Source organism: Heptranchias perlo, unplaced genomic scaffold (genome assembly GCF_035084215.1).
Source record: "Heptranchias perlo isolate sHepPer1 unplaced genomic scaffold, sHepPer1.hap1 HAP1_SCAFFOLD_55, whole genome shotgun sequence".
NCBI classification, from domain to species: domain Eukaryota; kingdom Metazoa; phylum Chordata; class Chondrichthyes; order Hexanchiformes; family Hexanchidae; genus Heptranchias; species Heptranchias perlo.
Window position 1 is genome coordinate 4,716,736 of NW_027139570.1, and position 72,089 is coordinate 4,788,824.

Sequence of the window (72,089 nt, forward strand, 5' to 3'; positions counted from 1 at the left end):
CTTATATTTATGACCTCTAATTTTGGACTCGCTCAAAAGTGGAAACATTTTCTCTCCATCGACCCTACCAAACTCGATCATTATCTTAAAGGCCTCTATCAGGTCACCCCTCAGCTTTCTCCTTTCTGCAGAGAAGAGATCCAGCCTGTTCAGCCTTTCCTGATAAGTATGTCTTCTCACTTCTAGTATCATCCTTGTGAATCTTTTTTGCCCTCTCTCCAATGCTTTAATATCTTTCTCTAATATGGAGACCAGAACTGTGCACAGTACTACAAGTGTGGCCTAAACTAGGCTTCACACAAGTTTAACATAACTGCTTTGCTTATCAATTCTACGCCTCCAGATTTGAACCCCAATGCTTGATTTGCCTTTTATAACTTGTGTCGCTACTTTTAGTGATTTGTGTATCTGTGCCCCAAAATTTTATTCTTCGAGCACTTTCTGTACAATACATGGTGAAATGGCCTGACACGGTGGTCTTTCCCCATAGTCCCTTTGCATAGGCTGCACCTCGCTTCATTACATCCCTCAGCACATACTCCTGGACCTTGCAGTATGTCAGTGGACAACATTCGGTCATGCACAGCTCCATCAGCTGGAAGACCAGCAGGTTTCAGGCGGACCAAGGGGCCTCCTTCACCGAGTTGATGGTCTTCCAGCAGGAGTTGATATCTGTCTTGGTGTGCGTCCCGGGGAACTGCCCGTAGAGCACAGCATCTTGTGTTACTGAGGTGTTGGGGATGAACCGTGACAGATACAAACGCATCTGTCTCCAGACCTTCTGCACCAAAGGGCATCCCACCAGGAGATGGACGACGACCTCCTCCCCGCCGCAGCCTCGAGGGAAGCTCACGGTGGTGCTGAGGACAGTGAACCTACTGCTGATCGGAGCAAAAGTCGGTGACGTCGTCCATGTATTGGGAGGCCTAAACCTGAGAGCATCCGCTGCCAAGGATAGTCACCCCCTGATATCTGCATCCTACCTGATGAACGCAGCAATCTGCTCGATGCAACATACGACCAAGGCCGCGGAGAGAGGACAGACCTGCCTGACTCCAGATCTGATCCGTGAGCTTTCCGACTCCTGCCCGTTGATTAGGACTGTGCTACAGATGTCTATGTAGAGCAGTAAGATCCAATCGCGGATTCCCTCCCCAAATCACATTTTGAAGAGCACGTCCATCATGAACGTGTGGGATATACTGTAAAAGGCCTCCTCCTGGTCCAGGCTGATGAGGCAAGTGTTCACCCCGCTGACCTGCACATAGGCGATCGTATCCCTGAGTGGCGCAAGTCTATTGGAGATCTTCCTGCCGGGTACAATACAGGCCTGATCCGGGTGGATCACTCGCTCCAGAGCACACTTGAGCCAATTGGCGATGACCTTAGACAGAATCTTGTTGTCAACACTTACATGGAAATGAGTGCCCAATTTCTGATTTCTTCCCTCTCCCCCTTCTCCTTGTAGATGAGGGTGATTATGCCTTTCCTCATGGACTCTGACATGCTGCCTGCCAGAAACAAACCTCCGTACACATCCAGTATGTCTGGGCCTATCCAGTCCCACAGAGCCAAGTACAACTCAACTGGTAAATCATCACTCCCCGGAGTTCTACTCTTCTCGAAGGACTGGACGGCCTTTGTCAGCTCGTCCAAGGTCAGTGGCCGATTCATGCTCCCCCGTTCGCTGTCCTCTAAGACCTCCATGATAGAGGACAGGAAGGACTGGGAGGCCGTGCTGTCTCTGGACTTCGTGTTGTACAGCCCGGCATAAAAGGATTTGCTGATCCTCAGTATGTCGGCCTGTGAAGACGTCACTGAGCCGTCTTCCTCCTTCAGGCTGCTGATCTCAGAGGTCTTTCTGTGCAGCTTCTGGAAGAAGTAGCCCGAGCATTTCTCACCCTGCTCCACGGAGCGGACTCTGGGCTGGAAGATTTCCTTGAGGCCTCGGAGAAGAAGAGCGAGGCTTACTGACCCTTCACTTCCTGGAGTTCCTCCCAGATATCGACCCCCATCGACTGCAGCTGCGGCATATCCTGAATGCTTTTCTGGAGCTGTGCCAATTCCCTCTGCCTCTCTCTCGTCTTCTGAACGCCTTTGAGGATGAAGAACCGCTTGATGTTGGACTTGATCGCTTCCCACCAGTGCACCGTGGAGGCGAAGGGGGGGTTGTACGGTCCTCCAACCTGTGTAATCCCTCTCTAGTTCCTTGATGTTCTCCGGGGTCAACAGTCCCACGTTCAGCTTCCAGATCCCGCTACCCGCCCTCTTGTCCTCCAGCGATTGACAGTCGGCCAGTAGGAGGCAGTGGTCAGGAAGAAACACTGGCTGGACGTGGGTGGATCTGATCTTGAGTGTTGGGGACACAAATAGGAAGTCTATCCTGGAACGGACAGTCCCGTCTGGCCTGGACCAGGTGTACCTCTGCGGCGCTCGGTCTGCCGAGTTGCTGAAGACGACATGAAGCTTTGCTTCTTTCACTGCTTCCATCAGGAGTTTGGAAGTGGTGTCCAGTATTCCGCCGCCCCCGCTGGATCGTCCAGCCGCATTGATGATGCAGTTGAAGCCTCCGGCGAGAACGATCGGCCTGGACGTCGCCAGCAGCATCGGGAGATGCTGGAAGACCTCCAGAATCTCGGTGCTGAGGATCGTACACATTAGAATCATAGAATCATAGAAAGTTTACAGCACGAAAGGCGGCCATTCAGCCCATCGAATCAGTGCCGCTCAATGCAACAGCAATCCACTAGTCCCAGTCCCCCGCCCTATCCCCGTAGCGCTGCTTTTTTTTACTTTCAAGTGCTGATCCAGTTCCCTTTTGAAGGCCATGATTGAATCTGCCTCCACCATTCCCTCGGGCAGTGCATTCCAGATCATAACCACTGGCGGTGTCGAAAAGTTTTTCCTTTTCTTTTGCCAGTCACCTTAAATCTACACCCTTTGGTTCTTGACCCTTCTGCCAAACGGAACAGTTTCTCGCTATCTACTCTGTCTGGACACTTCATTATTTTGAATACCTCCATCAAATCTCCTTGAAACCTGTCTGTTCCAAGGAGAAAAACACCAGCTTCTCCAGTCTATCGACGTAACTAAAGTCCGTCATCCCTGGAATCATTCCAGTAAATCTCTTCTGCACCCTCTCTAAGGCCTTCACATCTTTCCTGAAGTGCGGTGCTCAGAAATTGATACAATGCTCCAGTTGTGGCCGAACCAGTGTTTAATAAAGGTTCATCATGACTTCCTTACTTTTGTACTCTATGCCTCTATTGATAAAGCCCAGGATCCGGTATGCTTTTTAACCGCTTTCTCAAACTGTTCTGCCACCTTCAACGATGTATGTCCACATATCCCCAGATCTCTCTGTTCCTGTACGCCTTTTAGAATTGTGTCCTCTAGTTTATATTGCCTCTCCTCGTTTTTCCAACTGAAATGTACCACTTTGCAATTTTCTGCGTTAAATTTCATCTGCTACGTGTCCGCCCATTTCACCAGCCTGTTCATATCCTCTTGAAGTCTATCACAATCCTCCTCACTGTTCACTACCCTTCCAAGTTTCGTGCCATCTGCAAATTTTCAAATTATGCCCTGTACACCCAAGTCCAAGTCATTAATAACTATCAAGAAAAGCAGTGGTCCCAGCCCCAACCCCTGTGGAACACCACTGTACACCCCCTCCAGTCCGAAAAACAACCATTCACCACTACTTTCTGCTTCGTGTCCCTTAGCCAATTCTGTATCCATATCGCTACTGCCCTCTTTATTCCATGGGCTGCCATATTGATGACAAGCCTACCATGCGGTACTTTATCAAACGCCTTTTGAAAGTCCAGAGACACCACATCAGCTGTACTGTCCTCATGTACCCTCTCTGTGACCTCATCAAAAAACTCTATCAGGTTAGTTAAACACGATTTGCCTTTAACAAATCCGTGCTGACTTTCCCTAATCAATTCACCCTCGTCCAAGTGACTGTTAATTCTGTCCCGGATTATCGTTTCTTACTTCCCTCAGCAACCTGGGATGCATCCCATCTGGACCGGGTTACTTATCTACTTTAAGCACAGCTAGCCTTTCAATTACCTCTTCTTTACCAATTTTTAGCCCATCCAGTACCTCAACTATATCTTCCTATATTGAGATTCTGGCAGCATTTTCTTCCTTGGTAAAGACAGATGTAATGTATTCATTTAGTACCTCGGCCATCCCCTCTGCCTCCAAGAGTAGATCTCCTTTATGGTCCCTAATCAGGCCCACCCCTCCTCTTATTACACGTTTACTGCTTACATGCCTGTAGAAGACTTTGGGATTCCCTTTTATGTTGGCCACAGTCAGAGCGGGATGTTCTTCTACAGAATGTCTGCTATGCGCAGGCGGCCCTCCACCACCTCCTTAACCTCGGTGATGGTGAATTGAAGTCCTTGCAGCAGAATCCCCAGGCCCGAGGATTGACTATCGTTGATTCCCGACCAGTTCGACTGCCCGTGGGTCCAAATGCGTGACCACTGTCGGTAGTTGCTAAGGTGCGGGATCCCACACTCCTGCAAGAACAGCATGTCCTTCTTCACCCTCGACAGGTCGTTCAGAGTTTCAGCACACCGTGTAGTAGCTTTAATACTACACACGTTTAAGGATGCAATTTTGAAAGCCATTTTAAAAATACAAAGGACAACCATTCACGTCTTCCAATTGCATCAGCCCAGGTTCAACGTTACCGTCCATTTTCAACCCTCGGGCCAGATTTTGCATTGGTGTCATGTGCAGGAACTTCTGGACAGTCCTTGGGCTGACGACATAGGCCTGTCCTCCTTTGGGAGAGAGTCTGCGTTCGGCGGTCAACGGCGGGATTTCTTGTGGTGGTATGTCCGTCACTTCTGCGGCCAAGTCCAGCTCCTCGGCCTTTGCTGTTTGTGCGTTCTCCGTGACTGTCGTGCTGCTCCTAGTGTTCCGGATTTGGGGTGCGTTGGATGCGTCCCTGCTCCCGGTGTCCCAGAGCGGGGTGTTACTGCTCCCGAGTCCCGGGAGCTGGAGCGTGCTGTCTGTCTCACTTCTCCCGGTGGTCCAGAGCGGGATGCTCCTGCTCCCGAGTCCCTGGAGCTGGAGCGTGCTGTCTGTGTCACTTCTCCCGGTGCCCCACCGTGGGATGTTCCTGCTCCCAAGTCCCTGGAGTGGGAGCGTGCTGTCGGTGACACTTCTCCTGGTGCTCCAGAGCGGGATGTTACAGCTCCCGAATCCCTGGAGTGGGAGCGTGCTGTCTGTCTCACTTCTCCCGGTGCCCCAGAGCGGGATGTTCCTGCTCCCGAGCCCCTGGGGCTGGAGCGTGCTGTCTGTGACACTTCTCCCGGTGCCCCAGAACGGGATATACCTGCTCCCGAGTCCCTGGAGCTGGAGCGTGCTGTATGTGTCGCTTCTCCCGGTGCCCCAGAGCGGGATATACCTGCTCCCGAATCCCTGGAACCGGGAGCGTGCTGTCTGTGTCTCTTCTCACTGTTGCGTTTTGCCACTTCCTTTGATGAAGGCGGGGTCTTCCCCCTTTTTTCCTGTTCATCAGTCGAGGAGCAGCAGCTGTTGTCCATTGAGGGCTCGAAGCGCCTTTTGCTGCCGGTCCAACCTTTGATGTCAATTCCCCTGATCCGACAGGACTTCCTCTTTTTCTTTTTCTGTGTGGACCATCCTTCTTCCGCCCCTGGTTCACCTTCCGTCGGCTCAGGGAGAGTCTCGGGGTCGACTGTCGGGGCTTGGTTGGTTTTCTGGACGCTCCCTGCCTTTTCCTTTTCCTCCTCTTGGTCTTTGGCTTTTTCACAGGAGTCGCCGAAGTGGGGGAAGGGGTCTGACCTCCATTGGTGCAGCCACGACTGCGGCTTTCCTCACCTGCGTGGCCTGCCCTCCTGTCAGTCCAGTGCCTGTTGTCCATCTTGCTGCAGTTTCTACAGATCACCACCTTGCAGGAGGCCGCCTCGTGCCCGGGTTTGCCGCAGGAGCGACACACTCTGGGCTGCCCCTGGTACACCGCACACCCACGACTCGTCCCAATCACGAAGCTTGAGGGGAGGTGAGTGATGTTTCGCGGGCCATTCACACTCAGCGTCGCCGTGATGCTCCTCTCGTTCGTCCAGATCACGAACATTACCTCGATGTTGATGCTCCAGTCCGCGCCATCCACGTTTCTCCTGAGGAATGTCAGCACATCCATGACGGGCACATGTGTGTTGAACATGTGGACCGTCAGGGGCCCTTCCTTCCCCAGTGGGAGTGTGAAGAGCGGCTCCTCAGTGTGAAGTGACAGCGGCCCTTCCTTCCCCAGTGAGAGTGTGAAGAGCGGCTCCTCAGTGTGAAGTGACAGCGGCCCTTCCTTCCCCAGTGGGAGTGTGAAGAGCGGCTCCTCAGTGTGAAGTGACAGCGGCCCTTCCTTCCCCAGTGAGAGTGTGAAGAGCGGCTCCTCAGTGTGAAGTGACAGCGGCCCTTCCATCCCCAGTGGGAGTGTGAAGAGCGGTGTGTGTGATAGATGGATAGAGAGATAAATAGATAGAGAGACAGGTAGATAGAGAGTTAAATAGATGGATGGAGAGATAGATGGATAGAAAGATATATAGGTAGATAGATGGATAGAGAGAAATATGGATAGAGAGATAGATGGATAGATAGATGGCGAGATAGATAGATAGATAGATACATTTAAAGCAGTGGAGAGGCAACAATACATACAAATCAGTCGAAGTAGATTTATATTGATTTTTAATAAGGTGAAAATAACAATGGATATAGTGAAAGAGATAAAGAAATATAAAATTAGTAGAAAGAGAGCACGATAGACAGATTTATAATTAGAGACAGAGTGAGAGATTGGCAGAAGGAGCGATGGAGAAGTGGAGTAAGTTGGAACATTGGGGGCGGGGAGTGGGTGCAGGAATAGTCTGTCTTTTTGTGATAGTTTAATTGAAATGTATTGATTCAATTGAAGATCAATTAGCAATGGACAACTACAAATTGCCCGGTACAAACTCAAATATCCCTCGCCCCAATAAAGCTATGCTGGTAAAGAAACAACTCTATTGACACCCAAACTGAACGGCATCAAATCAGCAAAGGTTACTTGAAAGGCATCGAGTGATGAGCTTCAGACTAAATGGACTGGAGATGTTGTACTGAGTTAGGCCGACCATGGAAGGCCCTGCAGTGATACTACATATCACGTGTTTCTCTGTTCGAATGTTGAGAAAAGACTCGAAATTAATTGAATCCAACTGCAGTTCCTGAACGGGACTTTCTCTTTCACCTTAATATCCTCTAAACAGATCCGCCGCCTATCAAAGTCAACCTGCTTGACCTGTTCGGACTTTGACATTTGAGTTAATGATTAGTTTTGGGGTACATCGGAACATAGGAAGAGGAGTAGGCCAATCAACCCCTCGTGCCTGCTCCACCATTTGATAAGATCATGGCTGATCTGTGATCTAACTCCATATACCTGCCTTTAGCCCATATCCCTTCATACCTTTGGTGGCCAAAAAGCTATCTATCTCAGATTTAAATTTAGCAATTGAGCTAGTATCAATTTTCCGTTTGCAGAAGAGAGTTCCAAACTTCTACCACCCTTTGTGTGCAGTACTGTGTTAGTTTGAGGTGCTGGATTCTTTTGAGGAACACTCTTGGTTTGAGGTGCTGTAATTGTTTGAGGAACACTCTTGGTTTGAGGTGCTGTAATTGTTTGAGGAACACTATTCGTTTGAGGTGCTGTAATTGTTTAAGGAACACTATTACTTTGAGGTGCTGTATTTGTTTGAGGAACACTATTAGTTTGAGGTGCTGTATTTGTTTAGGTCCAGTATTAGTTTGACGTGCTGTATTTGTTTGAGGACCATTAATAGTTTGAAGTGCTGTATTTGTTTAGGTCCAGTATTAGTTTGGGGTACTGTATTAGTTTGAGGAACACTATTAGTTTGAGGTGCGGTATTTGTTTGAGGAACACTATTAGTTTGAAGTGCTGTATTGTTTGAGGAACACTATTAGTTTGACGTGCGGTATTTGTTTGAGTTCCTATATTAATTCGAAGTACAGTATTCGTTTAAGGTGCTGTATTAGTTTGAGGTGCTGTATTAATTCGAGATACGGTATCAGTTTGAGGTACTGTATTTGTTTGAAGTACTGTATTAATTCGAGGTACAGTATTAGTTTGAGGTGCTGCGTTAGTTTGAGGTGCTGTATTAGTTTGAGATGCTGTACTAATTTAAGGCAATATATTAGTTTGAGGTACTGTATTAGCCTGAGGTGCTGTATCAGTTTGAGGTGTTCTTTAGTTTGAGGTGTTGTATTGGCTTGAGGTGCTCTATTAGTATGAGGTGCATATTAGTTTGAGGTGCTGTATTAGTTTGAGGTGTTGTAGTAGTTTGTGGTTTTATATTAGTTTCAGAATCTGTATCAGTTTGAGGTGCTGTATTAGATTAAGGTGTTGTATTCGTTTGAGATGCTGTATTAGATTGAGATGCTGTATGAGTTTGAGGTATTATATTAGTTTCAGGTTCTGTATCGGTTTGAGGTACTGTATTAGTTTAAGGTGTTGTATTTGTTGGAGGTAGTGTATTAGTTTGAGGTACTTTATTAGTTTGAGACGATGTATTAGCTTGAGGTATTATATTAGTTTCAGATTCTCTATCCGTTTGAGGTACTGTATTAGTTTGAGGTACTGTTTAATTTGAGAAGCTCTATCAATTTGAGGTGTTATATTAGTTGGGGTATCTGTATTGTGAGGAAAGAGTTAGTCTTTATATTGAAGTAATATTAACCTTTTGCTTTTGACTCTTAAGTAAGGAAGTATAAATCTCTGTTGGGAGAATGAAACTACAATCATAAGACAGATTTGCTTCATTTGATATCCATGCATATGATTAATATAGAGACTAGTAGATTCTGAAGTCCAGAAATTCTTTGATTTTAGCTGATATCATTATACTCGTAAGTTTAATTATTCTTTCGATATAAACAATTCTCTGACCATTATAACAAGGCCTTTAAATCATTCAGAGCTGGTGTGTATGTGTGTCAGACAGCATTGTGTGCTATTCGTCTTACCAGCTTCACAGGGAAGCAGGAGAGGTGTGACATCTGTATGATTGCTACGTATCATTCCAAGCTGACGCAGCGGGAAAGGGCTGTACTGGTGAGAGATAAACACCATTCTGCTTTCTGGTCAATGGGCAAGGCCATATGTTTTAACTAACAAGTTCAAAAGTTCTAGTTATAATTAATGCCTAAAGCAGAACACCTGGCTGTGTGGAAGGAGCCTGTTTGCACCACAAGGCGACATCTAGTGGAGGAGTGTAGTTAGGTGATGAGGGAAGTGATACTCTGATAACATGGACAATGCTGGAAACCCTCAGCAGGTCAGGCAGCATCTGTGGGGAGAGAAACAGGGTTAATGTTTCAGGTCAATGACCTTTCATCAGAACCACGTTGGGCAGTTGTGTTAGGTAATAGTATGAAACATGGGAATTGTTTCACTCATGTGGGGTGATTTGGAGACTTTTCAGTCTTTGGAAGTTCAAGATCAAAAGTAAAATAAGGGCTCCTCCGGGATTTGAACCAGGACCTCTTATATATTTGGATTAATAACCACAAAGCGAGAATCAACCCCTGGATGAACCAGCCCACGGATACAAAACAATGCACTCAAGAGTCAGCTATCGTAAAACACTTTTTGGTGGCTATCCTTGATAAGCAATTATGAGTACAGGTTGCAAAGACTAGACTTGCATTCCCTTGAGTATAGAATATTAAGGGGTGATCTAATTGAGGTGTTTAAGATGATTAAAGGATTTGACAGGGCAGATAGAGACTATTTCCACTGGTGGGGAGACTCCAGAACAAGGGTGTGTAACGTTAAAATTAGAGCTTGGCCGTTCAGGGGTGATGTCAGGAAGCACTTCTTCACACAAAGGGGAGTGGAAATCTGGAACTCTCTCCCCTAAAAAGCTGTTGAGGCTGGGGGTCAATTGAAATTTCAAAACTGAGATTGATAGATTTTGGGGCTAATTCGGGAGTTTAATGACTTTGACATTTTTTTCCCTGTGACTTGTATATCGATCGATGAAATGTTCGTGAAAAGTGTCAGTGTAAAGAGAGTCAGCAGGTCATGTTTTCCATTGACACTTCCTTCAGACCTGAGACCGAAAAGTTTGTCGTTTTCATAGTGTAGCGGTTATCGTGTTCACCAGTTACATGCAGAAAGTGCCCGATTTGATCTCGGAGGGAAGCATTTTGTTGGGATTTGCTCCCCATAAACCTCCAGGGTCGAGTTTCTTCAAGTGTGAAAGGGGATACAAACCTTTTTAAATTTAACAGCGGCTGCACCGGATTCCTGGTATAATAAGCACGAAACATTTTTAAGCAGACTCCTAAAATACAGTATGTAAAATGGTAAGGGATAAAAGTTCATGAAATGCAAAGCGCAAAGATTTATTAACGTTTCAATTGTCAGTTCGCAAACAAGTTAGCATTTCCTTCAGTGTGTAACAGAACGTATGAATGGTGATTGAAAAGAACAATAAGTGTCTCACAGACTTGAATTATTTTTGTGCAATGAACTATTCCCAACCACAAGGGAACACTGCATCAATCATATATATTTAAGTAAGTAATAAGTATATTTACATATATAATCGATGCCATCAGTTAACCTCGTGGCGCAACGGTAGCGCATCTGACGCCAAATCAGAAAGCTGCGTGTCCAAATCACGACGAAGTTACTATTTATCTTACCATTCATAGGAGCCTGGATCATTTCGGAATTAATGCTTTTTAACAATAAACGGAACTTTGGTCACTAGTTCTGCGGTGCCAGGGAGGGAAGCTTCTTTTCAAAATAAACTGCTGGTAGCGGTGAGCAAGTTCAGGCACAGCAGGTGTTGGGACAAGTGAGTGAACCGTCTTAGTTCAGTTGGTTGTTGCTTAAACGCCCGGGTGCTTGATTCTGACACATTGATGGGCCCGACAGACAAGGAAGTAGCAGTGTCCTCAGGCTTGGCTAGCTCAGTCGGCAGAGGCATTCACCTCAGGATCGTGGGTGCTAGTTTCAACTTTTATGCTGCACTCATGAGCTGACCCCAGCGCTCCATTTTCACTGAAATGGAGAATTTCTCCGCCACCTTTTTCTTGATATCACAATTGCTGGCGTGGGAGTGAAAACGGCCCTCCGCTTCACTGTGAGTGCAAGAGACAAGTCTGTCGGTGCCGCGTGGCGTCCAATGAATGACAAAACTTTGAAAGAAGAGTTAGTGATTCAGGTGCACAAACCTTGGTGGTGGATAAGAGATTTTTTTGTCAGAGCTTCCAGCCTTGCCTTCATCTCTTGCCCTTTGCAAGGCACTTTTTCCGGTTTAAATGTACAAACAGGGTGAGTTGGTGATCGGGGGTACTGCAGGAGATTCAGCGGCCCCGGATGAGACACAGAAAAATCCGCCCAAGCCCTGTCCCAATGTACGTTTGTGGAAGTAAGCACGAGAGGGGACGGTGTAACGTTCCAGTCAAACCTTCTGTCCGGGAACGCCTCGATTTTAAAATTCTCATCCTTGCTTTCAAATCCCACCATGGCCCTCGCCCCACCCTACATCTGTAACCTACAACCCTCCCAGATCATGTGGCTACAAGGGCAGGTCAGAGGATCGGTATTCTGCGGCGAGTGACTCACCTCCTGACTCCCCAAAGCCTTTGCACCATTTACAAGGCACAAGTCAGGAGTGGATGATTGCAGCTCCAACAACACTCAAGAAGCTCGACACCATCCAAGACAAAGTAGCCCGCTTGATTGGCATCCCATCCACCACCCTAAACATTCATTCCCTTCACCACTGGCGCAATGTGGCTGCAGTGTGTACCATCCACAGGATGCACTGCAGCTGCAGCAACTCGCCAAGGCTTCTTCGACAGCACATCCCAAACCCGCGACCTCTACCACCTAGAAGGACAAGGGCAGCAGGCACATGGGAACAACACGACCTGCACGTTCCCCTCCAAGTCACACACCATCCTGACTTGGAAATATATCGGCCGTTCCTTCATCGTCGCTGGAACTCACGACATAACAGCACATGGACTGCATCGGTTCAAGAAGGCGGCTCAACACCACCTTCTCAAGGGCAATTAGGGATGGGCACTAAATGCCGGCCTCGCCAACGACGTCCACATCCCATGAACGAATAAAAACAATCTGTGCTCCTCCAATTCTGGCCTCTTGCGCATCCTCGATTTTAATCGCTCCACCATTGGCGGCCGTGCCTTCAGCTGCCGAGGCCCGAAGCTCTGGAATTCCCTCCCTAAACCTCTCCGCCTCTCTCTCCTTTAACACATACCTTAAAACCTAACTCTCCGACTCAGCTTTTGGTAACCTGTCCCAATATCTCCTTATGTGGCTTAGTGTCAAGTTTTATTTAATAACGCTCCTGTGAAGCACCTTGTGATGTTTTACTACGTTAAAGGCGCTATATAAATGCAGGTTGTGTCCTCTGGTTATCGACCCTCCTGCCAATGGAAACAACTACTCCCCATCCATTCTATCAAAATCCCCTCATAATTTGAACACCTCTATTAAATCTCCCCTTCACCTCTTTTTGCTCGAAGGAGAACAATCCCAGCTTGTCCAGTCTCTCCACATAACCCATCCCCGGACACGATGGAAGGCGGAGGGTTGCAACCAGGTTTGCAAATTATTGCCAGTCGGGAGCTGGACAAATCGAAAGGAACCGAAATGACAAACAGCTTTGTGAATCTGTCGATACGCTTTGGGAAACAGAATTGGAGACAAATAAAGAACTGACCAGACAGGCGGCCAAGACGCAGCTGAGTCGGCATGTCCCCCTGGAACAGTTACTCTGATGTTGTATTTGAAATTAAGAGGTCGGAGCCATTTAAAGCGCTCCCAGTTACTGCAGATCAGGGATCAAAACCTGACATCAGCGCAAGAACGCTCACAACACTTTTTCTTTATTTTTTCATGGGATGTGGGCGTCGCGTCGCTGGCGATGCCGACATTTATTGCCCATCCCCAATTGCCCTTGTGAAGGTGGTGGTGAGCCGCCTCCTTGAACCGCTGCAGTCAGTGTGGTGAAGGTTCTCCCACAGTCCAAAGAACTGACAGACAAAGCACCGGTGGGCGCGCCGGTTGCAGGAGAGCTGGTTGGCGGTGATATCGATGCTGTGAGTGAGACCAGACCGTTTCCATGTTTCCACAAACAATGTCCCATCCTTTATTTCTGGAAAACTAACACTGATAGTGGTCAATTGCATTTCTCTGGCTGCAACATGTAACTTTGGCTCGGTGACACGCTGCTTTAGTGCATCTTGCGGATTGTCTCTGTGACGTAATTAGTTAGCGCGTTCGGCTGTTGAGCGAAAGGTTGGTGGTTCGAGCCCACCCAGGGACGAAAATTGCACTTTTTTTCTTCCCACTTTCGGATTCATTGCCTCATTCTGATTGCACTGAAGCCGGTGCCAGGTTTTAATTCCTGATCTGCAGTAAATGGGAGCACTTTAAATGACTCCGATCTCTTAATCTCATTTCAAGTTTTCTAATGTGTGAATTGTCTGCAAGAAAACACTCTGTGAACAACGTCATCTGAGCATGCCTGATTCGCCATAATTTGCACTGCTGTCGGATATCAGGCACATGAAAAAAACCAGTGAAATGTTTGTGTGGGCGCGATGCTCTGGGATTCCCTGCCTGACCATCACCACCGATCCTTCTCTGCAGCCTTCCGAAATACAGCGCAGTAAATGTATCCCTGTGAAATGAGCTCCTGGACAATGATACGGAAATTAGTTTGGCTGAGGGTTTATGTCCCTAACACGGAGCTTGAGCCGTCAGGTTTCCGTAGTGTTGTGGTTATCACGTTCGCCTCACACGTAAAAGGTCCTTGGTTCAAAACCAGGCGGCAGCATTTTAAAACATTGTTCCCATTAAAAATGAGTGAATATTTAACGATTCACACTGCTGATTCAATGTGAACAAAGTCCATATCTCCCAGCCCTGTTATTGCAGTTCGCTGCAAGCAGGCAACGAAAGCCAGTGCATTTGGGGGTGAAGGCTGCTTCCAATCCTGTCTCACACCCCGTGGGACCTGGCGGAGATTTGATAAACCCGATCTGTTCAACCAAGGTGGGATAAATGAATCGGTGTTTGAGAAACATTCATATGTGTAATAAAAATCCAAGACTCCAGATCAAAAGGCTGCGTGTTCACATCACATCGGGGTCAGTGTTTCTTTCACCGCTCACATGACACTGGATAATCCCAGAATGAAGGTTTTAATTGCTTTTTCAACAAAAAGAAACAGAAGTTTGGTCAAAACCCTGACTCAGTGCCTACCCAGTGGCAGGGAGGGAAGCGACTAATACTCTCGTTTATTTCATGCAACAAACTGACACGAATACTGGTATTGATTCAAAATCGACCTGCAGATGGACACACAGAAAAAAGACAGCCACAGAAACAGACAGCAACTACTTGCATATATCCATAGCGCCTTTAGCGAGGTTAGACGATTTTAGCTCGGTAAACTTGCTTCAGCACTCTGAAATGTACTTGTCCATCCTTCAGAGGTGACGGGAAATATATTTTTTGCCTTTCGAAAAAAGACGCGAAAAGCAGAGACATGTTTTGTTTTCAACACGGCTGGTGAAATGGCCGGACTATCATTAATTAGGAGTCGCCTTTGAAACATTTAAAGGCGACGACCTAAAAATCACATGGTGCAAATTAAATATCACGGTTACTATTTATTTAGGTCTGAAAGAAATAACAACAAACATATCAGTCAGCGTCCGTAGTGAGACGGTGTCGAACTTGTTTGCTGCGAAATTCACTGCTGGGCTAAAGCTGACGCCGTTTAAGGGACGCGAACCCACTCAATGTCAAGGATGGGTTCATAACCATCAGGACCCGTCAATGTCAAACACCTCCTTTCTTGTTCAATAGAGGGAGCAGAGGCGTGTACATCATCAGACGCCAGCAACTTTAAGAAATGGAACAGATAAAGGCACAGATGCAAGTTCCAAATCTTTTCAATGCAAAGTTACTTCACTTTATTTAAAGTGCCGTGAGGCTGAAAACGGGTCCCAGGTGATTGGCGTTCACTCGTGACTTGTTTTTCAGTGTTTGTCCATCAGGTTTGCAATTCAATTTGTATTGGATATTGAAGATATTTCAGGATGATTGCACAACATACCATGTGTAAAGCAACCATCTTGATAACTTCAATCATCACACACTCTACATCGACTCTGCAGAGGCCCCAGCACCCCTTTCAATATTGTTTTTCTTAACTCACAGTTTTCAAAAGGGAATTGGATAAACGCTTGAATGGAAACTTTTTCAGGGCTATGGGGAAACAGCAGGCGAGTGGGACGACCTGGACAGCTCTTTCAGAGAGCTGGCACACGCACGATGGGCAGAGAGAAACTATTTCCGCTGGTCGAGGATTCTAGGACTTGGGGGCACAGTCTAAAAAATAGAGGCAGACCTTTCAGGAGTGAGATTAGAAAACACTTCTACATACAAAGGCTATGTTCCGATGCTCCTATGTTCCTATGATATTATTAATATAGAATTCCGACAGGCATTTGATAAGGTGCCACACAAGAGACTGTTGGCAAAAATGAAAGCGCATGGAACTTGAGGCAACGTATTGACATGGGTAGAGAATTGGTTAGGAGATAGGAGACAGAGAGTAGTGATAATGTGTACATACTCCAATTGGCAGGATGGGACTAGTGGTGTCCCCCAGGGATCTGTAACTGGGGTCTCAGCTTGTCACCATATTTATCAATGACTTTGATGAAGAAATAGAGAGTCGTATATCCAAGTTTGCTGATGACACTAAGTTAGGTGGGACAGTGAGTCGTGTGGATGCGATTGGAAAGTTGCAAAGGGACATTGATAGATTAAGTGAGTGGGCAAAACTATGGCAGATGGAGTTCAATGTGGGGTAATCCACTTTGGACCGATGTTCAGGGTATTTTCCAAATGGTAAGAAGCTCGGAACTGTGGAGAAGCAGAGAGAATTAACGGTTCTTTTGCATAAATCAGTAAAAGCTAACGGACGGGTCCAAAAATAATTTAAAAGGCGAACGGAATGTTAGCCTTTATCTCAGGGGGCTGGAATATGAAGAAGTGGAAGTTATGTTCCAGTTATATAAAGCTCTGGTTAGACTGCGTCTGGAGTAACTGCGTTCAGTTTTGGACACTGCACCTCAGGAAGGATAGATTGGCCTTGGAGCGGGTGCAGAGCAGATTCACCAGAATGTTACCGGGGCTAAAAAGGTTAATTTATGAGGACAGGCTGCATCGACCGGGCTCATATTCCCTCGAGTATAGAAGATTGAGGGGCGGTCTGAGCGAGGTGTTTAACATGTTTAAATGATTCGATAGAATTGAGATAGAGAATCAATTTCCTCTGGGGAATCAAGAACGAGGGGGACATAACCTTAAAATTAGAACCATGCCATTCAGGTTCGAAATCAGGAAGCACTTTTTTACACAAAGGGCAGTAGAAGTCTGGAACTCTGTCCTCCAAAAGACTGTGGATGCTGGGGGTCAATTGAAGCTTTCAAGACTGAGATCGATCGATTTTGTTGGGTAAGGGTATCGAGGGATAGGGAGCAAAGACGGGGAAATGAAGTTGAGGAACAGATCATCTATGATCTAATTGAAGGGCGGAACAGGTTCAAGGGGCTGAATGGCCTCCTCCTATTCCCAATGGAAATGTTGAGAATATGGTTTGTTGAGGCTGTGACGTCAGGGTCAACCCTGTCCAAACAAGGCAGGTCACATTTGGGAGTTTAATAACTTTGAAATGAACATAACTGGAACATAACTTCCACTTCTTTATATTCCCGCCCCCTGAGATAAAGCCGAACATTCCGTTAGCCTTTTAAATTATTCTTTTGTGACTTGTGCAACTTCGATCAATTGAATAGTTGTGAAAGAGAATCAATGCAGTCATTCGAACTTCTGGCTGATAACCAAAACCGAAGTTTCTGTAGTGTAGCGGTTGTCAGGTTCGCTTTACACGTGAAAAGTCCACGGTTCAATCTCGGACAGCCGCATTATGTTGGGGCAAATTTATTTTTTCTCTGTGAAATAGCCGGTCCTGTTAAATTTAACACAAATTCGTGGTCTCACGAGCACTGAACATTATAAACCGAGCCCTTAAAAATACAGTGTGTAAAATGAGAAGGGATAAAAAGTTCATCGCACAAAAGAAATTATTAAAGTTTTCCAACTTCCCTCAGTAGCCTTTCATTCTGGAAAATAACGTTATCGGTTAATTAATGGTGATGAAAACAATGGTTGTTTTTTTTCTTCCCACAGACTTTGAGTGAGTTCATGCGACAAGTGTTCAAAAGTTACTTCCCTGACCGGGAATCGAACCCGGGCCGCGGCGGTGAGAGCGCCGAATCCTAACCACTAGACCACCAGGGAGCTCTGTTAGTTGGTTTATCAGGTGTAATATGGATTTCGCTTTCTCTGTGATTCAGCTTTTAATTCTTTTTAGCTCCCGATTGCGGATATTCCCGTGATTAAAGAGGAATAAAGTACAATAGGCTCAGGAAAACCCGGGGAGGTGGCATCCCGCTCACCGAGCCTTTCCAGCAGCATTTATCTTACCAAGGACTGGAGTGAGTGAAACTTTCTCTGGGGGGTCTCAATGTGCAAAGGGTGGCGAGTGAAGAAATAATTTATCAGTCAGGATGGCAGAGCGGTCTAAGGCGCTGCGTTCAGGTCGCAGTCTCTTTCGGAGGCGTGGGTTCGAATCCCACTTCTCACATCAGTTATTTTGACTCCTATTTTATTTGTTGCTTGAGCTGCGGTTGATTTTTCGGCCCAGTTGATTTGCTTTTCCTGCAATAAGCAATCCGGTCTCGATCCACTGCAAGTTTTGACGCCAAGCGGCTCAACTCTAAACCGAGCTTTAAACGAAAATATGCTTTAAACACAAGGCAACAACTATAGAGAGAACTATAGAACAGCCCATGTCCCTTCATACCTTCGGTTGGCAAAAAGCTATCGATCTCAGATTTAAAATTAGAAATTAAGCAAATATCAATTGCAGTTCGGGGAAGAGAGTCCCAAACTTCTTCCATCCTTTGTGTGTACAAGTGTTTTCTAATCTCACTCCTGAAAGATCTGGCTCTAATTTTTGGACTGTGCCCCCTCGTCCAAGAATCCCCAAACAGCGGAAATAGTTTCTCTCTATCCACAAAATGTCAATGACACGGTCAATGAAAGGTACAGTTCACGAAGGTGGCTCACCAGCACCTTCTCAAGATCAATTAGGGATGTGCAATAAATGCTGACCTTGCCATTGACACCCACATCCCATGAATGAAGACAAAAGTCGCCTGCATGGCCGAGTAATTTCCTGCTGCTAAACGACGGGAAGAATGAAACCATCGGCTTCAGTCCTTTGAACGAACTGTATACACTTGCCGTCGAGTTCAATCCCCACTTGGTCCTCTGCCCCGAATATCCACGACATCAGAAAATCCTCCATAACATAGAATCACAGCATGGAAACATCACAGAAGGAGGCCATTCGGCACATCGTGCCTGTGCCAACTCTTTGAAAGAGCTATCCAATTAGACCCACTCCCCTTCCCTTTCTCCATAGCCCTGCAAAATTTTCCCCTTCAAGTATTTATCCTGTTCCCCTTTGAATATTATTATTGAATCTGTTTCCACCACCCTTTCAGGCAGTGCATTCCAGATCATGGCAACTCGCTGCGTTAAACAATTCTCCTCATCTCACCCCTGTTGCCAATTACCTTAAATCTGTGTCCTCTGGTCACCTCCTTTCTGGCACTGGAAATAGTTTCTCCTTTTTTATTCTTTCAAAACCTTTCATGATTTTGAACACCTCTGTTAAATCTCCCATTAGCCTTCTTTGCTCGAAGGAGAACAACCCCAGATTCTCCCGTCTCTCCACCTCACTGAATTCCCTCATCCCTGGCACCATTCCAGTAAATCACCTCTGCACCCTCTCCAAGGCCTTGACATCCTTCCTAAAGTGTGGTGGGCAGAATTGTGTGGTGGCCAGCTGGGCCTAACAAGTGATTTATAAAGGTTTAGCATAAGTTCCTTGCTTTTGTACTCTAGGCTTCCATGAATAAAGTCAACGATTCCGAATACTTTTTTTTTATAATCTATTCAAGTTGTCCTGCCACCTTCAAAGATTTATGTACGTATACCCCCAGGTCTCTCTATTCCTGCAGCCCCTTTAAAATTGCACCATTTAGTTCAAAGAACTGGCACAGGCACGATGGGCCGAATGGCCGCCTGTGTTTCTATGATTCTATGTTTTTGATTACCCCTCTATGAAGCTCTTTGTGATATCCCCCAGAAGTGGGAGTCAGCAGTTCACTTTCTCCCTTTACACTTCCATCTGACCTGGGCTAGACTAAATAAATTTTTCGTGGTGTAATGGCGTCACACACGAAAAACTCCCGGTTTAATCCCGGGTCAGAAACAATTTGCTGGAACTTGCTCCTCACAAACTTCCAGGCGCGAGCTTTCTCTCGTGTGAATTGGGCTGCAATCCTTTCACATTCAACAACGGCTGCACCAGATTCCTGGTCTCATCACCACTGAACACTTTTAAGCAAACTCCTAAAATAAAGTGCGTAAAATGAGAAGGGATGAAAGTCAGAAAAGTGAGCCTCGTTTCGACAGTCACTCGGCAAACTTGTTAGCATTTCGTTCAGTGCGAAACAGAAAGTTGTGGGTTTATTAATGGTAATTAAAAGAATCATCTCAGAGACTTGAAACAGTTTCTCCTTGTTTGCCCTCTCAAAACTTTTCATAATTTTGAATACCTCTATCAAATCTCCCCTTAACCATCTCTGCTCTAAGGGGATCATCCCAGCTTCTCCATTCTCGCCACATAACTGAAGTCCCTCATCCCTGTTGCCATTCTAGTAAATCTCCTCTGCACCCTCTCCAAGGCCTTGACATTTTTCCTAAAGTGCGGTGCCCAGAAGTGAACACAATACTCCAGCTGCAGCCCAACCAAAGTTTGATAAACGTTCAGCATAACTTTGTTTCTTTTGTATCCATGCCTCTATTAATAAAGTCCATTTCACCAGGCAGTCGATGTCCTCCTGAAATCTGATACTATCCACCACATTGTTTGCTACATTCCCGAGTTTCGTGTCATCTGCAAACTTTGAAATTATACCCTGTATATCCAAGTGCAGGATATTAATGTATGTATCAAAAATGAAAACTTTTTGCAGTGTGACTTGTGTGACGTTAAGCCGAGTTTATATAACATCTTCTCATAATTTAACTCCTTAACCCTGGTAACAATCTGGTGAATCTGTGCTGCACTCCTTCCAAGGACAATATATCCTTTCAGATTAAAAGGGTATAAACTTGAAATAAGCGTCACTGTGGATCAGTTTTCGCTCACTCAAAGTTATCTGTTGAGTGAAATAAAAGAAAGCGCTTTTAAAGAATAAAGAAGCAGCCACTATCGCCCCTTTTGACAAGCCTATTTTGTGGCACTTTATCAAACGCCTTTTGAATGGCCATATACACAACATCAACCACATTGCCCTCATCAGCCCTCTCTGTTAACTCATCACAAAACTAAATCATGATTTGCCTTTAACAAATCCACAGTGGCTTTCTATTATCAATCCACACTTGTCCAAATGACTATTAATTTTGTCCCAGATTATCATTTCTAAAAGCTTCCCACCAACGTGGTTAAACTGACTGGCCAGTAGTTGCTGCGTTTATCCTTACACTCTTTTTTGAACAAGGGTGGAACATCTGCAATTCTCCAGTTCTCTGGCACCAAAACTTGTGTCAAAGGAGGATTGAAAGATTATGGCCAGGACCTCTGCAATTTAAACCCTTACTTCCCTCAGCACCCGAGGATGCATCCCATTCGGACCAGGTGACTTTAAGTACAGCCAGCCTTTCTAGTATCTCCTCTTGATCAATTTTCACCCCATCCAGAATCCCAACTACCTCCCCTTTTACAGTGATTTAGGCAGCACTTTCTTCCTCGGTAAAGACAGGTGCAAAATACTCATTTAGTACCTCAGCCATGCCAGATGCCTTCACGCGAAGATCTCCCTTTTGGTCCCTCATCGGGCTTATCCCTCCGCTTACGACCCGTTTACTATTTATAAGCCTATGGAAGACTTTTAATGACTTGATGAAGGGATCGAGTGTGATATATCCAAGTTTGCTGATGATTCAAAGCTAGATGGGAAAGTAAGCTGTGAGGCGGACACAAAGAGTCTGCAAAGGGATATAGACAGGTTCAGTGTGTGGACAAGACGGTGGCAGATGTAGTATAATGTGGGGAAATGTGAGGTCATTCACTTTGGTAGGAAGAACAGAAAAAAAGAACATTTTTGAAATGGTGAGAAACTATTAAATGTTGATGTCCAGAGCAACTTGGGTGTCCTGGACACCTGAACTCCAGGTTGTGCTAACCTAGTATCAGCATCTAAAACCTGATGACAGAGAAAGGCTAAATAAACACTAAGACATGAAATAATCTTTGGTGGTTTCTGAGAGTCAGCAAAGTGGGATGGTTTACGACCATGAGTTAAGATCAGTGGTGCTTACGTACAGAACAATGCAGCCGAATCGTATAAAGATAGGGCATGCTCCCTTCTCAAATGTTAGAACTCTCAATAGGGGACAGTCAGAAGTCCATTGCCACAGGCTGTCCCCAAAGGTCAGGTCTGATATATCTGGATTCGCAGACAGGTCAGGTTGTGTTGATTGCTTGTCATTAATGTAATCTGTAGACAGTTGTATTACAATAATAATACTGTTGAATGTAATGTTGAAGACAGCTGTGGTGCAACTCTGTTGTAAGTCAATCTCTTAAACTTGCTATTTTGTAACCACTCGGGCTAGAATCAAGTGGAAGTTATTGTTGATGGATTAACAACCCATAGTTACCACAGTAACGGGACAAATCCGTGAACAAACATTCACTTTATATATAAACATCACACCCGTAGTTTATATTTTCACACGTTCTTTTTTGCAGTTCCAGCCAAAGTCCAAACATCGAAAGTCCACGTGTTTTTCAGACGTTTCCCGTCCTGTTATGTATTTTGAGCAGTTTCCTACATATATCAACATCACACCCACAGTTTATATTTTCACACGTTCTTTTTTGCAGTTCTAATCGAAGTCTAAACACCGAAAGTCTCAGTGTTTTTCAGAAGTTTTCCCTCCTGTTATGTATTTTGAGCAGTTTCCTACATATATCAACATCACACCCACAGTTTATATTTTCACACGTTCTTTTTTGCAGTTCTAATCGAAGTCTAAACACCGAAAGTCTAAGTGTTTTTCAGAAGTTTTCCCTCCTGTTATGTATCTTGAGCAGTTTCCCACATCTGTTTCCTGTGATGTGATAATTCTGGGTGCAGGATGAATGTAATTGGATTTGCTGCAGTCCGCTGACAGCAGGCGATGGAAGCGAGCGCCATGCTGCCGCTGACAGGTGAAGGACACTTCTGATGCTGCCTGACATCCGGTGGGAGTGAGCGGGCATTTGAAAGCTAACCCAATCTGTTAGCTATAAAGCGGTGCTTGACAAATGTTGATAGAAACAAACACCTATTGCAGCACTCAGGCCTCGTTGCGCAACGGTAGCCTGTCTGACTCCAGGTTAGAAGGTTGCGTGTTCAAATCACGGTGAGGTCACAGTTTTTTCCCTTGGAGCTGGTTTGTATAATTCTGCAATTCATATTTTCTTTGCGTCTTCACAATTCACAGAACCCTGCTCTGAAGTCTGCCTCTGGTTCCCCAGTGTCAGAGAGGGAAGCACCTGATGACCTCATTTATTTTATGCATCAAACGGAAGACAAACACACGTTTTAGTTCAAAAACCACCCTGCAGGTGGACACATAGTGAGATAAACACAGGAGAGAGATGCAGACAGTATCCGGAAACATCGGGAAACAGACAAGAGAAATAGATTGAGCGCTTTGTTATCAGAAAATTGTCTGAACCTCCACGGTCAATGAAAGGGCTTTTGTTGGTCGGTTTCCCGTTGCAACTTATAATTCAGGAGAACTTGGTTTGTGATTGATTCGGTTCCCTCGTCTCCCACCTGCGGAAAAAGTTGGTCGATCCCACCCAACGAACTCCTTTCAAAAGCCACTCTGTTCAAAGCCTTCCAGATTTGAAGGGAATAAAACTTGAAATGAGCGTCATTGAGAATCAGTTTTCTCTCACTCAAATTTATCTGTTTAATGAAGTGAAAAATGCAGCTTCGAAAGAAGAAGGGAGCGGCCATTGTCTCCCTTTTTGGCACGAGAAGAAATTCGATCTGGATGTTCATGGAGAACAATTTCCAAAATAATGCTTCCACCCGGGATCGAACCAGGGACTTTTTGCGTATAAAGCAAACGTGATAATCGCTCCACTACAGAAACTGATAGCAATTGGTTCAACACATTGTGCAACTGAATGGTGTCCTCTCTCTGCTCGTACTTGGAATGTGTTGTTTCAAGTGCAGCAAGAGATACAGACAGTGACTGTTCCCCCTTTTCTTTAAAAACTCTCAGGGTAGTGGGTTTGAGCACCACGTTGGGCGAGTGCCATTTTTAACTTTTATGCTGCTTTCACTGACCAACAGTGCAGAAATGATGCAGAATGAAAGATGCTGCCCGTCGTCAGGATGGCCGAGCGGTCGAAGGCGCTGCGTTCAGGTCGCAGTCTCTTCTAGAGGCGTGGGTTCGAATCCCACTTCTGACATTCCTTATTTTTACGAAAACGTGGAAGTATTTTCTTTGTGGATTGGGCTGCAGCTGATTTTTCTGCCCAGTTGATTTGCTCCTCCCACAAAAGCAACTGGCTTTGTCATGCATATGTGACTTGAGAAGCTTTGAATGGTGAAATGTTTGACATATGAATGACCTGGAGAAAGAAATAGAACAGCAGTGGGAAACATTTAAAACGGTGATCGATAGAGTCCAGGAGAAATATATCCCACGAAAAAGCAAGAAAAAACTGGCCAGAAATGACACACCAGGAATGAATAAATAAATAAGGGCAAAATTGAAACTAAAGAAAAAGGCACACACTGGACAATAAAGGAGAGAGGGGAATGTGAAAAGACTGGGAAAGAAGTCTAAAGAACTATAAGAAAGGCAACAAGGAATATCAAAAAGGCAACAAGGAATATCAAAAAAGCAAAGTATTCTCGACACATCAACAGCCAAAGCAAATTTAGGATAGGAATAGGGCCACTCAGGTCAGGTCTGATATATCTGGATTCGCAGACAGGTCAGGTTGTGTTGATTGCTTGTCATTAATGTAATCTGTAGACAGTTGTATTACAATAATAATACTGTTGAATGTAATGTTGAAGACAGCTGTGGTGCAACTCTGTTGTAAGTCAATCTCTTGAACTTGCTATTTTGTAACCACTCGGGCTAAAATCAAGTGGAAGTTATTGTTGATGGATTAACAACCCATAGTTACCACAGTAACGGGACAAATCCGTGAACAAACATTCACCTTATATATAAACATCACACCCGTAGTTTATATTTTCACACGTTCTTTTTTGCAGTTCCAGCCAAAGTCCAAACATCGAAAGTCCACGTGTTTTTCAGACGTTTCCCGTCCTGTTATGTATTTTGAGCAGTTTCCTACATATATAAACATCACACCCACAGTTTATATTTTCACACGTTCTTTTTTGCAGTTCGAATCGAAGTCTAAACACCGAAAGTCTCAGTGTTTTTCAGAAGTTTCCCCTCCTGTTATGTATCTTGAGCAGTTTCCCACATCTGTTTCCTGTGATGTGATAATTCTGGGTGCAGGATGAATGTAATTGGATTTGCTGCAGTCCGCTGACAGCAGGCGATGGAAGCGAGCGCCATGCTGCCGCTGACAGGTGAAGGAGACTTCTGATGCTGCCTGACATCCGGTGGGAGTGAGCGGGCATTTGAAAGCCAACCCAATCTGTTAGCTATAAAGCGGTGCTTGACAAATGTTGATAGAAACAAACACCTATTGCAGCACTCAGGCCTCGTTGACAACGGTAGCCTGTCTGACTCCAGGTTAGAAGGTTGCGTGTTTAAATCACGGTGAGGTCGCAGTTTTTTCCCTTGGAGCTGGTTTGTATAATTCTGCAATTCATATTTTCTTTGCGTCTTCACAATGAACAGAACCCTGCTCTGAAGTCTGCCTCTGGTTCCCCAGTGTCAGAGAGGGAAGCACCTGATGACCTCATTTATTTTATGCATCAAACGGAAGACAAACACACGTTTTAGTTCAAAAACCACCCTGCAGGTGGACACATAATGAGATAAATATAGGACAGAGATGCAGACAGTATCCGGAAACATAGGGAAACAGACAAGAGAAATAGATTGAGCGCTTTGTTATCAGAAAATTGTCTGAACCTCCACGGTCAATGAAAGGGCTTTTGTTGGTCGGTTTCTCGTTGCAACTTATAATTCAGGAGAACTTGGTTTGTGATTGATTCGGTTCCCTCGTCTCCCACCTGCGGAAAAAGTTGGTCGATCCCACCCAACGAACTCCTTTCAAAAGCCACTCTGTTCAAAGCCTTCCAGATTTGAAGGGAATAAAACTTGAAATGAGCGTCATTGAGAATCAGTTTTCTCTCACTCAAATTTATCTGTTTAATGAAGTGAAAAATGCAGCTTCGAAAGAAGAAGGGAGCGGCCATTGTCTCCCTTTTTGGCACGAGAAGAAATTCGATCTGGATGTTCATGGAGAACAATTTCCAAAATAATGCTTCCACCCGGGATCGAACCAGGGACTTTTTGCGTATAAAGCAAACGTGATAATCGCTCCACTACAGAAACTGATAGCAATTGGTTCAACACATTGTGCAACTGAATGGTGTCCTCTCTCTGCTCGTACTTGGAATGTGTTGTTTCAAGTGCAGCAAGAGATACAGACAGTGACTGTTCCCCCTTTTCTTTAAAAACTCTCAGGGTAGTGGGTTTGAGCACCACGTTGGGCGAGTGCCATTTTTAACTTTTATGCTGCTTTCACTGACCAACAGTGCAGAAATGATGCAGAATGAAAGATGCTGCCCGTCGTCAGGATGGCCGAGCGGTCGAAGGCGCTGCGTTCAGGTCGCAGTCTCTTCTAGAGGCGTGGGTTCGAATCCCACTTCTGACATTCCTTATTTTTACGAAAACGTGGAAGTATTTTCTTTGTGGATTGGGCTGCAGCTGATTTTTCTGCCCAGTTGATTTGCTCCTCCCACAAAAGCAACTGGCTTTGTCATGCATATGTGACTTGAGAAGCTTTGAATGGTGAAATGTTTGACATATGAATGACCTGGAGAAAGAAATAGAACAGCAGTGGGAAACATTTAAAACGGTGATCGATAGAGTCCAGGAGAAATATATCCCACGAAAAAGCAAGAAAAAACTGGCCAGAAATGACACACCAGGAATGAATAAATAAATAAGGGCAAAATTGAAACTAAAGAAAAAGGCACACACTGGACAATAAAGGAGAGAGGGGAATGTGAAAAGACTGGGAAAGAAGTCTAAAGAACTATAAGAAAGGCAACAAGGAATATCAAAAAGGCAACAAGGAATATCAAAAAAGCAAAGTATTCTCGACACATCAACAGCCAAAGCAAATTTAGGATAGGAATAGGGCCACTCAGGGATACAGAAATATTAAATAATCACTTTATTTCAGTATTTACCAGAGAGACGAGTATTGCGGGAATGACAATCGAAGAAGAGATCAAAAAGTATGTAAAGACATTGAAGATCGAAGGGGGGAGATAATTGATAAACTAATCAAACTTAGAGAGGAAATTTACTGTTAGTTGCCTGGCCAGAGTTTCAAACCGCTCAGCCACGCTAATTTCCGTATTGCTGTTCAGCAGCTCATTTCACAGGGACACGATTACTGTCCTCCATTCAGGGAGGCTCAGTGAAAGGCGGAAATTGATCTGTTAATAGAATCATAGAATTAGACAGCGCCATTCGGATACCATTCGGCCCATCGTGCCTGTGCCAGCTCTCTGAAAGAGCTGTCCAGTTAGTCCCACTCGCCTGCTGCTTCCCCACAGACCTGAAAATGTTTCCATCCAAGCGTTTATCCAATTCCCTTTTGAAAACTGTGAGTGAAGAAAAACAATATTGAAAGGGGTGCTGGGGCCTCTGCAGCGTCGATGTAGAGTGTGTGATGATTGAAGTTATCAAGATGGTTGCTTTACACATGGTATGTTGTGCAATCATCCTGAAATATCTTCAATATCCAATACAAATTGAATTGCAAACCTGACGGACAAAAACTGGAAAACAAGTCACGAGTGAACGCAAATCATCTGGGACCCGTTTTCAGCCTCACGGCACTTTAAGTAAAGTGAAATAACTTTGCATTGAAAAGATTTGGAACTTGTATCGGTACCTTTATCTGTTCCATTTCTTAAAGTTGCTGGTGTCTGATGATGAACACGCCTCTGCTCCCTCTATTGAACAAGAAAGGAGGTGTTTGACGTTGACGGACCTGTTGGTTATGAGCTCATCCTTTTCATTGAGTGGGTTCGCGTTTTTTAAACGGGGTCAACTTTCGCCCAGCGGTGAACTTCACAGCAAACAAGTTCGACACCGTCTCACCGCGGGCGCTGACTGACGTTTTTAATGTTATTTCTTTCAGAACTAAGTAAATAGTAACCGTGATTTTAAATTTGCACTCAGTGATTTTTAGATAGTCTCCTTTAAATGTTTCAAAGGCGACTCCGAATTTATGATAGTCCGGCCATTTCACCAGCCGTGTTGAAAACAAAACATGTCTCTGCTTTTCGCGTCTTTTTTCGAAAGACAAAAAATATATTTCCTGTGACGTCTGAAGGATGGACAAGTACATTTCAGAAAGCTGAAGCAAGTTCACCGAGCTGAAATTGTCTGACCACGTTAAAGGCGCTATATATTTATATATATATATATATATGCAAGTAGTTGCTGTCTGTTTCTGTGGTTGTCTTTTTACTGTGTGTGTCCATCTGCAGGTCGATTTTGAATCAATACCAGTGTTCGTGTCAGTTTGTTGCATGAAATAAATGAGGGTCTCAGGCGCTCCCCTCCCTGACACTGGGTCGGCACTGAATCAGGGTTTGGACCAAACTTCTGTTTTTTTGTTAAAAAGCAATTAAAACCTTCATTCGGGAATTATCCAGTCTCATGTGAGTGGTGAAAGAAACAGTGACCCCGATGTGATGTGAACACGCAGCCTTTTGATCTGGAGTTAGACCTTTGCGCCACGCACTCTGAAGACAGGACCCTGGATGTTATTATCTATATGGATGATTCTCAAACACCGTTTCATGTATTGGTTGAATTAATCGGGCTTATCAAATCTCCGCCAGGTCCCACCGGATGTGAGAAAGTATTGGAAGCAACCTTCACCCCCATTGTCACGCTGGCTTTCATCGCCTGCTCCCAGCGGACTGCATTAATAGGTCTGGGAGAAATGGACTTTGTTCACATTTAATCAGCAGTTCGAATCGTTAAATATTTACTCTTTTTTAATGGGAAAAGAGATTAAGAAATCAGAGCCATTTAAAGAACTCCCAGTTACTGCAGATCAGGAATTAAAACCTTGCACCGGCTTCAGGGCTATTAGAATGAGGCAATGAATCCGAAAGTGGGATGAAAAAGGTCTTATTTTCGTCCCTGGGTGGGGTCGAAGTACCAACTTTTCGGTTAACAGCCGAACACTCTAACCGGTTGCGCCACAGAAACCGTCCTGTGCTTTTTATTGCAAGATACACTAAAGCAGCGTGTCACCGAGCCAAAGTTACATGTTGCAGTCACAGAAATGCAATTGTCCATTATCAGTGTTACTTTTTCAGAAATAAAGGATGGGACATTGTTTGTGGAAACATGGAAACGGTCTGGTCTCGCTCACAGCATCGATATCACCGCCAACCAGCTGTCCTGCAACCGGCGCGCCCACCGGTGCTTTGTCTGGCACCATGTCGCACTGTGGGAGAACCGTCACCACACAGACTGCAGCGGTTCAAGGAGGCGGCTCACCACCACCTTCTCAAGGGCAATTAGGGATGGGCAATAAATGCCGGCCTCGCCAGCGACAGCCACATCCCATGAACGAATAAAAAAAAAGTATTCTGAGCGTTCAGGGGAGGTCGTGTCTGACTGACCTGATTGAATTTTTCGAGGAGGTGAGAAGAAGAATCGATGAGCGTAGCGTAATTGATGTAGTCTACATGGATTTTTGCAAGGCTTTGGAAAGTTCCCACATGGCAGATTGGTCAAAAAAGTAAAAGCCCATGGGATCCAAGGGAATGTGGCTTGTTGGATCCAAAATTGGCTCAGTGCCAGGAAGCAGAGGATAATGGTCGACGGGTGTTTTTTGCGGCTGGAAGGCTGTTTCCAGTGAGGTGCCGCAGGGCTCGGTACTTGATCCTTTGGTTTTTGTGGTATACATTAACGATTTGCACTTTAACGTTGGGGGCAAGATTAAGAAATTTGCGGGTGACACAAAAATCGACCGTGTGGTTGCTAGCGAGGAGGAAAGCTGCAGACTGTGGGGGTTCAGGCAATTTTCTGATAAAAAAAAGCACTCAATCTATCTCTGAACGAATTTTGAACGAATACGTGTGCTTGACCCGGCACAGGCACGATGGGCCAAATGATCTCGACTTGTGGACTAACATAATGCGATACTAAGTGTTGTCAGACGGAAAAGCAACACATTCCAAATCAGAGCAGAGAGAGGAAACTAGTCTAACAGCATAACAGCACGGAGAGATATTGTATTTGAGAAGGATGAGGAGGGATAGTTTATCATGGTGGTAGTCCCATAGGATATCATTTGTGACTTTGGTAAGGACCATTTCATGCTGCGACAGGGGCGGAAAGCTAAATGGAGAAATTCAGCCCGGGCGCGGCCCCATGGTGCGGGGTGATACGGAGTAGTGGGGGGCGGGGGGAAGTGTCAGAGCTGGGGCTCACCGGTGGAAGCAGCATAAAAGTTTAAAACGGTACTCGCCCAACGTGGGGCTCAAACCCACTACCCTGAGATCTGATGCTCTTGCAATGAGAGTCACTGTGGATCAGTTCTCTTGTGGAAAACTATAAAGACCACATTAATGTGTGTGTGTGTGAAATTGTAACTACCCTATGTATGGGAGTCAAGGAGTTAACATTGGTCAAATACCCATCATGCTTTTCTCTTTTATGGTCAAGTAACTATTCACGTATTTCTACATTAATGTGGTCTGTATAGTTTTCCACATTTTCTTGCTCAAACGTATCTGTTTATTGATGTAAAATGAAGAGTTTTTAAAGAAAAGGTCGGGGGGGGGGGGGGCAGCCACTGTCTGTGTCTCTTGCTGTCCTTGAAACAACACGGTCCAAGTACGAGCAGAGAGAGGACACCATTCATTTGCCGATTGTGTTGATTGTCATTCGATGAGTTTCTTTATTGTAGCGATTATCACGTTTACTTTACACGCGAAAAGTCCCTCGTTCAATCCTAAGCAGAAACATTATGTTGGAACTTGGTTTCCATCAACATCCAGTTTGATTTTTTGCTCCTGCCAAAAGGGGAGATAGTGGCTGTTCCCTTTTTCTTTGTCAGCAGCATCTTTTACTTCATTGAACAGATAACGTTGAGTGAGAGAAAACTGATCCACAGTGACGCTCACTTCGACTTTATTCCCTTTTAATCTGGAAGGATGTGTGGGCTTTGGACAGAGTGGCTTTTGAAAGTAGTTAGTAGAGTGGGAACGACAAATCATTTCCGCTGGTGGGGGACAAGGGAACCGAACCAATCATCTACCAAGTTCTCCTGAATTATAAGGTGCAATGGGAAATCGACCAACAAAAGCCCTTTCATTGACCGTGGAGGTTCAGACAATTTTCTTTTAACAAAGCGCTCAATCTATTTCTTTTGTCTATTTCCAGATGTTTCCGGATGCTGTCTGCATCTCTGCCCTGTGTTTATCTCACTATGTGTCCACCTGCAGGGTGGTTTTTGAACGAAGACGTGTGTTTGTCTTCTGTTTGTTACATTAAATAAATGAGGGCAACAGGTGCTTCCCTCCCTGACACTGGGGAACCAGAGGCAGATTTTAGAGCAGGGTTCTGTGAATTGTGAAGACACAAAGAAAACATTAATTGCGGAATTATCCAAACAAGCTCTAAGGGAAAAAACTGTGACCCCGACGTGATTTGAACACGCAACCTTCTGATCTGGAGTCAGACGCGCTACCGTTGCGCCACGAGGCCTGGCTGCAACAATGGGTGTTTGTTTCAATCAATGTTTGTCAAGCACCGCTTTATAGCTCTGAGATTGGTGGAATGGGTTGGCTTTCAAATCCCCGCCCACTCCCACCGGATGTCAGGCAGCATCAGAAGTCTCCTTCACCTGTCAGGGGCAGCATGGCGCTCGCTTCCATCGCCTGCTGTCAGCGGACTGCAGCAAATCCAATTACATTCATCCTGCACCCAGAATTATCACATCACATGAAAAGGATGTGGGAAACTGCTCAAGATACATAACAGGACGGGAAACTTCTGAAAAACACGTGGACTTTCGATGTTTGGACTTTGGTTCGAACTGCAAAAAAGAACGTGTGAAAATATAAACTATGGGTGTGATGTTTATATATGAAGTGAATGTTTGTTCGCGGATTTCTCCCGTTACTGTGGCAACTATGGGTTGTTCATCCATCAACAATAACTTCCACTTGATTTTAGCCAGAGCGTTACAAAATAGCAAGTTTAATAGATTGACTTACAACAGAGTTGCACTACAGCTGTCTTCAACATTACATTCAACAGTATTATTATTATAATACAACTGTCTACAGATTACATTAATGACAAGCAATCAACACAACCTGACCTATCTGCGAATCCAGGTATATCAGACCTGACCTTTGCGGACTGCCTGTGGCAATGGGCTTCTGACTGTCCCCTATTGAGAGCTCTAACATTTGAGAAGGGAGCATGCCCTATCTTTATACGATTCGGCTGCATTGTTCTGTACGTAAGCACCAGTGATCTTAACTCATGGTCGTAAACCATCCCACTTTGCTGACTCTCAGAAACCACTAAGGATTGTTTCATGTCTTAGTGCTTATTTAGCCTTTCTCTGTCATCAGGTTTTGGATGCTGATACTAGGTTAGCACAACCTGGAGTTCAGGTGTCCAGGACACCCAAGTTTCTCTGGACATCAACATTTAATAGTTTCTCACCATTTCAAAAATAATCTGTTTTTCTGTTCTTCCTACCAACGTGAATAACCTCACATTTTCCCACATTATACTGCATCTGCCACCTTCTTGCCCACTCATTTAAACTGTCTATATCCCTTTGCAGAATCTTTGTGTCCTCACATCTTAGTTCTCCATCCACCTTTGTATCATCAGCAAACTTGGATACAATACACTCGATCCCCTCATCAAGTCATTAAAAGTCTTCTATAGGCATATAAATAGTAAACGGGTAGTAAGAGGAGGGGTAAGACCGATTCGGGACCAAAAAGGAGATCTGCGCATGAAGGCATTGGGCATGGCTGAGGTACTAAATGAGTATTTTGCATCTATCTTTACTGGGGAAGGAAATGCTACTTAAATCACAGTAAAAGGGGAAGTAGTTGAGATACTGGATGGGGTGAAAATTGATAAAGAGGAGATACTAGAAAGGCTGGCTGTACTTAAAGTAGATAAGTCACCCGGTCTGAATGGGATGCATCCGAGGTTGCTGAGGGAAGTAAGGGTGTAAATTGCCGAGGTCCTGGCCATAATCTTTCAATCCTCCTCAGATACAGGGTTTGGTGCCAGAGAACTGGAGAATTGCAGATGTTCCACCCTTGTTCAAAAAAGGGTGTAAGTATAAACCCAGCAACTACAGGCCAGTCAGTTTAACCATGGAGGTGGGAAGCATTTAGAAATGATAATCTGGGACAAAATTAATAGTCATTTGGACAAGTGTGGATTGATAATAGAAAGCCACTGTGGATTTGTTAAAGGCAAATCGTGATTGAGTTTTGTGATGAGTTAACAGAGAGGGCTGATGAGGGCAATGTGGTTGATGTTGTGTATATGGCCTTTCAAAAGGCGTTTGATAAAGTGCCCACAAAATCGGCCTGTCAAAAGGGGCGATAGTGGCTGCTTCCTTATTCTTTAAAAGCGCTTTCTTTTATTTCACTCAACAGATAACTTTGAGTGAGCGAAAACTGATCCACAGTGACGCTTATTTCAAGTTTATCCCCTTTTAATCTGAAAGGATATATTGGCCTTGGAAGGAGTGCAGCACAGATTCACCAGATTGTTACCAGGGTGCAATGCGTTAAATTATGAGAAGATGTTTTGTAAACACGGCTTAAAATCACACAAGTCGCACTGCAAAATGTTTTCATTTTTGATACATACATTAATATCCTGGACTTGGGTATACAGGGTATAATTTCAAAGTTTGCAGATGACACGAAACTCGGGAATTCAGCAAACAATATGGTGTATAGTATCAGACTTCAGGAGGACATAGTCAGCCTGGTGAAATTGACTTTATTAATAGAGGCACAGAGTACAAAAGCATTGGAGTTCAGAAGAATGAGAGGTGATCTTATTGAAACATATAAGATTGTGAAGGGGCTTGATCGGGTGGATGCGGTAAGGATGTTCACAAGGATGGGGGAAACTTGAACTAGGGGGCATAATCTTAGAATAAGTGGCTGCTTTTTCAAAACTGAGATGAGGAGAAACTTCTTCACTCAGAGGGTAGTAGGTCTGTTGAATTTGCTGCCCCAGGAAGCTGTGGAAGCTACATCATTAGATAAATTTAAAACAGAAATAGACAGTTTCCTTGAAGTAAAGGGAATTAGGGGTTACGGGGAGCGGGCAGGAAATTGGACATGAATTTAAATTTGAGATTAGGATCAGATCAGCCATGATATTATTGAATGGCGGAGCAGGCTCGAGGGGCCGATTGGCCTACTCTTGCTCCTATTTCTAATGTTCTTATTTAACAAAGTTATGCTTAACGTTTATAAAACACTGGTTAGTCTGCAGCTGGAGTATTGTGTTCAATTCTGGGCAACGCACTTTAGGAAAGATGTCAAGGCCTTGGAGGGGGTGCAAAGGAGATTTACTAGAATGGTAACAGGGATGAGGGACTTCAGTTATGTGGTGAGAATGGAGAAGCTGGAATTATCCCCTTAAAGCAGAGAAGGTTAAGGGGAGATTTGATAGAAGTGTTCAAAATCATGAAAGGTTTTGATAGAGCAAATAAGGAGAAACTGTTTTCAGTGGCAGAAGGGTCGGTAACCAGAGGACACAGATTTCAGGTAATTGGCAAAAGCGCCAGAGGCGACATGAGGGAACATAATTTACACAGCGAGTTGTTATGATCTGGAATGCGCTGCCTGAAAGGCCGGTGGAAGCAGATTCAATAGTAACTTTCAAAAGGGGATTGGATAAATACTTGAAAAGGAAAAAAAATTGCAGGGCTTATGAGGAAAGAGAGCTTATGGGTGGTGGGACTACTTGGATAGCTCTTTCAAAGAGCTAGCACAGGTACGATGGGCCGAATGAACTCCTTCTGTGTTGTAACATATTAAGTGTTGCTGGACGGAGAAGCAACGCATTCCAAATCAGAACAGAGACAGGAGAGTAAGTCAGTTCCCCATTGTTTTTAATGAGATGTAGCGGTTTCCTTAGTATAGCGGTTATCGCGTTTGCTTTACACGTGAAAGGTTCCCGAGTGGAAATATTATATTGAAACTTGCTCTCCATTAACCTCCATGGAGGAGTTTTTTTCCCCTGCCAAAAAGGGCGACAGTGGCTGCTTCCTTATTATTGAAAAGCGGCATCTTTTACTTCACTAAACAGATAACTTTGAGTGAGAGAAAACTGATCCTCGGTGACGCTCATTTCAAGTTTTATTCCCTTTTACTCCAAAAGGGTATATTGGCCTTGGAAGGAGCGCAGCCCAGATTTACCAGAATGTTAGCAGGGCTCGAAGGGTTAAATTATGAGGAGCGGTTACATACTTGTATTCCTTGGAATATGGAAGATTTTTGTGGATTTTGAAAGGTAGTTAGACAAACTCTTTCCACTGTTAAGGGAGTCGAAGCCAATATCACAATATCACAATAGCTGTTTTACGAGTGAAAACGGCCCTTCGCATCACTGTGAGTGTAAGAGACGAGCCTCTTGGTGCCGCGTCCTGTACAGTGAATGTCAAAACTTTTAAAAGATGCAGAAAGTGTCAGGGATTCAGATGCACAAACCTCTAATGGGAATGAAATTTTATCAGAGGTTGCAGCCTTCCCGACTTCTCTTGCCCTTTGCGAGGCACCTGTTCCGGTTTAAATTCACAAACTGGGTGAGTTGGTGATCACGGTACATCAGACTCAGCGGTCCCGGGTGAGAGAGAGAGAAATCAGCCCGGGCGCGGCCACAATGTGCGCGGTGACACTGCACGGGAGGTCGGGGTGCGTCAGAGCTGGGGTTCGCTCCTAAAAGCAACATAAAAAGTTTAAAAGAGAACCCACGACCCTGAGAGTAAGAGACTCATGCTCTACCGACTGAGCTAGCCGGGCCTGAACGAACATAGCACTCTTGTCTGTCATTGCAGTAAACTCGCCCCTGGGTATGCATGTGCAGCAATCCCAACATGACATCCATATCATTAGCTGTGTTTATCTCGGTGTGTGTGTCCACCTGCAGGTTGATTTTGAACGAATACGAGTGTTTGTCTTCTGTTTGTAACATTAAATAAAAGAGGGCATTAGACACTTCCCTCCCTGACACTGGGGAACCAGTGAGACAGACTTGTTATTGTGAAAACGCAAATAAAACATTAATTGCGGAATTATATGGACTCTTATCAGCGCCAAAAGTAGCTTTACAATATATACACCCAAGGCAGATGGTAGTGGTTGTTGGAGGCCAATCATCCAAGCCCCAAGGCATTGCTGCAGGAGTTCCTCAGGGCAGTGTCCTAGGCCCAACCATCTTCAGCTGCTTCATCAATGACCTTCCCTCCATCATAAGGTCAGAAATGGGGATGTTCGCTGATGACTGCACAGTGTTCAGTTCCATTCGCAACCCCTCAGATAATGAAGCAATCCGAGCCTGCAAGCAGCAAGACCTGGACAACATCCAGGCTTGGGCTGATAAGTGGCAAGTAACATTCGCGCCAGATAAGTGCCAGGCAATGACCATCTCCAACAAGAGAGAGTCTAACCACCTCCCCTTGACATTCAACGGCATTACCATCGCCGAATCCCCCGCCATCAACATCCTGGTGGTCACCATTGACCAGAAACGTAACTGGACCAGCCATATAAATACTGTGGCTACGAGAGCAGGTCAGAGGCTGGGTATTCTGCGGCGAGTGACTCACCTCCTGACTACCCAAAGCCTTTCCACCATCTACAAGGCACAAGTCAGGAGTGTGATGGAATACTCTCCACTTGCCTGGATGAGTGCAGCTCCAACAACACTCAAGAAGCTCGACACCATCCAAGATAAAGCAGCCCGCTTGATTGGCACCCCATCCACCACCCTAAACATTCACTCCCTTCACCACCGGCGCACTGTGGCTGCAGTGTGCACCATCCACAGGATGCACTGCAGCAACTCGCCAAGGCTTCTTCGACAGCACCTCCCAAACCCGCGACCTCTACCACCTGGAAGGACAAGGGGAGCAGGCGCATGGGAACAACACCACCTGCACGTTCCCCTCCAAGTCACACACCATCCCGACTTGGAAATATATCGCCGTTCCTTCATTGTCGCTGGGTCAAAATCCTGGAACTCCCTTCCTAACAGCACTGTGGGAGAACCGTCACCACACGGACTGCAGCGGTTTAAGAAGGCGGCTCACCACCACCTTCTCGAGGGCAATTAGGGATGGGCAATAAATGCCGGCCTTGCCAGCGACGCCCACATCCCGTGAACGAATAAAAAATAAATAAATAAATAAATAAATAAATAAATAAATATATACGACAGATACATGGAATACATTTGCAACTAACAGAGTCACCAAACCAGAAATATTATTTGGACCAAATACAAACTCCCAGATATATTTAGAAACCTTATATGCATTCCCTGGTGGTCCAGTGCTTTGGATTTGGCGCTTTCACCGCCGTGGCCCCGATGCGATGCCCAGTCAGGGAATTTAATCTCATAAAAAGCATTGTCAATTTTGGAGAATCATCGCAAATTTGCGGCACAGAAGGAGGCCATTCGGACCATCGCGTTCGCGCCGGCCGTAAATGAGCCATCGAGTCCAATCCCATTTTCCAGCACTCGGTTCGTGGTTTTGGAGGTTACACCACTGCAGGTGTATAGCTAAGTATTTTTTAAAAGTAACGAGGGATTCTGCATCTACCACCCTTTCAGGAAGTGAGTTCCAGACCCCCACCACTCTCTGGGTGAAAAGACTTCTCCTCAGCTCCCCTCTAATCCTTCTATCAATCACTTTCAATCTGTGCCCCCTGGTTATTGATCTCCCTGATAAGGTAAATAGGTCCTTCCCATCCACTCTATCTCGGCCCTTCATAATTTTGTACTCCTCAATTAAATTACCCCTCAGCCTCCTCTGTTCCAAAGAAAACAACCCCACTCTATCCAATCTTTCCTCACAGCCAAAATTCTCCAGCCCTGGCAACCTCCTCGTAAATCTCCTCTGTACCCTCTCTGGTGCAATCACATCTGTTTTGACCAGTCTGTCAATTGGGACCTTGTCAAAAGCCTTGCTAAAATCCAAGTAGACGACAACAAAGTACTCCAGGTGTGTTCTCACCAAAGCCCTATTTAATTGCAGCAAGACTTCCTTATTCTTATATTCCAACCTCCTTGCAAAAAGGCCAACACACCAGGGGCTGAGTTTAGAATCGTAGAAGGATGCAGCTCAGAAGCAGGCCATTCGGGCCATCGCGCCCGTGCCTTGTCCGACAAATCATGTACCAGATTCTCCTGAATTCCAAGGTGTGGAACGAAAGCGAACAACAAAAGCCCTTACATTCGACCGTGGAGGTACAGGCAATTCTCTGAGAAACCGGTTTGCCTATTTCCCGGTGTTTATCTCTGTGCGTGTGGAGCTGCAGGCTGATTTTGAATTAATAAGTGTGTATGTGTATGTTTCCTCCAATAAATAAATGAGGGAATTAGACTCTTCTCTCCCTGACACTGGGGAAGGGTCACAGATCAGCCATGATCTTATCAAATGGCGGAGCAGGCACGAAGGGCTGAATGGCCTTCTCCTGTTCCTTTGGCACATTTCCCCAAGTGTCCATTCTCTCCATATTTGTTGAATGACCACCTTGTCTTTCCAGCATATTTTGGTTTAAAGCTCGGTTTCGGGATGAGCCGGTGTGCGTCAAAACGTGCCGTAGATGGAGACCGGGTTGGTTGTTGCGGGAAGAGCAAATCAACTGGGCCGAAAAATCAACTGCAGCTCAAGCAACATATAAAATCGGAGTCAAAATAACCGATGTCAGAAGTGGGATTCGAACCCACGCCTCCAAAAGAGACTGCGACCTAAACGCAGCGCCTTAGACCGCTCGGCCATCCTGACTGATAAATGACTCACTCATTCGCCACCTTTTCCACATTGCGAACCGCCCCCCCCCCCCCCCCCCCCAACCAAACCGGAGAAAGTTTCACTCACTCCAGTGCTTGGTAAGATAAATGCTGCTGGAAAGGCTCGGTGAGCGGGTTGCCACCTCCCCGGGTTTTCCTGAGCCTATTGTACTTTATTCCTATTTAATGACGGGAATATCAGCTATCATGAGCTAAAAATAATTAAAAGCTGAATCACAGAGAAAGGGAAATCCATATTATCTCTGATAAACCAACCACCAGACCGTGAGAGCGCCGAATCCTAACCACGAGACCTCCCTGGTGGTCTAGTGGTTAGGATTCGGCGCTCTCACCGCCGCGGCCCGGGTTCGATTCCCGGTCAGGGAAGCAACTTTTGATCACTTGTTATATTGGTCGCATGAACGAACTCAAAGTCTGTGGGAAAAAAAAACAATGATTGTTTTAATCACCATGAATTAACTGATAACGTTATGTTGCAGAATGAAAGGCGACTGAGGGAAGTTGGAAAACTTTAATAATTTCTTTTGTGCGATGATCTTTTTAACCCTTCTCATTTTGCACACTGTATTCTGAAGGGCTCGGTTTAAAATGTTCAATGCTCCTTAAATTTAACAGGACCGGCTATTTCACAGAGAAAAAATTAATTTGCCCCAACATCATGTTTTTGCTTGGAATTGAACCAGGGACCTTTCACGTGTGAAACAAACGTCATAACCACTACACTACAGGAACCTCTGCTTTGGTTGTCAGCCAGAAGTTAGAATGACTGCATTGATTCTCTTTCATAACTATTCAAATGATCGAAGTTGCACAAGTCACAAAAGAAAAATGTTCATTTCAAAGTTATTAAACTCCCAAATGTGGCCTGCCTTGTTTGGACAGGGGTTGACCCAGACGTCACAGCCTCAACAAAGCATATTTTCAACATTTCCATTGGGAACAGGAGGAGGCCATTCTGCACCTTGAACCTGTTCCGCCCTTCAATTAGATCATCGATGATCTGTACCTCAAATCCATTTACCCGTCTTTGCTCCCTATCCCTCGATACCCTCACCCAACAAAAATCTATCGATCTCAGTCTTGAAAGCTTCAATTGACCCCCAGCATCCACAGCCTTTTGGGGGTCAGAGTTCCAGACTTCTACTGCCCTTTGTGTAAAAAAGTGCTTCCTGATTTCGAACCTGAATGGCATGGTTCTAATTTTAAGGTTATGTTCCCCTCGTTCTTCATTCTCCAGAGGAAATTGATTCTCTCTCTCTATTCTATCGAATTATTTAAACATGTTAAACAGCTCGCTCAGACCGCCCCTCAATCTTCTATACACGAGGGAATATGAGCCCAATCTCTGCAGCCTGTCCTCATAATTTAACCTTTCTCGCCCCAGTAACATTCTGGTGAATATGCTCTGCACCCCCTCCAAGGCCAATCTATCTTTCCTTAGGTGCAGTGTCCAAAACTGAACGCAGTTACTCCAGACACAGTCGAACCAGAGCTTTATATAACTGGAACATAACTTCCACTTCTTTATATTCCAGCCCCCTGAGATAAAGGCTAACATTCCGTTAGCCTTTTAAATTATTTTTGGACCCGTCCGTTAGCTTTTACTGATTTATGTAAATGAACCGTTAATTCTCTCTGCTTCTCCACAGTTCCGAGCTTCTTACCATTTGGAAAATATCCTGACCATAGTTCCAACGAGGATTACCCAACATTGAACTCCATCTGCCATAGTTTTGCCCACTCACTTAACTATCAATGTCCCTTTGCAACTTTCCACTTTCATCCACACTACTTACTGTACCACCTAACTTAGTGTCATCAGCAAACTTGGATATACGACTGTCTGTTCCTTCATCTAAAACATTGATAAATATGGTGACAAGCTGAGACCCCAGTTACAGATCCCTGGGGGACACCACGAGTCCCATCCTGCCAATTGGAGTATGTACCCATTATCCCTACTCTCTGATTCCTATCTCCTAACCAATTCTCTACCCATGTCAATACTTTGCCTCAAGTTCCATGCGCTTTCATTTTTGCCAACAGTCTCTTGTGTGGAAACTTATCAAATACCTGTCAGAATTCCATATAAATAATATCATAGGAACATAGGAACAGGAGTAGGCCATTCAGCCCCACGTGCCTGCTCCGCCGTTTGAGAAGATCATGGCTGATCTGTGATCTAACTCCATACACCTGCCTTTGGCCCATATCCCTTAATACCTTTCATTGCCAAAAAGCTATCAATCTCAGATATAATTTCGCAATTGAGCCAGTATCAATTGCCATTTGTGGAAGTGAGTTCCAAACTTCTATCACGTCTGTGTGTAGAAATGTTTCTAATCTCGCTCCTAAAATTTCTGGCTCGAATTTTTAGACTGTGCTCCCGACTCCGAGAATCCCCGACAAGCGGAAATAGTTTCTCTCTATCCACCCTATCCGTTCCCCTTAATATCTTATAAACTTCGATCAGATTATCCCTTAACCATCTAGACTCCAGCGAATACAACCCCAATTTGTGTAATCTATCCTCGTAATTCAACCCTTGAAATCCGGGTATCATTATAGTAAACCTATGCTGCACTCCCTCCAAGGCTAATATGTCCTTCTGAAGGTGCGGTGCCCAGAACTACTCACAGGTGCATTCTAACCATGGTTTTGTATAGCTGCAGCATAACTTCTGCCCCCTTGTACTTTCGTCCTTTAGATATAAAGGCGCGCATTTCATTAGCCATCTTGATTATTTTCTGTACCTGTTCATGACACTTCAATGATCTATGTACCTGAACCCCTAGGTCTCTTTGGACATCCACTGTTTTTAACTTTTTACCATTTAGAAACTACTCTGTTCCATCCTTTTTTGATCCAAAGTGGATGACCTCACAATTGTCTACATTGAATTCCATTTGCCGCAGTTTTGCCCATTCACCTAATCTATCAAATTCGCTTTTTAATTTTATGTTTTCATCTGCACTGCTTACAATGCCACCAATCTTTGTGTCATCGGCAAACTTACATATGAGACTTTCTATGCCTTCATCTAAGTCGTTAATAACTATTTTGAAAAATTGAGGCCCCAAAGACAGATCCCTGCGGGACTCCACCAGCCACATCCCTGTATACTGGTTACCGTTTTCAATTCAACTAATTATCTGTAACATTATTCCTTGTATACTTGCTACCATGTTCAATTTAACAATTAACTGTAACATTATTCCCAGTATACTGGTTACCAGGTCCAATTTAACAATTAATTGTAAATTGATTCCCTGTATACTGGTTACCATGTCCAAATTAACTAATTTGCTGTAACGTTGTCCATTGTATACTGGTTACCATTTTAAATTCCAATAATTAACTCTAACTTTGTTTCCTGTATAATGGTTACCATGTCCAATTGAACTAATTAACTTTAACTTTATTCCCTCTATACTGATTGCCATGATCAATTTAACAATTAACTAGAACTTTATTCCCTGAATACCGGTTGCCATCACAATTCAACAAATGACTGTAACGTTATTCCCTGTATACTGGTTACCATGTTCAATTTAACAATTAACTGTGTCTTTATTCCCTGTATACTGGTCACCGTGTCCAATTTAACCATTATTTTTAACTTTATTCCCTGTACACAGGTAACCTTGTTGAATTTAAGGACTAATTGTAACTTTATTCTCTGTATACAGGTTACCATGTTCAATTTAACAATTAACTGTAACTATATTTCCTCTATACTAGTTACCATTTTTAATTTACCTAACTATTGTAAATGTATTCCCTGTATCCTGGTTACCATGTTCAATTTAATAATTAACTGTAACTTTTTTACCTATATTCCGGTTATCATGTTCAATCCAAAAAAATCCTGTAAATTTACTCCCTGTATACTGGTTACCATGTCCAATTCAACTAATTAACTGTAGCTTTATTCCCTGTAAACTGATTGCCCTGATCAATTTAACAATTAGCTCGAACTTTATTCCCTGAATACCGGTTGCCATCACAATTGAACAAATGACTGTAACTTTATTCCCTGTATACTGGTTAACATGTCCAATTTAACAATTAACTGTAACTTTATTCCCTGCATACTGGTTACCATGTCCAATTCAACTAATTAACTGTAACTTTATTCCCCGTATACTTGTTGCCATGATCAGTTGAACAATTAACTGTAACTTTATTCCCTGCATACTGATTGCCATGATCAATTTAACAATTAGCTCGAACTTTATTCTCTGTATATTGGTTGCCATGTCAATTGAACAAATACCTGTAACGTTATTCCCTGTAAATTGGTTACTATGTTCAATTTAAAAAATATCTGTAACATTTTTCCGTGTATCCTGGTGACCATGTTCAATTTAACTAATTATCTGTAACTTTATTTCCTGTCCACTGCTTACCATGTTGAATTTAACTGATTAATTGCAACTTTTTTCCCAGTATACTGGTTACCATGTTCAATTTATCAATTAAGTGCAATTTTATTGCCAGTATACTTTTTACCATGTTCAATTTAACAATTAACTGTTATTTTATTTTCTGCGTACTGGTTGCCATATTCAATATAACAATTAGATGTAACTTTATTCCCTGTATACTGGTTACCATGTTCCATTTAACTAATTAATTGTAACTTTATTTCCGGTATACGAGTCATCATGGTCAATTTAACAATTACCTGGAAATTTAACCCCCATATACTGCTTACCATGTTCAGTTTAACAAATATCTGGAAAATTGTTTCCTGTATACTGGTTAACATGTTCAATTTAACAGTTATCTTTAAATTTATTCACTGTCAATTTAACAATTAACTCCAACTTTATTCCCTGTACATAGGTCACCACGTTCAATTTAACTAATTAATTCTAACTTTATTCCCTGTAAACTGGTAACCATGTTAAAAGGGTACGGCAGCATCGTGGTTCTGTTACTGAACTAAAAATCTAGCAGTATGAGTTCAAATCCCACCACGGCAGCTGGTGAATTTAAATTCAATTAATTAAATAAAAATCTGGAATTAAAATACTAGTATCAATAATGGTGACCATGAAACTACCGGATTGTCGTAAAAATCCATCTGGTTTACCAATGCCCTTTAGAGAAGGAAACCTGCCATCCTTACACGGTCTGCCCAATATATGACTCCAGACCCACAGCAATGTGGTTGATTCTGAATTGCTCTCTGAAATGGCCGAGCAAGCCACTCAGTTGCAAAATCTCGCTACGAAAAGTCATAATAAGAATAAAACCGGACGGACCACCTGGCAAAGGACAAGACAACGGCAAACCAAGCCCAGTCGTCCCTGCAAACTCCTCCTCACCAACATCTGGGGACTTGTGCCGAAATTGGTAGAGCTGTCCCACAGACTAGTCAGGCAACATCCTGATTTTGCCAGAATCAGATCTTTCAGCCAACGTCACAGACTCTTCCATCACAATCCCTGGGTTTGTCCTGACCCACCAGAGGTGGTGGTACAGTGATATACAGTCAGGAGGGAGTGTCCCTGAGAGTCCTCAACATTGCCTCTGGACCCCATGAAATCTCATGGCATCAGGTCAAACATGGTGCAAGGGAATCTCCTGCTGATTACCGCTTACCATCCTCCTCCATGTTGAGCACCACTTGGAGGAAGCACTGAGGGCAGCAAGGGCACAAAATGTACTCTGGGTGGGGGACTTCAATGTCCATCACCAAAGAGTGGCTCGGTAGCACCACTACTGGCTGAGTCCTGAAGGACATAGCTGCGAGACTGAGCCTGCAGCAGGTGGTGAGCGAACCAACAAGAGGGAAAAACTGACTTGACCTCGTCCTCACCAATCTATCTGTCGCAAATGCATCTGTCCAGGACAGTGTTGGTAAGAGTGACCACCGCACAGTCCTCGTGGAGATGAAGTCCCATCTTCGCACTGAGGACACCATTCAACGTGTTGTGTGGCACTATCACCGTACTAAATGGGATCGATTCAGAACAGATCGAGCAGCTCAAAACTGGGCATCCAGGAGGCACTGTGGGCCATCAGCAGCAGCAGAATTGTATTCCAGCACAATTTGTAACCTCATGGCCCGCCATATTCCTCACTCTACCATTACCAACAAACCAGGGGATCAACCCTGGTTCAATGAGGAGTGGAGAAGAGCATGCCAGGAGCAGCACTGAGAGTCCCTAAAAATGAGGTGCCAACCTGGTGAAGCTACAACTCAGGACTACGTGAATGCTAAACAGCGGAATCAACATGCTATAGATAGAGCGAAACGATTCCACAACCAACGGATCAGATCAAAGCTCTGCAGTCCTGTCACATCCAGTCGTCAATGGTGGTGGACACTGAAACAACTAACGGGAGGAGGATGCTCTGCAAACATCCCCATTCTCAATGATGGCGGAGTCCAGCACATGAGTCCAAAAGACAAGTCTGAAGCGTTTGCAACCATTTTCAGCCAGAAGTGCCGATTGGATGATCCATCACATCCTCCTCCCGATATCCCCACCATCACAGAAGCCAGTCTTCAGCCAATTCGATTCACTCCAATTGATATCAAGAAACGGCTGAGTGCACTGGATACAGCAAAGGCTATGGGCCCCGACAACATCCCGACTGTAGTGCTGAAGACTTGTGCTCCAGAACCAGCTGCGCCTCCAGCCAAGCTGTTCCAGTACAGCTACAACACTGGCATCTACCCGACAATGTGGAAAATTGCCGACGTATGTCCTGTCCACAAAAAGCAGGACAAATCCAATCCGGCCAATTACCGCCCCATCAGTCTACTCTCAATCATCAGCAAAGTGATGGAAGGTGTCGTTGACAGTGCTATCAAGCGGCATTTACTCACCAATAACCTGCTCACCGATGCTCAGTTTGGGTTCCGTCAGGACCACTCGGCTCCAGACCTCATTACAGCCTTGGTGCAAACAAATGAGTTGAATTCGAGAGGTGAGGTGAGAGTGATTGCCCTTGACATCAAGGCAGCATTTGACCGAGTGTGACACCAAGGAGCAATGGTAAAATTGAAGTCAATGGGAATCAGGGGGTAAACTCTCCAGTGGCTGGAGTCATACCTAGCACAAGGGAAGATGGCAGTGGTTGTTGGAGGCCAATCACCTCAGCCCCAGGACAATGCAGCAGGAGTTCCTCAGGGCAATGTCCAAGGCCCAACCATCTTCAGCTGGTTCATCAATGACATTCCCTCCATCGTAAATTCAGAAATGGGGATGTTCGCTGATGATTGCGCAGTGTTCAGTTCCATTCGCAACCCCTCAGATCGTGAAGCAGTCCATGCCTGCATGCAGCAAGAACTGGACAACATCCAGGCTTGGGCTCATAAGTGGCAGTAACATTTGCGTCAGACAACTGCCGGACAATGACCATCTCGAACAAGAGAGAGTCTAACCACCTCCCCTTAACATTCGACAGCATTACCATCGCCGAATCCCCCACCATCAACATCCTGGGGGTCACCATTGACCAGGAACTGAACTGGACCAGCCACCTAAATGCTGTGGCCACAAGAGCAGGTCAGAGGCTGGGTAATCTGCGGCGAGTGACTCACGTCCTAACTCCCCAAAGCATTTCCATCAGCTACAAAGCACAAGTCAGGAGTGTAATGGAATACTCTCCACTTGCCTGGATGAGTGCAGCTCCAACAACACTCAGGAAGCTCGACACCATCCAGGACAAAGAAGCCCGCTTGATTGGTACCCCATCCACCACCCCAAACATTCACTCCATTCACCACCGGCGAATTGTGGCTGCAGTGTGTACCATCCACTGGATGCACTGCAGCAACACCCCAAGGCTTTTTCGACAGCATCTCTTAAACCCGCGACCTCGTCCATCTGGAAGGACAAGGACAGTTGGCACATGGGAACAACACCACCTGCACGTTCCCCTCCAAGTCACACACCATCCCGACTTGGAAATATATCGCCGTCCCTTCATCGTCGCTCGGTCAAAATCCTGAAACTCCCTAACTAATAGCACTGTGGGAGTGAGAACTTTCACCACACGGTCTGCTGCGGTTCAAGAAGGCGGCTCACCACAACTTCCTCAAGGGCAATTAGGGATGGGCAATAAATGCTGGCCTTTCCAGCGACGCCCACATCCCACGAACGAATACAAAAATAAAAAATAATTCACAGTCCGCCCTTTATTTAATAAACATTCCCAAGGGGATTCACGGAGAAGTAAAAGGAGTAACAATATATCAGGAGGACTGGTGAAAGAGTGGTTTTAAGGAGGGTGTTTAAAGGAAGAGAAGTAAATGGAGAGTAGGAGGGGTTAAGATTGGTTTTCAAGAGTAGAATTTCGATGTCTGAAGGACAAAAATGGACCCCCGGCCGAAGAAGGTGATATTAGAAGGGATGACAAAAGCTTGAAGCAAGTAATAGGTTTCATGAAAGGTCTGAAAGAAGGAAAGAACTTGCCTTTATAATGCGCTATTCAAGGTGTCAGGACGCCCAGAACAGTCAATGAAGAACATTGTGAAGTGTAGTCACTGTGGTAATGTAGGAAACGTGACAGACAATTGGCACACAGCAACATCCCACACACTGCAATGAGATAAATGTCCAGAAAATCGGCTGCAGTCATGTTGGTTGAGGGATAAATATTTGCCAGGACACCGGAATGAACTCCCCTGCACTTTTTCGAATATTGCTATGGGATCTTTTACATCTATCTGAGAGGGTAGATGGGCCCTCGATTTAACGTATCCTACTGTTGGCACCTCCGACAGTACAGCGCTCCCACAGTACTGCCCCTCCAACAGTACCGAGCTCCCGCAGCACTGACCATCCAACAGAGTGCCACTCCCTCAGTACTGACCACTCAACAGTGCAACAGTTCCTCAGTACTGACTCTCCAACAGTGCAACACTTCCTCAGTACTGACTCTCCGTCAGTGCAAAACTCCCTCAATACTGAGCCTCCGACAGTGTAGCACTCCTTCAGTACTAACCCTCCGACACTGTAGCACTCCCTCAGTGCGAAGCCTCCGACAGTGTAGCACTCCTTCAGTATGAAGCCTCCGACAGTGTAGCACTCCTTCAGTATTAACCCTCCGACAATGTACCACTCCCTCAGTACGAAACCTCCGACAGTGTAGCACTCCCTCAGTACTGATCCTCAACAGTACTGAGCTCCCGCAGCACTGACCATCCAACAGAGTGCCAGTCCCTCAGTACTGAGTCTCTGACAGTGCATCACTTCCTTAGTACTGTCTCTCCGACAGTGCAGCACTTCCTTAGTACTTACTATCCGACAGTGCAACACTTCCTCAGTACTGACCCTCCGACAGTGCAGCACTTCCTCAGTACTGACCCTCCGACAGTGCAACACTTCCTCAGTACTGACCCTCCGACAGTGCAGCACTTCCTCAGTACTGACTCTCCCACAGTTCAAAACTCCCACAGTACTGACCCTCCTACAATGCAGCACTCCCTCAATACTGACCATCCGACATTGCAACATTCCCTCGGTACTGACTGCCCGACAATGCAGCACTCCTTCAGTACTGAGCCTCTGACAGTATTACACTCCCTCAGTCGTGACTTTCCGACAGTGCACCACGACCTCACTACTAACCTGCACTGGTGGCCCCTCAGTACTGCACTGCAATGTCAGCCCGGATTATGTGTTCAAGTCTCTGGAATTGGACTTCAATGCACAGCTTTCTAACTCACAGATGAGACTGCGAACACTGAGCCACGTCTGACACCTGAAAGGAGGAGAGGGCGATGGAGGGGCTTCGGGAGGGCATTCAGGAGGGCACGGCTTTCAAAAATAGGACAAATGGACTGCGGATGCACAAGTGGCCAGAGGTGGAGGAGTAGAGTGTTTGGGAGGGGCTGTCGGATTGGGGAGTTTACAGAGATAGGGAGGGGTGAGGCCCTGATTCAATTAAGTGTAAGAAAGAATATAAATAAATTACAGGCTTAGGAGACTGGAATCCAATGCAGGTCAGTAAGGGCTTCGGTGGTTGGTGAGCAACTCACCAATCAAAAAGCCAGGGATGGGGATGGAATTCCTGGCAAGGATGTGGAGATTTTGGGGCCAAAGATCATGACTTCCCAATTTTTAACTTGAGTGAATTGTGGCTCATCTAAAACAGAATGTGGGCCTGACAACACAAGGATATTGGAAGGGTCAAGAGAGGCAGTGGTTTTGTCAGCGTCCATCTGAAAGCTGGTCCATGTCTGCGTACTGTGTCACCAAAGGGCAGCATGTCGATGAGGAAGCATGTACTAAGAATATCCAAACACTGGACAAACAGGGGGCTCGAGGGGGGGGAGGAGCTAAATACGATTAAAATCACTAAGGAATCGGTACTCAGTAAAATAATGGGACGCAAGGCGGATGAATCCCCTGGACGTGATGGCTTACATCCGAGGCTCTTGAGGGAAGTGACAGTAGGGATTGTGGATGCTTTGGTAATAATTTTCCAAAATTCTCTGGACTCGGCAAAGGTCCCGGCAGATTGGAAAACTGCTAATGTAACACCCTTATTTAAAAAGGGTAGCAGGCAGAAGGCTGGAAATTATAGACCAGTTAGCCTAACATCTGTGGTGGGTAAAATTCTGCAATCTATTATCAAGGAGACAGCAGCTGAACATTTGGATAAACATAATTTAATAGGACAAAGTCAGCATGGCTTTACGAAGGGGAAGTCATGTCTGACAAATTTGCATCAGTTCTTTGAGGACATAACGTGCAGGGTGGATAAAGGGGAACCAGTGGACGTAGTGTATTTCGACTTCCAGAAGGCATTCGATAAGGTGCCACATAAAAGATTATTGCTCAAGGTAAATAATCACTGGATTGGGGGTAATATTCTGGCATGGGTGGAGGATTGGTTATCCAACAGGAAGCAGAGAGTTGGGATAAACGGTTCATTCTCGGACTGGCAACCAGTAGCCAGTGGTGTTCCGCAGGGGTCGGTGCTGGGTCCCCAACTCTTTATAATCTATATTAACGATTTGTAGGAGGGGACCAAGTGTAACATATCAAAGTTTGCAGATGATACAAAGATGGGGGGGAAAGTAGAGAGTGAGGAGCACATAAAAACCTACAAGGGGATATAGACAGGCTGGGTGAGTGGGCGGAGATTTGGCAGATGCAATACAATATTGGAAAATGTGAGGTTATGCACATTGGCAGGAAAAATCAGAGAGCAAGTTGTTATCTTAAAGGTGAGAAACTGGAAAGCACTGCAATGCAAAGGGATCTGGGGGTCCTAGTGCAAGAAAATCAAAAAGTTAGTTTGCAGGTGCAGCAGGTGATCAAGAAGGCCAACGGAATGTTGGCTTTTATTGCTCGGGGGATAGAATATAGAAACAGGGAGGTATTGCTGCAGTTATATAAGGTATTGGTGAGACCTCACCTGGAATACTGCATACAGTTTTGGTCTCCATACTTAAGAAAAGACATACTTGCTCTCGAGGCAGTACAAAGAAGGTTCACTCGGTTAATCCCGGGGATGAGGAGGTGGACATATGAGGAGAGGTTGAGTAGATTGGGACTCTACTCATTGGAGTTCAGAAGAATGAGAGGCGATCTTATTGAAACATATAAGATTATGAAGGGGCTTGATAGGGTGGATGCGGGAAGGATGATCCCAGGGATCGGTGAAACTAGAACTAGGGGGCATAATCTTAGAATAAGGGGCTGCTCTTTCAAAACTGAGATGAGGAGAAACTTCTTCACTCAGAGGGTAGTCGGTCTGTGGGATTTGCTGTCCCAGGAAGCTGTGGAATCTACATCATTAAATAAATTTAAAACAGAAATAGACCGTTTCCTAGAAGTAAATGGAATTAGGGGTTACGGGGAGCGGGCAGGAAATTGGACATGAATTTAGATTTGAGGTTAGGATCAGATCAGCGATGATCTTATTGAATGGCGGAGCAGGCTCGAGGGGCCGATTGGACTGCTCTTGCTCCTATTTCTTTTGTTCTTATGTTCTTATGAAGAGGAGGGAGCCAAGGACTGAACCTTTAGAAACATCAGAGATAATGGTCTTGGGTTGAGAAGAGAAGCTTCTCCTGGCTCTGATCAAATAGGTGAATGGAACCAAGTGAGGGAAGTCCCAGCAAAATAGACCAGTGTCCGATGAATGAAGAGGCGACGGGTGAGTTGTCTGTCGGTATGGAGACGGGGATGGGTGGGCTATGGAGGGTTTTAAACCCAAGGATGAGGATTTTAAATTTAAGGGATATGGAACTAGGAGCCAGTGAGGGTGAGTGAGGCCGAGCAGTACCTGGTGCTGGTTGGACACGGACAACAGAGCCTTGGACGAGCTCACGTTTATGGAAGGTGGAGGTTGTGTGGCCGGTCAAGAGTGAATTGGAGGAATGGAGTCTGGAGGGGACAGAGGCCTTGATGAAGGTTTCAATGGCAATGGGCTGAGGAAGGAATGGAGACGGGTGATGGAATCACGGGGCCTTTGTGATGGAGGTCAAATCGGGTCATGAGCTCAGCTCGGTTTTACACGGGACCAATTTTAATGCAGCCGTTAACCAATGTAGAATAAACGGGTAAACATCTGCAGTAAAATAGCGGAGAGAGGAATGTCAATGGGACACGTTCAGTGTCCGTCCCCTAATATCACCCACAGTCATTTCTGGGCTGCAATCCTCAACCTGCCCTTTAACTGTCCCCGTGTCAGAGACTCACAATTCATATTTTAACTGGGATACTGAAGGAACAGAGTGAAACGGGTCTGCTTGTGTCCCTGGATTCAGTCGACACTGCGGAGAATCGGTAATATTTATGAATGAACCACCAGGAGTGAACATGGTCAATACAATTGTATAAAAGCTGTAAATGAAGCCGTGTATTATTATTGGATCAGTCCTGTATGAGAACAGATTTAAACTTTATTCCTGAGAGAGGTCTGATCAAGATAATATCCTGGACTTTGAGATGTTTGTGTTTTATTCGCCACATTATTTACATCGGAGTCAAAGCTGCTGATGTAATGTGTTTGTTAAACTGACTGCAACTAATAGCAATGGTCAGGAGTATAACCGTGTCAGTGGAGACTTATCCCCTGTATAAATCAGGGCTTGTTGGAATGGATCAGCTCAGAGTGCCTGCTGGAGCTGTGGTTTCCAGGGTAACAGAAATCAGTGCTTCTCACAGAAATGGAATATCCAGTAATTTTTCAGATAACACGCATTTATTATCCTGTTCTTGCAGCCATTGGTGTTCCGGGTAAGCCGTTATCTCATCTGTTAATGGTGTAAATCGGTGTTACCTCTGCTGCTGTACTTGGAAAATTGTTCCTTCACCCTGCATATTTTACACAGTTACCTGTTCTGTTTTGTTGGTTGAATGATGGAATGGATCTTGTAGGAGATGCATTTTTTTCTATATTCGTTCATGGGATGTGGGCGTCGCTGGTGAGGCCGGCATTTATTGCCCATCCATAATTGCACTTGAGAAGGTGGTGGTGAGCCGCCTTCTTGAACCGCTGCAGTCCGTGCGGTGAAGGTTCTCCCACAGTGCTGTTAGGAAGGGAGTGCGGGGATTTTGACCCAGCGGCAATGAAGGAACGGAGATATATTTCCAAGTCAAGATGGTGTGTGACTTGGAGGGGAACGTGCAGGTGGTGTTGTTCCCACGCGCCTGCTGCTCCTGTCCTTCTAGGTGGTGGAGGTCGCGGGTTTTGGAGGTGCTGTCGAAGAAGCCTTGGCGAGTTGCTGCAGTGCATCCTGTGGATGGTACACACTGCAGCCACTGTGCACCGGTGATGAAGCGAGTGAATGTTTAGGGTGGTGGACAGGGTGCCAATCAAGCGGGCTGTTTTATCTTGGATGGTGTCGAGCTTTTTGAGTGCTGTTGTAGCTGCACTCATCCAGGCAAGTGGAGAGTATTCCATCACAGTCCAGATATCTGTAATGAACATTGTATATCCAACACTGGCATTGTCACTGGATTTTTCTCTGTACTGAATGTATTGCAATCAGGTGTCTGGGCTAAGAGTTGATATGAGACCATCAGGAGCTGATAACAGTTTCTTGTTGTTGAACTAACCTGTCGTGGAATATGTTTTCATCAATGTGTTTTCAGTGATTGATAATGAGACAGATCAAGGTCTCAGTGTTTACAAGGAGGCAGCGCGTGTCTTCCATCCCCAATAATATGTTTCAGTTTAACTTGGATTTCAATGTATTTATTGGTGATCACTGTTATGAAATATTATTTCATTATGTGTGTTTCTGACGCCGCTTCAGATGTCTGGTTACTGAACTGAGTTTGCTGCTGCCTCTTTCACATCTCCTTCTCTGCTTCACTCTGGATGAATGCGCTGACTGTTACTGGACTTCACTGTGAAATTAAATGTTTCGATATTATGCTGTATTAATTACTTGGATGAAGGGACCTAATGTATGGTTGCTAAATTTGCTGATGACACAAATGAAGGTAGGAAAGTAAGTTGTGAAGAGGACGTAAGGAATCTGCAAAGGGATATAGATAGGTTAAGTGAGTGGGCAAAAAATTGACAGCTGGAGTATAATGTGGGAAAATGTGAACTTGCCCACTTTGGCAGGAGGAACAGAAGAGCAGTATATTATTTAAATGGAGAGAGATTGCAGAACTCTTAAGTGCAGAGGGACCTGGGGGTCCTCGTACAAGAATCTCAAAAAGTTAGTATGCAGATACAACAAATGATTAGGAAGGCAAATGGAATGTTGTCATTTATTGCAAGGGGAATGCAAAATAAAAGTAGTGATGTTTTGCTCCAGTTGTACAGGGCATTGGTGAAACCACATCTGGAATACTGCGTGCAGTTTCGGTCTCCTTATTTATGAAAGGACATAATTGCCTTGGAGGCGGTTCAGAGAAGGTTCAATCGACTGATTCCTGGGATGAGGGAGCTATCTTATGAGGAAATGTTGGACGAGTTGGGCCTGCACACACTGGAGTTTAGCAGAATGAGAGGTCGTCATATTGAAACATACAATATCCTGAGGGGACCAGAAGGCGTAGATGCTGAGAGGATGTTTCCCCTTATGGGAGAGACTAGAACCAGGGGTCACAGTTTAAAACTAAGGGGCCTCCCATTTAAGACGGAGATTATGAGATTTTTTTCTCTCCAAGGGTCCTGAGTCTGTGGAACTCCCTTCCCCAGAGAGCGCTCGAGGCAGGGTCATTGAGCATTTTTAATGCTGAGTTAGATAGATTCCCGATTAACAAGGGAGTCAAAGGTTATAGGAGGTAAACGGGAAAGTAAGATTGAGGTCACAATCAGTTCAGCCATGATCTTAAAAAATGGCAGAGCAGGCTTGACGGGCCGAATGGCTTAATCCTTCTCTTAATTCGTATGTCCGTATGTTCGTAGTTTGCACTGTATCTGCTGGAATCAGGAGTCCTTCTATTTATCTGTAGATAATAAGTGTGATGTTAGCGGCTTGTTAATTGAACAATCCCGCCATCTATCCCTTTACTTTATAATTGCAGGAAAAGGAATCCCAATTGTTGAGAGATCTGTCTGGAAGAGGCATTCGATTCTGTTTATTCCATGATTTGTAGATGAAGTGAACAGTGTAGGTGAAAAAATAGAGAATTGAATGATCTGTAGAAACATTAAACCATTCCACAGAGGCTTCACGATTTAACAAACCGACAATGAGAATAGGATCCAAAATTCTCTGAACTCGGCAAAGGTCCCGGCAGATTGGAAAACTGCTAATGGAACACCCTTATTTAAAAAGGGGAGTAGGCAGAAGGCTTGAAATTATAGGCCAGTTAGCCTAACATCTGTGGTGGGTAAAATTTTGGAGTCTATTATTAAGGAGGCAGTAGCGGAACATTTGGATAAACATAATTTAATAGGACAAAGTCAGCATGGCTTTATGAAGGGGAAGTCATGTCTGACAAATTTGCTTGAGTTCTTTGAGGACATAACGTACAGGGTGGATAAAGGGGAACCAGTGGACGTAGTGTATTTATACTTTCAGAAGGCATTCGACAAGGTGCCACATAAAAGATTATTGCTCAAGATAAAGAATCACTGGATTGGGGTAATATTCTGGCATGGGTGGAGGATTGGTTATCGAACAGGAAGCAGAGAGTTGGGATAAATCGTACATTCTCGGACTGGCAACCAGTAGCTAGTGGTGTTTCGCAGGGGTCGGTGCTGGGTCCCCAACTCTTTACAATCTATATTAACGATTTGGAGGAGGGGACCGAGTGTAACATGTCAAAGTTTGCAGATGAGACAAAGATGGGGGGGAAAGTAGAGAGTGAGGAGGACATAAAAAACCTACAAGGGGATATAGACAGGCTGGGTGAGTGGGCGGAGATTTGGCAGATGCAATACAATATTGGAAAATGTGAGGTTATGCACTTTGGCAGGAAAATCAGAGAGCAAGTTATTATCTTAATGGCGAGAAACTGCAAAGTACTGCAGTACAAAGGGATCTGGGGGTCCTAGTGCAAGAAAATCAAAAAGTTCGTATGCAGGTGCAGCAGGTGATCAAGAAGGCCAACGGAATTTTGGTTTTCTTGCTCGGGGGATAGAATACAAAAACAGGGAGGTACTGCTGCAGTTATATAAGGTATTGGTGAGACCGGACCTGTAATACTGCATACAGTTTTGGTGTCCATACTTAAGAAAAGACATACTTGCTCTCGAGGCAGTACAAAGAAGGTTCACTCGGTTAATCCCGGGGAAGAGGGGGTGGACAAAGGAGGAGAGGTTGAGTAGATTGGGACTCTACTCATTGGAGTTCAGAAGAATGAGAGGCGATCTTATTGAAACATATAAGATTGTGAAGGGGCTTGATCGGGTGGATGCGGTAAGGATGTTCCCAAGGATGGGTGAAACTAGAACTAGGGGGCATAATCTTAGAATAAGGGGCTGCTCTTTCAAAACTGAGATGAGGAGAAACTTCTTCACTCAGAGGGTAGTAGGTCTGTGGAATTTGCTGCCTCAGGAAGCTTTGGAAGCTACTTCATTAAATAAATTTAAAACAGAAATAGACAATTTCCTCGAAGTAAAGGGAATTAGGGGTTACGTGGAGCGGGCAGGAAATTGGACATGAATTTAAATTTGAGGTTAGGATCAGATCAGCCATGATCTTGTTGAATGGCGGAGCAGGCTTGAGGGGCCGATTGGCCTACTCCTGCTCCTATTTCTTATGTTCTTATGATCGGTGGAACACGGGGCTGGTGAACAGAATGCAGGCACAGGATGATAGGATTTAATCGGATATGAAAATGGACTTGAGATTGAGAGTAGAGTGAGTGATAGAGAGGGCGACTGAGAGGGAAAGCGAGAGGCTGTGGTGTGAATAGTTCATCAGAATGAACTGCTGAAACTTCCAGTACAATTAAACAGAGAAAATGTGATTTGAAGGTGTTATTATGATGCGGTCAGATTGGGTGAGTTTTTATTGTCGGACTCGCTCCTCATGTTTATATCCCTGTCAGGTCCTCAGTCTGTTTTTGTGAATGTTCCTTGTTTTCCACATTAACACTAAACATCATTAAAATTCAAGAATAGAATCAGTAATTTCTTCATCGTGATGAAATATTGGGATACTGTATTTTTAAAGCTCTGCTGACTTCAATAAACAACGAGGTGGAGTTTGTTGATACTTTTTAATTTAATTTTAATTGAATGAACACATTTTATACCCAACACAGGTTCCCTGACACCAATAACCACATAAATGAACAGTTGAATGTATTGGTTGGATTGTGTTGGTGGGACCAATAGATTAGATTTCCTCTAACACTCTGCTGCAGTCTCTCCCTCCGAATTCCAGCCTCTCCTCCCACCGCATTGAATCCTTTGTCTCCTCATCCGTTTCTTCAGTATGTCCACTTTCCCAAACTATCTGCTCCTGACTTTCCTCCAGCTCCTGCATGTCCTTTTCCTTGTCTCCCTCCCAATCTCACTCACTGGCTCGGTCTTCAGCTGACTTTCTCGATTCGTGCCACTCCGGTCGGCTCTCTTAACCCAGAGCAACAAACCAGATGCACCTCCCCCTGTCCCCTCACCTTCCCGACCCTTCGCTCTCTTTCACCGTCCGTCTGGAGCCCAAACCCGTCTTTAATCCGCTGGATTCCCGGTGTGTAAAACCCCTTCTCCCTTCCCCACCGGCACTGCGCTCTCACTCAACCCTTCCAGTGGATCCAGTGTTCACTTTATTCACTTTCTGTATCCATCTCCCAATTCATTATTGGTCATTGTGTTTAAAAACATCTCTCTGAAAATGCTGGAAATTTCACCCCAGATCCTCTCAAACTGCTGCTTTGGCTCCAGGTCTGAGCAGTAATTTCTCTGCTTCATTTTCCTTCTCTTACAGTTAACTTGGTGGCGATTGTGATCCTGTCCCGAGGAAAGTGCGGTCTCTCCAAATGTATCAGTGTCTACCTCGTTGGAATGGCATTGGGCGATCTCATGGTTGTTATCATTGGTGTGATATTGAATTGGATTGGTATGATGTATTTCGGAGTTTCATTCCTGCTCATTACTCCAGTGTGTAGTTTTATTGCCTCCTTGAGTAATGCAGCCACGGGTGTTTCTGTCTGGTTCACAGTCACTTTCACCTTTGATCGATTTGTTGCCATTTGTTGTGAGAAGCTGAAAATTAAATATTGCACCGAGAGAACGGCGGCTGTGATTCTGGGAACAGTGAGTGTGCTGGGCTGTTCGGTGAATGTCCCCTGGTACTTTACATATGAACCTTACTATATAATTGATAATGTTCCCTGGAGTTGTGTGAGTAAACCGAGCTTCCGTTCTTCCCCCGCATGGGCCGCATTTGAGATGTTTCACCTCATTCTAACCCCTTGTGTCCCGTTCTGTCTGATTTTGCTGCTCAATGTTCTGACGGTCAGGCGTATTTTAGTGTCCAGTCGAGTCCGCAGGGGACTCCGGGGCCGCAGCAATGGAGAGAATCGGAGTGATCCAGAGATGGAGAACCGAAAGAAATCCATCATTTTACTCTTCAGTATATCGGGCAGTTTTATACTGTTGTGGCTGACACGGGTTGTCTTTTATATTTATGTGCGAATTGCAGACATTCGGTATTATTCCTCCAACACTGACTCTGTTGTTCTCACAGAACACACATCAAAGATGCTTCAGCTTCTCAGTTCCTGCACAAACACGTGTATTTATGTCCTGACTCAGACTAAATTCAGAGAGGAGATGAAGAACGCGGTGAAATACCCAATCAATCTAATTGTTAAATTAGTGAAATCATAGAAAGAGCTGAAGGGTTTCAAGCACTAGAACTAAATCCCATTTCATACTCCATCCCTACACTTCCCGGGGGATGGAACGTAGATTTTATATTAGCAGCACAGAGCCCTGGAATGATCCTAAATCTGAATCTGAAATTATATTTTATTGATAATCTGACCGATTGAGGTAGGATTTGCTTTGCAGATGACACGTGAATTGTTGCTCAAAATGGCGGCACGAAAGAGCTCAGCTGGACTTTAATTAACTGACCGCAAGGAAAAATAGGCAAATCTGGAAATCAAAGTCACTTCTGTGGTCCTGATTAGAATGTGTGTACTCCACATAAATGATGAGACAGAGGCAGAGAGGAAGGGAGAGAGGGAGGGAGACAGAGACAAAGAGAGAGAGAGACATAGAGAGAAGGAGGGGGCGAGCGGGAGACAGAGAGAGAGAGAGAGCGTGAGAGGCAGAGAGAGAGATGGACAGAGAGAGAGGGGGGAGGCGGAGAGCTGGAGGCAGAGAGAGAGAGAGAGAGAAAGAGGGAGTGAGGAAGCGAGAAAGAGGGAGTGAAAGGGAGAGGCAATTAGGCAGAGACAGAGAGAGACAGACAGAGGGAGACAGAGAGAATGAGAGGCGGAAAGCCAGAGACAAAGAGGGAGGTGGATAGAGACAGAGAGAGTGACAGAGGAAGAGAGACAAGGGGGAAGAGAGATGAAGAGGGTGAGAGAGGGAGAGAGAGTGGGCGAGAGAGAGGGAGAGAAAGACGGAGAGGCTGAGAGACAGAGAGGGAGATATAGAGAGAGGGAAGCGAGGGAAAGAGAGAGATAGAGAGAGAGAGAGAGAGACAGTGAGAGAGAGACCGAGAAAGAGACAAAGAAAGAGGCAAGGAGTGAGAGACAGAGAGAGAGACCAAGAGAAAGACAACAAGAGAGGCAGGGAGAGAGAGACAGAGAGAGAGAGGGAGAGACAGAGAGGGCAGAGAGAGAGGGAGACAGAGAGAGTGAGAGAGAGAGACAGGCAGAGAGACAATGGGAGAGAGACGAGAGACAGACAGAGGGACAGAGGGAGAGAGAACACAAGGACAAAATAAATGTAGCAATTAGAAAAGTGCAGAAATAAAGAGGGGCAGAGACAGAGTTACTCAGAGATGGAGAGAAATAAAGAGTAGGTTATTAAGACAAGAGAGAAAAATAAAGAGAGAAAGAAAGTATATATATATATATACATATATATAATGAGAGAGAGACACTGCCAAATAATTACAGAGAAATAGGAGTGGAGAGGTAAATAGACAGAAGAAATCAATTCAAAATAACTAGAGACTGAGAGAGAGTCAGAGCAGGAGAGTGTCAGACATAAAACGAGAAAGAGGAAGAGAGAAAGATGAACAGAAAGCAGGGAGAAAATAGAGAACAGGCGAGAGGGAGACATACAAAGATTAAAACAGAGACTGAGAAAGATGGAATGAAATACAGAAACAGATTCAAAGAAGAGTTCGAGAAGTCAATTAGAAACAGAGAGAAAGAAGTGGACAGAAGTAGAGTTGGAGAGAGTGAGAAACAAACAGAATGATATAAAGACAGATGAAAAGGGAAGGAGGAAGAGACAGATAAAAGGAAGGGAAAGGAAAAAGTAGATCCACAGAGAGAAACAAAGAGAGAGGTGATGCCTGGAGGCTGCACAATAAAGTCACTCAGCCTTGTGTACCTGACCCTGACCATTACTTACTGCAGGAGTTTCCCAGCTGCTCTGTGTGGTAAAAAATCATCTGATAAACGAAAGCCTGAGTCTAAATCGGCTTCAGCATGTCTGAAGGAAAGGGACGATTAAAAGGTGGAAGAGCTGTTAAAAGAACTATTTATGTCACGTTGTGAAAGGCAAACACAGGAGAGGATAGATCACCATGCCAATAATAACGATTCCAGGGGGTCTAGAGGTCGTTTGAACTCCTGCCGACTTGACTTGGTTACGTGGTGGACACTGAGAGAAAACAAGTGAAGTGTCAATCAATCATGGGTTGTATTTGTAGGAACCTAGTGTTGATAACCACTGTCTCAGAGGTGTGATTCTGAGTTTAAAAGGTTTTTATAAGCCGGATAGAAGTTGAATGGAGGGAGACACAGATCCACCATTCCTGCTGCAACCTCACCTTTCACTTCCTAGCAACACAATCTCACCTGGAATCATCATGACTGGTCATGACCTCCCAGCTAATGCCTCAATGCAGGTTTACAGATTGCCTGTGAAGCAGATGACCTGGATACAAGAGAAAATCAGGCTACAGTGCAACGGTGTCCATCAATGTACCTGGAGTCTTCCTGGCAAGCTTGAGCCAACCATAAGGATATCACTTTCGTTATGGGCTTCGTCTAAGATAGACATTGGATTTGCAAACGGTTATGCATTTTGGGAATTCAGAGTATGTTGTTTTATTGGTGTGAAAGCAATTCTAAATCGGGCATAAATCCAACGTGTTGATTAAATTCTAATGTAAATTTTCTGGTGCATTAATAATAATAAATGATTGTTTTGTTCATAAAGCCATGGTTTGTGCCTGAAGTTTCTTTAGGATAAAGAGCCAATTATTTAAATTTTAAATTAAACCTTGTGGAGATAAAAAGTAATTGCCCCAAATTAAAGCGTGAAATCACTTTGCACTTTTTTGCTCCTCCATCTGTACCATGTGTCACTTTCCCAGTGAGCTGCTGGGATTCTGTAATAAATCACATTGTACTCTTACCACTTCTGCTGTGTTACGAAACTGGACAGGGTCCCGCAGCACTCTCCTGATCTGTTACTGTTACAAATACTGTTATTGTTTCAGATTACAGAAAAATATGAATAATGGAGAAATAAACCAAATCCCAGATCAGAACTACATTCAGATTGAGTCCAATTTTACACTGATTTATTTAATATAAACTAGAATTACAAACTTTACACCAAATGGCTCATTTGACCTTTCCTCCGAATGTCTGGTCTCTCCTTCTCTGTAAGAATTATGTCCAAATAACTAAATATTAATCCATTTTCTTGCAGAAGTTCACATTTTGGTCTTTGATTCCCGCACTGCACCGCTGTCTTTGTGTTAAACATCAGCTCGTGCCAGTCTCACTCAGTTTGTATCTTTAACTATGGTGCAACAGTGATTTAACAGGAACAGCAAATGAACCCTCTGTGAAAATGCCGGTTTTGTTCAATTTAACACAAATTCGTGGTCTCACGAGCACTGAACATTTTAAACCGAGCCCTTAAAAATACAATGTGTAAAATGAGAAGGGATAAAAAGTTCATCGCACAAAAGAAATTATTAACGTTTTCCAACTTCACTCAGTCGCCCTTCATTCTGCAAAATAACATTATCGGTTAATCAATGGTGAATAAAACAAAGATTGTTATTTTTCTTACATGCGATTAATATAACAAGTGTTCAATAGCTGCTTCCCTGACGAGAAATCAGAATCGTACCCGGGTTACAGAGATAAGAACGCCGAATCCTAACCACCAGACAAGCAAAGAACCCTGTTTGCAATGTTATCAGATTTAACGTGGATTTCCCTTTCTCTGTCATTCAGCTTTTAATCCTTTTTAGCTCCTGGTTGCGGATATTCCCGTGATTAAATAGGAATAAAGGACAATAGGCTCAGGAAAACCCGGGGAGGTGGCATCCCGCTCACCGAGCCTTTCCAGCAGCATTTATCTTACCAAGCACTGGAGTGAGTGAAACTTTCTCCGTGGGGGGGGGGGGCGGGTGTCAATGTGGAAAGGATGGCGAGCGAACAAATTCTATGTCAGTTAGGATGGCCGAATGGTCTAAGGCGCTGCGTTAAGGTCATAGTTTCATTTACAGGCGTGGGTTCGAATCCCACTTCTGACATCGATTATTCTGACTCCTATTTTATTTGTTGCTTGAGCTGCAGTTGATTTTTCGGCCCAATTGATTTGCTCTTCCCGCAATAACCAACCCGGTCTCCATCCACGGCACGTTTTGACGCCCACCGGCTCATCCCAAAATCATGCTTTAAACGAAAATATGCTGGAAACACAAGGCGGTCATTCAACATCTTTGGAGAGAACATACACTTTGGGAAATGTACCATCGGAACAGGAGTCGGCCATTCAGCCCCTCGAGCCCGCTCCGCCATTTGATAAGTTCATGGCTGATCTGTGATCGAACTCCATATACCTGCCTTTGGCCCATATCCCTTCATACCTTCGGTTGGCAAAAAGCTATCTATCTCAGATTTAAAATTAGTAATTAAGCAAATATCAATTGCCGTTAGGGGAAGAGAGTTCCAAACTTCTTCCATCCTTTGTGTGTAGAAGAGTTTTGTAATCTCACTCCTGAAAGGTCTGGCTCTAATTTTCAGACTGTGCCCCCAAGTCCCAGAATCCCGAAACAGCGAAAATAGTTTCTATCTATCCAGAAAATGTCAATGACACAGTCAATGAAAGGTGCAGTTCACGAAGGCGGCTCACCAGCACCTTCTCAAGATCAATTAGGGATGGGCAATAAATGCTGACCTTGCCATTGACACCCACATCCCATGAACGAAGACAAATGTCGCCTGCATGGCCGAGTAATTTCCTGCTGCTAAACGATGGGAAGAATGAAACCATCGGCTTCAGTCCTTTGAACGAACTGTATACACTTGCCGTCGAGCTCAATCCCCACTTGGTCCTCTGCCCCGAATATCCACTGAATCAGAAAATCCTCCATAACATAGAATCTCAGCATGGAAACATCACAGAAGGAGGCCATTCGGCCCATCGTGCCTGTGCCAACTCTTTGAAAGAGCTATCCAATTAGACCCACTCCATTTCCCTTCCCCCATATCCCTACAAAATGTTCCCCTTCAATTATTTATCCAGTTCCCCTTTCAATGTTATTGTTCAATCTGTTTCCACCACCCTTTCAGGCAGTGCATTCCAGATCATGACAACTTGCTGCGTAAAACAATTCTCCTCATCTCACCTCTGTTTCCAATTACCTTAAATCTGTGTCCTCTGGTTACCATCCTTTCTGGCACTGGAAATAGTTTCTCCTGATTTATTCTATCAAAACCGTTCATGATTTTGAACACCTCTGTTAAATCTCCCCTCAACCGTCTCTGCTCAAAGGAGAACAACCCCAGCTTCTCCAGTCTCTCCACCTCACTGCAATCCCTCATCCCTGGCACCATTCTAGTAAATCACCTCTGCACCCTCTCCAAGGCCTTGACATCCTTCCTAAAGTGTGGTGGGCAGAATTGTGACGTGGCCAGCTGGGGTCTAACCAGTGATTTAGAAAGGTTTAGCATAAGTTCCTTGCTTTAGTACTCGATGCCTCTATTAATAAAGTCAACGATTCCGAATACATTTTTTTTACAATCTATTTAACTTGTCCTGCCACCTTCAAAGATTTGTGTACGTATACCGCCAGGTGTACCTGTTCCTGCACCCCCTTTAAAATTGCACCATTTATTTTAAAGAGCTGGCACAGGCACGATGGGCCGAATGGCCTCCTGTGATTCTATGCTTCTATGTTTTTGATTTCAACTCCATGAAGCGCTTTGGGATATCCCCCAGAAGTGGGAGTCAGCAGTTCACTTTCTCCCTTAATACTTCCATCTGACCTGGGCTGGATTAAATAGATGTTTTCGGGGTGTAATGGTTATCATGTTGGCCTCACACGCGAAAAACTCCCGGTTTAATCCCGGGTCAGAAACAATTTGCTGGAACTTGCTCTTCACAAACTTCCAGGCGCGAGCTTTCTCTCGTGTGAATTGGGCAGCAATCCTTTCATATTCAATAACGGCTGCATCAGATTCCTGGTCTCATCACCACTGAACACTTTTAAGCAGACTCCTAAAATAAAGTGCGTAAAATGAGAAGGGATGAAAGTCAGAAAAGTTAGCGTAGTTTCGACAGTCACCCGGCAAACTTGTTAGCATTTCGTTCATTGCGAAACAGAAAGTTGTGGGTTTATTAATGGTAATTAATAGAATCATCTCAGAGACTTGAAACAGTTTCTCCTTATTTGCTCTATCAAAACCTTTCATAATTTTGAACACCTCGATCAAATCTCCCCTTCACCTTCTCTGCTCTAAGGGGATAATCACAGATGCTCCATTCTCGCCACTTAATTGAAGTCCCTCATCCCTGTTCCCATTCTAGTAAATCTCCTCTGCACCCTCTCAAAGGCCTTGACATCTTTCCTAAAGTGTGGTGCCCAGAATTGAACGCAATACTCCAGCTGCAGCCTAACCAGTGTTTTATAAACGTTTTGCATAACTTTGTTGCTTTTATACGATATGCCTCTATTAATAAAGTCCATTTACCAGGCTGTCTATGTCCTCCTGAAGTCTGATACTATCCACCACAATGTTTACTAAATTCCCGAGTTTCGTGTCATCTGCAAAGTTTGAAATTATAACCTGTATACCCAAGTCCAGCTCATTAATGTATGTATCAAAATTGAAAACTTCTTGAAGTGTGACTTGTGTGATTTTAAGTCCAGTTTATATAACATCTTCTCATAATTTAACACATTGCACCCTGGTAACAATCTGGTGAATCTGTGCTGCACTCCTTCCAAGGCCAATATATCCTTTCAGATTCAAAGGGTATAAACTTGAAATAAGCGTCACTGTGGATCAGTTTTCGCTCACTCAAAGTTATCTGTTGAGTGAAATAAAAGAAAGCGCTTTTAAAGAATAAGGAAGCAGCCACTATCGCCCCTTTTGACAAGCCAATTTTGTGGCACTTTTTCAAACGCCTTTTGAAAGGCCATATACACAACATCAACCACATTGCCCTCATCAGCCCTCTCTGTTAACTCATCACAAAACTCAATCATGATTTGCCTCTAACAAATCCACAGTGGCTTTCTATTATCAATCCACACTTGTCCAAATGACTATTAATTTTGTCCCAGATTATCATTTCTAAAAGCTTCCCACCACCGTGGTTAAACTGACTGGCCAGTAGTTGCTGCGTTTATCCTTACACCCTTTTTTGAACAAGGGTGTAACATCTGCAATTCTCCAGTTCTCTGGCACCAAACCTTGTATCTAAGGAGGATTGAAAGATTATGGCCAGGACCTCTGCAATTTAAACCCTTATTTCCCTCAGCAACCTCGGATGCATCCCATTCGGACCAGGTGAATTTAAGTACAGCCAGCCTTTCTGGTATCTCCTCTTGATCAATTTTCACCCTATCCAGTATCTCAACTACCTCCCCTTTTACAGTGATTTGGGCAGTATTTTCTTCCTCGATAAAGACAGATGCAAAATACTCATTTAGTACCTCAGCCATGCCTTCATGCGTAGATCTCCTTTTTGGTCCCTAATCGGTCTTACCCCTCCGCTTACTCACCGTTTATTTTTATATGCCTGTGGAAGACTTTAAAGACTTAATGAAGGGATCGAGTGTGATATATCCAAGTTTGCTAATGATTCAAAGCTAGATGGGAAAGTAAGCTGTGAGGAGGAAACAAAGAGTCTGCAAAGGGATATAGACAGGTTAATGTGTGCGTAAGAAGGTGACAGATGTGGGGAAATGTGAGGTTATTCACTTTGGTAGGAAGATCAGAAAAACAGAATATTTTTGAAATGGTGAGAAACTATTAAATATTGATGTCCAGAGCAACTTGGGTGTCCTGGACACCTGAACTCCAGGTTGTGCGAACCTAGTATAAGCACATAAAACGTGATGACAGAGAAAGGCTAAATAAACACTAAGACATGAAACAATCCTTGGTGCTTCCTGAGAGTCAGAAAAGTGGGATGGTTTACGACCATGATTTAAGATCAGTGGTGCTTACGTATGGAACAATTCAGCCGAATTGTATAAAGTTAGGGCATGCTCCCTTGTCAAATGTTAGGGCTCTCAGTAGGGGACAATCAGAAGTCCATTGCCACAGGCAGTCCGCAAAGATCATGTCTGATATACCTGGATTCGCAGACAGGTCAGGTTGTGTTGATTGCTTGTCATTAATGTAATCTGTAGACAGTTATATTATAATAATAATACTGTTGAATGTAATGTTGAAGGCAGCTGTAGTGCAACTCTTTTGGAAGTCAATCTATTAAACTTGCTATTTTGTAACCACTCGAGCTAAAATCAAGCGGAAGTTATTGTTGATGGATTAACAACCCATAGTTGCAACAGTAACGGGAGAAATCCGCTTACAAACATTCACTTTTTTTAGAAACATCACACCATAGTTTCTTTTTTCACACGTTCTTTTTTGCAGTTCTAATCGAAATCGAAACACCGAAAGTCTAAGTGTTTTTCAGAAGACCCCCTCCTGTTATGTATCTTGAGCAGTTTCCCACATCCTTTTCCTGTGATGTGATAATTCTGGGCGCAGGATGAATGTAATTGGATTTGCTGCAGTCCGATGACAGCAGGCGATGGAAGCGAGCGCCATGCTGCTGCTGACAGGTGAAGGATACTTCCGATGCTGCCTGACATCCGGTGGGAGTGGGCGGGGATTTGAAAGCCAACCCATTCCTCCAATCTCGGAGCTCTAAAGCGGTGTTTGATAAACATTGATAGAAACAAACACCCAATGAAACACCCAGGCCTCGTGGCGCAACGGTGGAGCGTCTGACTCCAGATAAGAAGGTTATGTGTTCAAATCACGTCAGGGTCACAGTTTTTTCACTGAGAGCCGGTTTGAACAATTCTGCAATTCAAATTTTCTTTGCGTCTTCACAATGAACAGCACCCTGCTCTGAAGTCTGCCTCTGGTTCCCCAGTGTCAGGGAGGGAAGCACCTGATGACCTCATTTATTTAATGTAAAGAACAGAAGACAAACACACATCTTAGTTCAAAAACCACCCTGCAGGTGGACACATAGTGAGATAAACACAGGGCAGAGATGCAGACAGTATCCGGAAACATCGGTAAATAGACAAGAGACATAGATTGAGCGCTTTGTTAACAGAAAATTGTCTGAACCTCCACGGTCAATGAAAGGGCTTTTGTTGGCCGGTTTCCCATTGAACCGGAGAATTCGGGAGAGCTTGGGAGATGGTTGGTTCGGTTCCCTTGTCACCCACCAGCGGAAAAGTTTTGTCGATCCCACCCGACTAACTCCTTTCAAAAGCCACTCTGTCCAAAGCCAATATATCCTTCCAGATTAAAAGGGGATAAAACTTGAATAGAGCGTCACTGTGGATCAGTTTTCTCTCATTCAAAATTATCTGTTCAATGAAGTAAAAGATACAGCTGACAAAGAATAAGGGAGCAGCCACTGTCTCCCTTTTTGGCAGGAGAAGAAAATCGATCTGTCTGTTTGTGGAGACCAAGTTCCAACATAATGTTTCCGCTCGGGATCGAACCGGGGACCTTTCGCATGTAAAACAAACGTGATAACCACTACACTACGGAAACCGATGATATGGTAGGTAACACAATGGACAGCTGAATGGTGTGCTCTCTCTGCTCGTACTTGGAATGTGTTGTTTCCATTGCAGCAAGAGACACAGACAGTGGCTGCTCCCCCTTATCTTTAAAAACTCGCATGGTAGTGGGTTTGAGCCCCACGTTGGGCGAGTACCGTTTTAAACTTTTATGCTGCTTCCACCCGCCCCCCTCGGTCTCACCGCGCACGATGGGGCCGCGCCCGGGCTGAATCTCTCCATTTTGGTTTCCACCCCTGTCGCAGCATGAAATGGTCCTTATCAAAGTCACAAATTATACCCTATGGGACTACCACCATGATAAACTATCCCTCCTCATCCTTCTCAAATACAATATCTCACCGTGCTGTTACGCTGTTAGACTAGATTCCTCTCTCTGCTCTTATTTGGAATGTGTTGCTTTTCCGTCTGACAACACTTGGTATCATTGTATTATGTTAGTCCGCTGGAGGAGATCATTCGGCCCCTCGTCCCTGTGCCGGGTAAAACACACGTATTCGTTCAAAATTCGTTCAGAGACAGATTGAGTGGTTTTTTAATCAGAACATTGCCTGAACCCCCACAGTCTACAGCTTTCCTCCTCGCTATCAACCACACGGCCTACTTTTGTGTCACCCGCAAATTTCTCAATCATGCCCCCTACGCTTAAGTCCAAATCGTTAATGTAAACCACAAAAAGCAAAGGACCAAGTACCGAGCCCTGCGGCAAAACACTGGCAACAGCCTTCCAGCCGCAAAAACACCCATTGACCATTACCCTTTGCTTTCGACCACTGAGCTAATTTTGGATCCAATAAGCCACATTCCCTTGGATCCTATGGGCCTTTACTTTTTCGACCAATCTGCCATGTGGGAATTTTTCAAAAGCCTTGCGACAATCCATGTAGACTCCATCAATTGCGCTACCCTCATCGATCCTCTTTGTCACCTTCTCGAAAAATTCAATCAGGTTCGTGAGACACGACCTCCCCTGAACAAATCCATGCTGATTGCTCTTGATTGGTCCGTGCCTTTCGAAGTGACAGTTTATCCTGTCCCTCATTTGACATGGAGTCTTTCTCCTGCTTGCTGCAAGAACAGATAAGGCGGTTATCAGTGCTCAGGCCCGGCGAGCTCAGTCGGTGGAACATGAGACTTTTAATCTCAGGATCGTGGGTTCGAGCCCAATGTTAGGCGAGGGCCATTTTAAACTTTCATGCTGCTTTCACAGGCCAACAGTGCAGAAATAATGCAGAATAAAGCATGATATCGGTCGTCAGAATGGCCGAGCGGCCGACGGCGCTGCGTTCAGGTCGCAGTCTCTTCTGGAGGCGTGGGTTCCAATCCCACTTCTGACATTCCATCTTTTTACCAAGACGTGGAAATATTTTATTTGTGGATTGGGCTGCAGCTGATGTTTCTGCCAAGTTGATTTGCTCCTCCCACAAAAGCAATTGGCTTTGTCATGCATATGTGTCTTGAGAAGTTTTAAATGGTGAAATGGTTGATATATCAATGACCTGGAGAAAGAAATAGAACAGCAGTGGGAAGCAATAAAAACGCTGATCAATAGAGTCCAGGAGAAATATATCCCACGACAGAGCAAGAAAAAAATAGCCAGAAATGTCACACCAGGGTTGAATCAAGAAATAAGGACAACATTGAAACGAAAGAAAAAGGCCCACACGAGACAATAAAGGAGAGAGGGGAATGTGAAAAGACTGGGAAATAAGTCCAAAGAACTATTAGAAAGGCAAAAAGAAATATCAAAAAAGCAAAGTATTCTAGACACATCAACAGCCAAAGAAAATTTAGGATTGGAATAGGGCCACTAAGGGATACACACGACAAACTCACTGGCAATGACAGCGAAATGGCAGAAATATGAAATAATCACTTTTCTTCAGTATTTAACAGGGAGACTAATATTGTGGGCATGACAGGAGAAGAAGAGATCAAAAAATATATAATGACATTTAAGATCGAAATGGGGGAGATAATTCATAAACTAATCAAAGCTCGAGAGGAAATTTCCTGTTCGGAGCCGAACCAGAGTTTCAAACCGTTCAGTCACGCTAATTTCTGTATTACTGTTCAGGAGCTCGTTTCACAGGGACACGATTACTGCGCTCCAATTAGAGAGGCTCAGTGAAAGGCGGAAATTGATCTATTAATAGAATCATAGAATAGGACAGCGCCATTCTAATGCCATTCGGCCCATCGTGCCTGTGCCAGGTCTCTGAAAGTGCTGTCCAGTTAGTCCCACTCGCCTGCTGTTTCCCCATAGCCCTGAAAAAGTTTCCATCCAAGCGTTTATCCAATTCCCTTTTGAAAACTGTGAGTTAAGAAAAACAATATTGAAAGGGGTGCTGGGGCCTCTGCAGCGTCGATGTAGAGTGTGTGATGATTGAAGTTATCAAGATGGTTGCTTTACACATGGTATGTTGTGCTATCATCCTGAAATATCTTCAACATCCAATACAAATTAAATTGCAAACCTGACGGACAAACACTGGAAAACAAGTCACGAGTGAACGCAAATCATCTGGGACCCGTTTTCAGCCTCACCGCACTTTAAGTAAAGTGAAATAACTTTGCATTGAAAAGATTTGGAACTTGCATCTGTGCCTTTATCTGTTCCATTTCTTAAAGTTGCTGGTGTCTGATGATGTACACGCCTCTGCTCGCTCTATTGAACAAGAAAGGAGGTGTTTGACGTTGACGGGACCTGTTGGTTATGAGCTTATCCTTTACATTGAGTGGGTTCGCTTCTTTTAAACGGTATAAACTTTAGCCCAGCGGTGAACTTCGCAGCAAACAAGTTCGACACCGTCTCACCGCGGGCACTGACTGACACGTTTATTGTTATTTCTTTCAGTCCTATATAAATAGTGACCGTGATTTTAAATTTGCACTAAGTGATTTTGAAGTAGTCTCCTTTAAATTTTTCAAAGGTGACGCCTAATTTATGATAGTCCGGACATTTCACCAGCCGTGTTGAAAACAAAACATGTCTTTACCTTTCGCGTCTTTTTTCGAAAGGCAAAAAATATATTTCCCGTGAGCTCTGAAGGATGGACGAGTACATTTCAGAAAGCTGAAGCAAGTTCACCGAGCTTGAATCGTCTGACCACGTTAAAGGCGATATATATATATATATATATATATGTGCAAATAGTTGCTGTCTGTTTCTGTGGTTGTCTTTTTTCTGTGTGTGTCCATCTGCAGGTCGATTTTGAATCAATACCAGTGTTCGTGTCAGTTTGTTGCATGAAATAAATGAGGGTATCAGGCGCTCCCCTCCCTGCCACTGGGTAGGTACTGAGTCAGGGTTTAGACCAAACATCTGTTTTGTTTTGTGTGAAAAAGCAATTGAAACCTTCATTCGGGAATTATCCAGTCTCATGTGAGCGGTGAAAGAAACAGTGACCCCGATGTGATGTGAACACGCAGCCTTTTGATCTGGAGTCAGACCTTTGCGCCACGCACTCTGAAGACAGGATCCTGGATGTTATTATATTTTTTGAATGTTTCTCAAACACCGTTTCATATATTGGTTAAATAGAAAGGGCTTATCAAATCTCCGCCAGATCCCACCGGGTGTGAGCCAGTATTGGAAGCAGCCTTCACCCCCAATATCACGCTGGCATTCATCGCCTGCTCCCAGCGGACTGCATGAACAGGGCTGGGAGATATGGACTTTGTTCACATCATTCAGCAATGTGAATCGTTAAATATTTAATCATTTTTAATGGGGACAAGGTTTCAAAATGCTCCCGCCCGGTTTCGAACCAGGGTTCTTTCGCCTGCTCGGCAAACGTGATAACCACTATACTACGGAAAACTGATGCTCCAAGCTCTGTGATATGGATATAACCCCTCAGCCAAACTAATTTCCGTATTACTGTCCAGGAGCTCATTTCACAGGGATACATTTACTGCGCTGTATTTCGGAAGGCTGCAGAGAAGGACAGGTCGCGATGGTCAGGCAGGGAATCCCAGAGCATCGCGCCCACACAAACATTTCACTGTTTTTTTCATGTACCTGTTATCCGACCGCAGTTTAAACTATTGCGAATGGCATGCTCAGATGATATTGTTCATTGAGTGTTTTCTTGCTCGAAACATCAGCCTTTACGGTTAACAGCCGAACGCGCTAACCGATTGCGCCACAGAGACCAACCGGTGTGGGTTCTTGCAAGATACACGAAAGCAGCGTGTCACCTGGTCAAAGTTTCATGTTGCAGCCACAGAAATGTAGTTGTCCATTATCAGTGTTACTTTTCCAGAAATAAAGGAAGGAACATTGTTTGTGGAAACATGGAAACGGTCTGATCTCGTTCACAGCATCGATATCACCGCCAACCAGCTCTCCTGCAACCGGCGCGCTAATCGCTGCTTTGTCTGTTACTTATTAGCACTGCGGGAGAGCCTTCGTCACACGGATTGCAGCGGTTCAACAAGGCGGCTCACCACCACCTTCTCAAGGGCAATTAGGGATGGGCAATAAATACCGGCCTCGCCAGCGACACCCACATACCATTAACGAATAAAAAAAAATATTAATTTCAGATTCTGCATCAGTTTGAGGTGCTGTATTGGATTAAGCTGTTGTATTTGTTTGAGGTACTTTATTGCTTTGAGATACTGTATTAGATTGAGATGCTGTATTAGTTTGAGGTATTAATTTATGTTTCAGGTTCTGTATCGGTTTGAGGTACTGTATTAGTTTAAGGTGTTGTATTTGATTGAGGTACTGTATTAGTTTGAGGTACTTTATTAGTTTGAGATGATGTATTAGCTTGAGGTATTATATTAGTTTTAGATTCTCTATCCGTTTCAGGTATTGTATTAGCTTCAGGTACC

General features: G+C 44.5%; 9 non-coding genes across 9 annotated transcripts; 5 read left to right on the plus strand and 4 right to left on the minus strand.

The window, feature by feature from the left end:
* Positions 1-17,395: 17,395 nt before the first annotated feature.
* trnae-cuc (transfer RNA glutamic acid (anticodon CUC)) lies at positions 17,396-17,467 on the minus strand. The gene has a single exon. It is a non-coding gene; the product is annotated as a tRNA-Glu (tRNA).
* A 263-nt stretch (positions 17,468-17,730) lies between these two features.
* Positions 17,731-17,813, plus strand: trnal-cag (transfer RNA leucine (anticodon CAG)). Its single transcript has one exon. It is a non-coding gene; the product is annotated as a tRNA-Leu (tRNA).
* Positions 17,814-23,700: 5,887 nt separating this feature from the next.
* Positions 23,701-23,783, plus strand: trnal-cag (transfer RNA leucine (anticodon CAG)). The gene has a single exon. It is a non-coding gene; the product is annotated as a tRNA-Leu (tRNA).
* A 2,323-nt stretch (positions 23,784-26,106) lies between these two features.
* Positions 26,107-26,189, plus strand: trnal-cag (transfer RNA leucine (anticodon CAG)). Its single transcript has one exon. It is a non-coding gene; the product is annotated as a tRNA-Leu (tRNA).
* A 5,027-nt stretch (positions 26,190-31,216) lies between these two features.
* On the minus strand, positions 31,217-31,288 carry trnaw-cca (transfer RNA tryptophan (anticodon CCA)). The gene has a single exon. It is a non-coding gene; the product is annotated as a tRNA-Trp (tRNA).
* Positions 31,289-38,517: 7,229 nt separating this feature from the next.
* Positions 38,518-38,600, minus strand: trnal-uag (transfer RNA leucine (anticodon UAG)). Its single transcript has one exon. It is a non-coding gene; the product is annotated as a tRNA-Leu (tRNA).
* A 320-nt stretch (positions 38,601-38,920) lies between these two features.
* On the plus strand, positions 38,921-38,992 carry trnae-cuc (transfer RNA glutamic acid (anticodon CUC)). Its single transcript has one exon. It is a non-coding gene; the product is annotated as a tRNA-Glu (tRNA).
* A 28,150-nt stretch (positions 38,993-67,142) lies between these two features.
* Positions 67,143-67,215, minus strand: trnav-uac (transfer RNA valine (anticodon UAC)). Its single transcript has one exon. It is a non-coding gene; the product is annotated as a tRNA-Val (tRNA).
* A 1,283-nt stretch (positions 67,216-68,498) lies between these two features.
* trnal-cag (transfer RNA leucine (anticodon CAG)) lies at positions 68,499-68,581 on the plus strand. The gene has a single exon. It is a non-coding gene; the product is annotated as a tRNA-Leu (tRNA).
* Positions 68,582-72,089: the final 3,508 nt, after the last annotated feature.